General features: G+C 40.8%; 1 protein-coding gene across 2 annotated transcripts; it reads right to left on the bottom strand.

Moving 5' to 3' along the window:
* Positions 1–11,599: 11,599 nt before the first annotated feature.
* LOC131679068 (meiosis regulator and mRNA stability factor 1) lies at positions 11,600–52,941 on the bottom strand. Of its 2 annotated transcripts, none has more exons than XM_058959622.1 (11): positions 52,648–52,941; positions 52,437–52,588; positions 51,858–52,364; positions 51,115–51,790; positions 35,423–36,138; positions 34,926–35,366; positions 34,681–34,834; positions 34,111–34,218; positions 33,223–34,043; positions 12,550–12,624; positions 11,600–12,459 (listed from the first exon to the last, which is right to left on the bottom strand). In XM_058959622.1, exons 2-11 carry the CDS (start codon positions 52,578–52,580, stop codon positions 12,334–12,336), a joined length of 3,768 nt encoding a protein of 1,255 aa, XP_058815605.1. In that variant the 5' UTR covers positions 52,581–52,588; positions 52,648–52,941; the 3' UTR covers positions 11,600–12,333. The 2 variants fall into 2 exon arrangements, with proteins under 2 accessions (XP_058815605.1, XP_058815604.1); XM_058959621.1 differs by having other exon boundaries at positions 52,675–52,940.
* Positions 52,942–72,089: the final 19,148 nt, after the last annotated feature.

The following is a 72,089-nucleotide window of genomic DNA, read 5'->3' as shown; positions in this document are numbered from 1 at the left end:
GCTTTATACGGGGAGCAATGCGAGTATTAGGGGGATCAGGGACTTCCATGATTACATCGGATGGTATTTCGCCCTCGGCCATTTAAGCACGAGGGCAGAGCGTTATATAAACGGGAATGTGTCTTATTATTTGATTACAAGGTAGAGTAAAAGTAGGGAAAAGGAAAGAAAGCAAACGAGGAAAAAAAATAAAGCAAAACTTATCTGCAAACAACGTCGATTGTTCCGCACCAGCGAAAACAATGTACTGGATTTACTGCCGGCACCAGCAGAATGGCAGCTAACGAACGAACAAAGGATGACCTTCAATCACTGAAATTTACACAACGAACACCACTGTGAAATATAACGATCCGTTCCGTTCAAAGGTTGGGAGACGTATGAAGAATTTTGTTGTTAAATGGAGTTAATAAGTGAAATATGTCAGATAATTTGATGTTCCTGAATTTCACCGGTAACGAATCTAGTTTTGTTATAATCCTAAAGATTTTTCACGTTCAACAAGGTATAGTTTATGAAAATTGAGTGAAGAATAATAGTGATATATTCACGAGAAAATTATGAAGTTTAATTTGAATGACAAAAGGCCAGTTAACCCCAACTTCTCGTATTCGGACAAAGGTCAAAAAGGCTCCGATCGATTTTTGAGATTTTCTCACATTAGAAAAACTACATCACGGAGCAGAAAAATCATTAAAAATAGGGAATTTTGGGGACAAAATGACCCAGTACCCCACCTTCCCGTATTTTCCTATACAAATTCAAATACTAAAATTATTTCCTTTCAAAAGAGCTATAAATTGTAATTTTTTGATTGCTACTTTAAAAGTTATAGCATTTAATGTATTTTTCCTCCATATTTTCCCATAGTACCATTTTCAAAAAAATTCAAGCGAAGTGGGCGGGGGTCTAAAATTGTCCAAATGATGTGAACTTTGGCATCTGTGCTTACTTTGACATTTGTCACAATATGAGAGGGGGGCCTTCGAGAATTCAAAAAAAATTTTTTACTATGCCCTACCGTACAGTTCCTTTGAATTTGGTAGCATTGCCTAGAGTATTTCTCTAAATTTGTAGAATTTATTGATTTTCGTAAAACTTCTTTAAAGTTCTAGAACTATCCTGAATCTCTGAAATTCGTCAGATTTGCTTGAAAATCACAGAAATTCTCTGAAGACGTTCTTGAATTTTTGATTTTTCTGAAGCAGAAGGAAGTATTTTTTGTATATTTTAATCGTGTAATAATAACAGTATAATTTATAAAACTGTAAGAACAAACTAAAATTTGCTCCAATTTTGTGGGTACGATAAGAATTCTTCTCTGTACATAAGGGATTTCAGATTGGTTTTTATTCCTTTCAATTTTGGTCGTTAAACTTCAAAAACCCAGAAAACGGATATTTAAATATATTTGCAAGGTCAATATGATTTTAAATTAAAATTATGCCGGCATATGAGCCAAAAAGTATATAAACCATAGTTTTTGACTACACAAGATAGGTCTTGCTAATCTAGGAAATATTTCTTGAGCTACTCCAATATGGTGGATACATTTTTTATAACACTCACTAGAACCCCAAACGAGGTATTGAGAAAACACTCATTTAGATGCGTTTTTCAGCTCTATGAGTACTACCAGCCACCAACGAAGTCGTTAGCCGTGCGAACCTCACCCTTTTCATTCTAAACATTGTATCTCCTAGAGTGTATGGGACTCAGTATTCAAATTTTATGCGCATAATATTTGAAGATCGTTCATCAAAAACCATTTTATCATCGATTTTAACCTTCAAAACTGCCAAAAATCTTCTTTGATGTTCGAAGAATGTCTCGAAATTTTACAATTTTGCCTAACCTTTAAATGCATGAAACGCATTTTTCTTTACTACTCATTTTCCGGTATGGATACGATATTTACCTCTTGTAGAGGCTTTATATCAGAGAATTCCGTATGTTTCCAAAGGGTATGCAGTAGTATGCATTTAAGGGTTTAAGTTAGTTAAACTTCTCAGAAGCTTAAATGCCGTACGTAAAGTTTGAAGAGGTTTTTTTTTGATATTCGTCATTTTTCTAATTCTGTAAGTTTTTCTCGAAATACTCCGTTGAAATTAATTGCGAGTTCCATGAAATTCACTAGGCATTTTTTAAGTTTGATAGAAATTTATAAAATTTTCAGACGCCCCTGATGTTTGAAAGATTTTCCGTAAATTCTTAAAATAATCTTGAAACTTCGTGAATTTCCTAGATAAGAATCTCTATATATTACTTAATATCGCAGGATTTTCTTGAAGTAATTGTAATTGTAATTTATTTATCAGCAAAACGAAAACTTGTCAGTTACATAAACTTTGTATCAAGTCAAGGAAAAAGTAAAGTGAAGTTCAGTACAGCTGGACTGAATCACCGCGGCGCACCGATAGCCGTTAAAAAAAATCTACTGAAACTGTAATAATATTTATAAATGTTCAGTTCGCAGAATTTTCCGAGATTGCTAAAATATGTGTGAAAATCGTGAGCACTCTGTAGCTTTCTGTAGTGAATGTCAGTATAGAATGTCTTTCAAGTATTTCCCAAATTCCATACGACCTTCGAAGATCGTCCTTAAAGTTCATTGAAATATTCAGAAGTTTGACAAAACCAAACTATAACTTATCTGAGTGTCGTACAAATTATCTGAAGTATTAAGGATCTCCTTGTAAGTTGGTAATCTCCCGAAAAAAACTAAGACTTATCTGAAACTTGTAGGGCGTCCCGAAAGCTTGCGGATTTTTTTATATTTGTTAGATTTCCACAATGAATTTATGACTTACTTAAAGTTTGAAATACTTTGCTGGACTTTACAGAACTACGCTGAGTAACACACAACATCTCTAAAGTATGCAGTTATTCTAGTACAATTTTGCTAAACACTATTACTCTTTTAAAAGCTTATGGGGTTATACATGGGTGTTTGAAATGGGTTCAACCCATGAAAACACCATCACCCGCCCGCCCGAGCCCGCCACGCATAATTTAAGGTTGAACAGAGAATGGGCAAAAATCGAAAACGAAAAAAGCAGTTTTTTCCAAACCGTGTGTTAGATCTTCATAAAAATCAATCAGCAGTACTGTAACAACATTCTACATATGCTGATTGATTTTTATGAAGATCGAACACACGGTGTGGAAAAAAGCTGCTTTTTTCGTTTTCGATTTTTGCCTATTCTCTGTCCAACCTTAAAGAGCAAGAGAGTGGGGTCTTTCGCACTCAACAGCCCCTTCGCACCCTTGCAATCCACGTATTGAACTGCGTAAAAAGAGCGTTCTGATTTTTCTGCGATGTGTGCTGATCATTGAATGCACGCAACGCCTGACACAAAACGTAGCAGCTACTACCAGGTCAGAAAGCAAACTGACGAATTTTTGCTTATGTGCCGTTTTTATACCTGGCGAAGTTCATTGGTTAAAAAAGAGGCAGTTCTAGTAACCAGTGTTGCTACAATTAAATCTGAACCGGGAGTTGAAAAATCTTTTCTATCTGTACTCTTCTATAGAAAAATCTGTACCGGATTCTGTACCCAAATAATGACAAGGTTGTTTTAAAAAAAATCATTTTTCTTATACATATTTTTCATTCGGGGAAATCAAACCTAACATTCTGACTCGATTATTTAATTTGAGCTGGAATTCCGCAAGAACCCAGTTATAATTCCGGATGAGTTTGACTGGGTAATGTCAATAATAGCTCCAGCTCAAATTCTCGCTGCCACTTTGTTTGCAACCAAAGGTGGCCAACAGAGTGGCAGCGTTAAGTTGAGATGCGGCTGGTAATATCAATAGGATGCGAGAAACCTACTTGCAGGAATTCAATTGGAGCAGGTCAGAGTAAATGTATGCACTCCGAGAAGATTCGCTCGGCTTTCCCTTAGACATCATCCCTTTGATTTGCTGGAAGCAGGTTTCTCGCCTCTCGCATTCTAATGTGAGCTTCAGTTCAAGCTCAATCAGTACCAGCTCCACTTCAAATTCTTGCCATCACTGCTGCCTAACTCAACGTTTATCTGCTGTTTACTGGGATGCATCGCAGAGCTAAATTATTTTACCTTTCTGTCATATAAAAAAATCTATACCAATCTGTACTTTTTTACAAAAATCTGTAATCTGTACCAAAAATTCTTCAAAAATCTATACCGTTCTAGATAAATCTGTACTTGTTGCATCACTGCTAGCAACGCTCGCTGCTTGGTTGAATTGTACGGACCAATCAGCGCAGATAATTACCACCTTTACAAAATACACTATTGTCGTTATCTATCATAGACGCACATTTTACAGGATTAATATTGTATACGTGCACATATTTCCGATAAGATAGTGCAAAAATAAAGCGATTTCGATCAGTACAACGGAAGTAATTCGCATTTGAAAACTGGGAAAATATCTCAGCAGAAATTTTTGAAAAGGGACCCCCATATTGAAATTTTTGGAAAGGGACCCCCATATTACTTCTAGTATTCTACTTCAAAACTGCAAAAAAACGCCATTTTTACACATTGAAACATTCATATCGTGGAAACTAAACATCAGAATCAAAAACAAATTAATAACGTTCTGTCTAGCTGATAGGTCTTCATTTAAAATTGGTTTGGATAAGATCGGTTCAGCCATTGCTGAGAAACACGAATGAGAGTTTGTCCGTTGCATACACACAAACACACACACACACGCACAGAGACATTGTCCCAAATCGTCGAGCTGAGTCGATTGGTATATAAGACTCGGCCCTCTGGGCCTCGGAAAAAATCTTGAAAGTTTGAGCGAATTTTATACATTTCTTTTATAAGAAATGTAAAAATAGTTCATAAATGGAGGTAAAACGTGTAAGGTGTAACGTGTAACGCACTGTGAATGGTTAGATGTTGAGAGAAATATGCATGCTGCCACTTTTCGGCGAGTGTACATTAAAACTTCGAAAGTTTCTACTATAGAGTCAAAATTTTTCAAGTGGGCCCCTTAAATTAGGTGATATCGCAATCCAATTTCTTGGTAGTAATTAGCATTGTAAAACTAAATCCAGGTGGGTTTTGCGGAAAAAAAATTCAGCGGTTTTACGGCCATGATTTTGACAGTTTTTTGCTCGTTTATTTAAAAAAAAATACTACGGACGACCTAATTGACCGATTTTAATGACCTAATCAGCAATGAAATAGTCATAAGACACGATCCGAAAAATTGATATTTTGTATATTATTTTAAACAATTATTTATTAAAAAAATGAAATAAAAAGTGTTCTCCGCCTTATTTGCTCGAATAAAAAAAAAAAATACCACATATGCTACTTAACAACATGTCGCGGAGAAAAAATGGCCCGCCATTCATAACTAAATTATTCCATGCCGAACGCCACCGCGTACAGATTTCGAACAGTGAATTGAAGGCGTAAACAGCTTACGTTCCGGTGACTCCGCATAGACCATTGGGACCATTCATGAATAACGCTTTTAAGGGGAGGGGGTACAATAAATTGTAAGCCAGATCGGTTTTTACTGAAGAAAATTTTTTTTCTAGGAATTTGTTACGTAATACTGGAGGGGGGATAGAGATAGATTTTTGACAATTTGTTGCATGGGAGGAGAGGGGAGTCAATTTTGGACAATTTTTGCGTTACGTAATTTATAATTTATATATTTATATTTATGAATTTGTTATCCCTATCAAAGCGTGAAAAGTATACGTAGGAAATCTTTATTCAACCCTTAACATTGAACTCAATGCGATAACGTATACATATTTATACATCAATCCATTGCAATTAATGTAGACTACAATTGGTCGGTGTTAAGTCAGTCCGGACTAAGTCGCAATACATCAAAAAATGAAATAATGATAGCAATGGATAGAGAATTTCTTCATCTACATTTGACTTTTGCCAGATTTCAAATATGTAACAATAAACAAAAATTATGGTAGAAATTAATTTCTAATTATAATGTAAAGGATACTGCGATTCAAACTTTAAACTCGTTTTTCTCGAAATCAATATATTGTCACTTGGTCCGGTCTGACTTAACACCGACCAATTTATGGAAGATAGTTTTTTTTAAATTCTCAGAAAATATACACAAAGATCATGGAAATACGAAAATATTAAAAAAAATGCTCATTCAGCGACATATTTCCAATGAATTTCAAGAAAGCTACTACCATAAAAATTGGATCTTCCATTGAAATTGCGATCACCTAATTTAGGTTGCCCACCCAAATTTGACTTTATATTCAAACTTTAGTAATACACATTATGCAACAAAGTATTTACATGCAACACAAGCAGATGAAGATTTTATCCCGGAGTTTATTACACGCAATACTCCTGCCATCAATTAAACTTCACACAATACACCTATTTCATACGTCCTTAGGTTTCCGACAACCAAGTGAACAATCTTCGTTTCAGGAAATCTTTTGTACACTGGATATTATGCAATAAGGATTTTTATCTCTCCTGTAGTCCACAAGTATGATACCGCAAAACCGTGGCTTTTCTGCAATACTCATCCACTGCAGCAAATCCCGATTGGGGTGCAATGTTATCATTAAATTAACTAGCATCTGTTGTATTCTGTTGCCACAAAAGAAGGCTTATTGTTCGTCCCAATTTGTCCGATTTCCGGCTCCACCTTTGCGGTGTTGCTGTTGCATATTTAGTCTATTGTTTTGCTTCTGTGGCTTTTGCATTCTTCAACCATATGCTGCTGGAAATATTTTGATCAGGTGATTCACCTTCTGCGGGTCTTAATCATACTTCTTATCTCACGCTCCAAGCGCGGTTAGGAATGTAGCCGCTTCGCAGTGCATTATCCTCAATTGGTAGATTAACAAAAGGGCAGTTTCAACGAACTTGTTAACAGTATTTGCATTTTTGGCGTGATGTTACTAAAATTGAGTACATTATGTTGTAACAGTATTACTAATACGGGAGTCACGTAACAATTGAAGTTTTTCTTTTTTTGTTCGATCTCATGCATACCAAGAGGTAAAATCCAGGACAGTCGAAAGCGGACCCTCACTCTTCCTTATTAACACTCGATCGAACGTGGGTGAAATTCTCTCCAGGTTTTCAGCAGTCATAAAACATTTCAGAGCTCTGCCAAAATGTCTTTTGTGAGAAGGAGTCAAGCTGTTAGAGAAAAAACTTCTGAAAAGGTCGTAATAAAACAAAATAATTGTTAAAACAAAATTTAAAATATCTCGAGAACTACTACATTTCAGAAAATTTTTGTTATAAGCATTTTGATTTAAAATGGCGTTTAGAATCATATTCAAAAATAAAATTCTACTTTTGACTGCAAATAGTAAGAATTATAAAAATTTGTCAAAAGTTGTTGTTAGGAAAACAAATACACTGAAAAAGCTTCTTTTATGTCTGTAAAACGATAAACATTAGACTTTTGACAATTAAAGATGTGGTAACGCGAATAACTTTTAAAAAGGACATACAGGTCGGACTCGATTAAAATGATTCGATTATCCGGGTGTTTTGAAAAAAAAATCAAACTTCAACTATAATGTCTTATTATAGTGCTAATTCGATCATTGCAGTCAATAGAACATTTTTTCGGGCAATTGGGGGATTTAGGGTTTACCTCCTCTCAAATTTTAACCTACCTCAAAAATAGCTTATATATGGGTTATTCCGCGCAAAGTGACCTAAAAAACAAAACTTTGAATCGACCTTCATGGATTGGAACCAGTTTTAAAGAAATTGTTCATTTAGAGCCAATATATGATAACCTAAATTGTTGTGTCGTTTAATCAGCTCCTCAGTCCATGGGAACACTCTTAACCGTTATGTGTCCGACGCGGTACCCGGATACCTTTTTAGGTTACAAATAATGAAATTCCGATGTTTTATCCGTAGCTGGAAATTGAAACCTTGTGACATCTTAGAACTTCACTAAGTCAAGCTTTTGGGATAATAATGTTTTTAATGTAGTAAGAAGGGAGTGAGGAGGGGCTCCTGAATTTTTTACTACGTCACAGGCCGACGTGGATACCCGGGCACCCCCAAAACTGAAATGCCAATAACTAAGGTAATTTCCAACCGATTCTGATTCTTTTGGGTGTTTTGTATTCAAGAACTCATCCACTTTTAGACTTGGTAAAAATGAATCGGGTTATTTGAACCGGTTTCCGGGAATCCGGATTTCCGGAAGCATGTTCCAGTGCTTGGATACTATATGTGAATTTCAATGGAATACTAGCAATATGGGTATCAAAATTCTTGGCATAGCATCAATAGACTGTATCTCGTGGTATTGGAACCATTTGGTGATTTCACCTCGGAACGGAAATTCCGGAGCAGGTTCCCGTAGGGCCGTGAATGGCCATTCCATTCCAATTCCATTTTTCAAACTACCATAGGGTCCCGTAACAATAAATAACAGACTTCCGAGACAATTTGAAAAGTTTTGATACTCATTTTGCTAGGGCATTATTTAAATTTACAAATCATACCCTAATACTGGAACATTACTCCGGAAAATCCGGATTACCAAGAAACAGATCCATTCATCCGGTTCAATGTTACAGAATCCAAAAGTGGACGAGTTCTAGAATCTAAAACATCTAAAAGTGTCAAAATCGGTTAAAGGAAGCCATAGTTATGAGCATTTTCATTTGTGGGTACCCGGGTACCCTCGTTGGCCTGTTATAGGTGTTTTTTTTGTTGGACACATAACGGTTAATTTTAACAAATTGTTTAAAAAAATGTTTTTCTTCGGATTATATCTCTGGTACTGTTTGCACTAGAATCAATTAGCGAGATATTTTTTTTAAAGATTTGTTTAGGGATTTCAAAAAAATGAAGTTTTTAATGCCAATATTGCCAAATATGCAACTTTTTAATTTTACACTAAAAGTACATTTTTCTCGTAATACATCGGTTACTGTAGGCCACATAAAACGTCATTATACCTACATTGCTCGGTCGGTTTCTGGCATCTCTTGGGATAATGATAACATGCTTCTCAGGATTCTGTTTGGATACTTTTCAAGATTCTGATCGAAGTTTTCTTAGCATCCCAATGGAATTTATTTCAGAACTTCGATTCAATATTTATCTGTATTTCTAGGCTTTTCTCTGAAATTTGATGCAGGATTCTAGAGAAAAGCTTCTCAAATGTCTAGTGGAATCTTTCTCAAGATAGAATTCCGCTGAAGATTATGCTTTATTCCAGATACTGATAGAATCATGGTCCTATTATCATTGGAATCCGGTGTAATGTTCTGATGAATATCCTGCTTTGAGTTCCAGTGGACTTTGACACAAACAATATTGCTCTTCTCCCATTATCCCCTTCAATAAGTGATTCCTGCTCAGAATTCCAATAGCATGTTTCAATATGACTATGACTATAACTTTTGGTTTACACAACGTCAAGTAAGGCTAATAACTGCGACTAAGATCTTTCCTTTGAGCACTAAAAGTTATAAATATTAGCATTAGAACAGAAGTTATTACAATTAATCTGATTGGGTTCCGCTGAAGCAGTGCTGCCAGGAATAGTTTCTGTTAATAGCGAAAATGAAATTTTTCTTAGCCTGGGAATATTATTGAAAACTGCTAAAACTTTCTAATGTAGATTGCCCTCAATTACCTTTTTCATGCAATTGGACTAGATCGGAAGGTAAATATTGAGCAGCTGCAAAAGAAGCACCTATCTTTCTTAAACCAGGTTTTTCGTGTTTCTTGACGCCAACAGTTTTAAAGAAAAATAGTTTTGGGACCCTATAAGCGGTAGAAAAAAGTTGGTCAAGAAATGGTTAACGAGATTCTGAAGAGATCCGGCCGTCACTGGAGGTGATTTCAATTTTTGGGTAGCTCAAGCAAAGATGGATGATAGGCTATGTAAAGAGGGCGCCAACAGTACTTCTCGCTGAGGCGCCCGGGAACCTGGTAGTCCTTCGCTAGTGACTAGACATGTGTGATATGTGACACTACACGTAAATTAAACTGGAGCCAAGAAACAGACGACCCCCAGTTTACTTACTAACTTTATTTTTTCTGGTATTCGAGTAATCGAATCAGTTACCTCGGAAAATCTAAGGCCTGGGTAATCGAGTTTGACTTGTATTGCAAAAGACACACCTTATTAAAAGTTTATATTAGAATTCTTGTACATATAGCTATAAACAACTGATACATATCGTTAACCAATATGAATAATAAATGAAAACTAACTGAAAATACAAATCACACCCTGAAAGTCTGAAAAATCGACTAGGGCCAAAATAGGTACATTTACATTTACCATAATAGGAAAATTTGCCCTGATCATTTTATTTCCAATTTCTCCACGAATGAAGCTTAAATTCATGAAATAACGCAAAAAAAAGTTTGATTCGATTATCCGGGGTGAGATTTTTTTTCAAATCCCCGGATAATCGAGTCCGACTTGTAATTACATGAATTAACTGTTTTTGTTGGAGCAATATTCCAAATATCTCGAAAACTATCGCATTTTGGAAGATATTTGTTAAAAGCTTTTTGATTTAAAATGATACTTAGAATTATATTCTGTGATAAAACTACAGTTTTGTATGTCAATTAGTATGGAATATAAAAACTTGTATACTTTTTTCAGTGTATATTTTTTTCCGTGCAGAAGTATTCATTCCCTGTAACTCGTTCTCAGATAGTTTTACTGTATAAAATAGTGCAATCGAACAAAAAAAATTGAAATCATTGCATGTTTAAACGTCTACGCCCTTTTAAAAAATTGCGCTTGAGTCAAAATAATCTTATTGATTGTGGAAAATGTTTAGTCTTCCATGCCGGTTAAACCTGTAAAGTTTTATCGGAATCTAAAATGGTCGGTCACGATTTTAGAGATTTTCGGACGGATCTTCGTGGAATTCCTCAAATGAAAAACATTAAAAAGTCCGGACTTTGCAACGTTTGAACTGCTGTTAAAAATCGTGTACTTATCCAATCGTCATAAAATTTTGAATATAACATGTCAATATTTAAAATATAACTTTTTGAGGCTTTGTTCGGCCTGTAGCCACTGTGCACCGGTGAGCGCGGTTCTAGCTCACAATTTTTTAAACATAAAAACTGGTTTGTAACCGACAAAAGTAAGGATTACTGCAATGTAAACACCCTCGATTATTGGCAAATTCTACCCATTTTCTCCCTTGCAATATCGTACTACTAATGCTTATTACCGATTATCATCCGATGTGAATATCATGAACACAATATAGAGAGCCATGATTGACCCCCTTCAACACCATTGTCTAAATCATCCACAACATTATTATATAAATAATATTGCGGCCCAAAAAGGTTAACAAAACTATTGACTAACATCAAAGCTTATTGCAACATTTGAAGCTAAGAAACCGACACATCAGTAAGACGCTGCTAAAGTCGCTGGGAAGCTGATGGAATAAAGGCACGATTGGATTTGATCATAATTGTATATAACGATGAACCTGAAGGAAAGACACGTCAACTTGAATTTATTAAACAGTAAGTACTATTGAAAAAATGTGTGAAGATATAGACGGTGAGGACATTTTTTCTCATTGAACTAGAGTGTAAATCCAAACTCGCTCTTAATAGTTGCATGCAATTTCATATACTCAATTAATTAAATCGTTCACATATGTTCTTCAAACACGATCAGAAAGAACAAAAATGGAAAATCTAAACAGGAATCATCTCAATTTCGAAATAGTCTCCTATAGGCCTAAAACATAAACATGATTCAAAACATTCCACCTCAAACATACACGTATTCAAATCATCAACTATAAAACTGAGTCCTAAAGGTGCTCCTTCACAAACAGCACACAACTCCAACGTCCTAACCACTACTCTTCCTGGAGTTCACGTTAAACTATAACCATAATCATTATTTTGTGGAAAATGTTCAATTTTAGTTCCCTAACCATGTTGCATTCTACATCTCACAGTTAAATTTTCCATCTTCTCCTTTCTCATTATTTTAAATAAATACATTTTATCTTTAAACAATAATAATAATAACGATATCATCAACTAATAAACACTCTACCTTAAAAAAGAGTTAACCTCGTAAACGGATCATAAATTGACACCTACGACAGTTAAGAACGTTCAACGTGTCAAATAACACATCAATTCTATCAGGAAAGCTCATAGAAGTGACACATGGAACAGTCGGCGGTGATCATTAGATTCGAAACAACGAAAAAAAACCTAAGGTCCAGTTAAAAGAATGGAAGTCCTGTCGTGCCCTCGTCGCGTCCTTGTTCCTTTTCGTGCGTTGCGAATGGTATCCCATACAACAGACGGGGATCTCCAAGGTTTAAATCTGTTTAGATTTATCGTGATCGAAGGAAAAGGACGAACTGTTCGCCAGCGACAGGACATACGGGGTCAGAATGATCGGCAGTTTGTTGTACGTCTTCAGCTCCGGCAGCGGAATGTTGAGCTGTGGAAGGATACAACAAAACGGGCGATAAAGTTAATACACTCATCCTCGGCGGGTTGTCCTGGTTGATAGAACGAGGTTGATACGTACGAGCTGTTCAGTAGTTGCCGCTGGTGAGTCCTTTGATTCGCTCGACCAGACCGGATCGATCCAGTAGGGAACATTCTGGAAATAGAATGATGCTTGGGATTAATACATGCCGAATGAGGGAAATATGTTCTAATTTGATTGAAATAAGAGTTTAATGAAAGTTTAGTAGGGAATTACAAGCAGTGATGTGAAGATTATTTTAGTATCGCCAACTTCCAGCTGACTCTACTGAAACCAAGATTTAAATTCAAAGCCCCTCTTCAATCATACACTTTCAAATTGATGAGATTTTCATGCATAGGGAAACTCTTTAATTTGAAATCGATACTTCTTCATTCATTAGCCAAAGCCGTTGTCATCTCTGTAGTGGCCAGTTTATGCTATAAATCGGCATATTTAGCATTTTCGAACGAACATGAACAGAGTGAAACAAAGTATTTTGATGGTCTTTGCTCGAAAAACATAGTCAGTACTCCTGTTGAGAGATATTCGCATCGAGGGACTGCCCTTCCAATGATCATTCCCAGAGACAGACCGTTTCCAACATCACATTATGGTCTTATTAAACTGCAAATGGCGTGAAAATCCAGGATGATACCAGATAAGGTATTTACACATGTAACGCGATACTTTATATTTCATAGAAAATAAATGTGCACCCAGGTTTTTTTACGCGGTGGATACGTACCGCGTAAAAAATCCGCGTAAAAAACCGCGTTAATTGGAAAATCCGCGTAAAAACCGCGTTAATTCGAAAATCCGCATAAAAAACTCTCAGCAAAAGACTTAGAATATTTTTGGAAGTTTTTTTTGCACGGTTTTCGTAATTAATTTGCAATAATTTCGCAATGTTTTTGCAAAAATATTCCAAGTTCTTTTGAATGCAAAAGACTTAGTCTTTTTTCAAAAAAAAAATTTAAATGCAAAAAACTTAGAAGAATTTTGGCAGTTTTTATTTTGCGCGGATTTCGCAATTAACACGTTTTTTGCAAAAAATGTTCTAAGTCCTTTGAATGCAAAAGACTTAGAAGATTTTCGGAAAGATGGAAGCGACGTGTGTGGAAGACTACCCCAAAAATATGGGTATTTTCGGAATGGTCTTAAAGAGTAGGTGCTAGAAATTGATTTTTGACGGTTTAGCGAAATTCGTTGTAACCCAATCAATATGGGTATTTTCGGAATGGTCTTGACAAGTAGGTGCCAGAAATAAATAAATCTGAACCTTCCCCGCAAGGTTTTCCATGTAAAATTGATTTTTGGCGCCATTTTCAAACCCCAGATGGCGACTTCCGGCTTGGCGTGATTTTCTACAACTCAATCAACATGAGTATTTTCGGAATGGTTTTGACGAGTAGCAGACAAACGTCGATGTTTGGCGTCATTTTAAAATTCTAGATTCCGGTTTACCGAAATTCCCGCATGACAAATCTGGGCAATCATCTAAATCACCCTCAAATATAAGATCAACATTTTCTGTGTGATCGTACTCATCATCCTGTTATTCCGGAACCGGAAGTCGGATTCATTAGAAATTTGAAAGCAGCCGTTGCACCTTTCATTTAAGACTAAGTTTGTGAAAATCGGTTCAGCCATCTCTGAGAAAAGTGCGTGAGATTGTGTTCACGTACATACACACAGATGCACATTGCACATACACACACATGCACACATTAGGGGGCAGCAGGGACAGGAGGACAGAAGTTCAGGGGCTTAACGATCCCCCCCCCCCTCCGGAGCTACAGCGAGTTGGGGAATCTTGCTAGGATATGGTGGGGTAAGGCAATGTTGGGCTCTGCCAAACCTATAGAAAAAGCCATATAAATCCGAATGCAGCTCCGACGAAGCGAGTCGGTGCCGCTTCCGCTAAGGTTTTACCCAAGACTTTAGCATAAAGCACCCTTACCCAACGGGAGTGCCAACCGGCACATTAGGATCGACACCAGTAAGATCCTAATTACGGCATGCTGGCGGCAGAACACGGATGTGAATAAGGATTTCATCGAAATTATCTACGGACCGACAGCCACGCCATTCCACTACCCTAGTAAGGATGGGTGACACTTCCCCGAAACGGCGAGTGGGCTAATGGTGCTGGCTGCCCCCCGTCCCAGTAAAACTTTGGTAGGTCTCCAAGTACGTTCGAAACCCGCCACCTTAGCTGGTGCAAGTAGGCTCAGTTGAAGGCTCCTGACTAGCGCCGATCCGGCTCTGAACGCGGTACCCCATGAAGGACCGCGTCAAACCTTGCATGCGACCTCACTGCTCGCAAAGGTAACCATGGGATCATGTGAGGCGACTACTTACTACAGGCGTAGATAGCAGCTTGGAGTTGGGACCCAAAAAGCATGAAAGAAGACAAAATCAACAAAAACAAGAAAAAATCTAACGGAGCAACTGTGGTGAACCCGTTCGCCAAAGGTGGGCTAGCGAGGTCACCGACCCAGCATAACGAACAAGTGCAACAGCAAGTGCAACCACAACAGCAGCAGCAGCGAGAGCAGCCCAGCGAGTCCATACAGAGCACGAGCGGCAACAAACCAACTGGACGCCAAGGAAAGCTAGGATTTTAGGTGCGCACACCGAAACCAAGCGTTACATAAGAAGACCAGCAGTCTGGGTTACCTAAAGTGACGAAGTTGAGGCAAAAAATTGAAGAACTCTACGAATTCGTGAAAAGCAAGGGCAACGTGCCCGGACATATCAAGGATCTAGTGATCAGTGGTGTGAATTTTCATTTTCAAATGCCAACTTTCAGCTCAATCAAACCCAACCATGATTCAAATTCAAAGCCTCCTTTAATCATTCACTTTCAAGTTGGCGGGATTTGCATAACCAAATCGTACGTCTTCATTTCAAATTGATGCTTTTTCATTCACAAACCAAAGTTGTCATCTGCTCTGAAGGGGGCAGCTTAGGATAAATGTTGACATATTTTGAATTTCCAAGCTTACACTAACAGTAAAAAGTATGTTCAGAGTAGTTGTGCTTGTAAAACCAAGTCAATATGCCAGTACAGAGATATTCACAGGGTCAATGAAATCGAAAATGAATGGAAAATGATTGAGCAGTTCGGCTGTTTGAATGAATGATGCTAACGAAAAACTGCAGATTGAACATAGTAGCGTATGATTTGAGATTTGTTCTTCCTTCAAGTTCAAAACAACCTGGTGAAAATTTGCAGCTCTGCTAGTGGTTACCATCAAATCCGCCGTAGCAGCAGCCGAATGCGAACATATGGCGTTACTAGAGAGAGCTGAAAACGCCGAAAATGCGCTGAAGTCCACAGCGATAGAAGAAGCAGAAGCCTATGAGACACCGAAGGGCGGCCGGGATTCTCGTTCTGTGAAAAGAATAAGGGAAACGCCAGGAGAGGAGGAGGAACCGAAGAAGCCCAGGAAGGTCGGTGAAGGACAGTGAAAAAGCCGACAATCGCAGAGTGAATGGCGTACCGTAGAAACCGCAGAAGAGAAGAGGAAAAAACAGAAAGAAAAGGAGGAAAAGAAGAAAAAGGAGAAAGAAGACCTTCGGCCACGCCAGCAGAAGCAGACGGGAGACGCTCTCCTCGTCAAAGTAAACGAAGGCGTGACGTACGCTGCGATCCTCAAAAGGGTGAGAGAGGATCCCAAGTTGAAGGAGCTGGGGGAGAACGTTATAAGAACCAGGCGTACTCAGAAAGGCGAAATGCTGTTCGAGCTGAAGAAAGATCCATTGATCAAGAGCTCGGCCTACCGGGAACTCTTGGCAGAAACGGTGGGAGGAGAAGCGAACGTGAGAGCATTAGTTCAGGAAGCAGTTGTCGAGTGCAGGAATCTGGACGAGATCACAACGAAAGACGAAGTGAGAAGCGCGCTAATAGAGCAAGGAAACCTGGAGAGCGAGCAGATATCGATAAGATTAAGGAAGGCGTACAGTGGCACACAGACAGCAGTGATACGCTTATCGCCAACAACAGGCAACAAGCTTATGTCGACTGGTAAGATCAAAATCGGGTGGTCGGTGTGCTCGTTGCGATTGATCCCTAGAGCCACTAAACAAATGGAAAGGTGTTTCAGATGCCTGGGTTTTGGCCATCAGGCAAGAAACTGTAGAGGCCCGGACAGATCTGATCTGTGCAGAAAATGTGGGGAGAAGGGACACATTGCTAGAGACTGCACAAAGCAACCGAAGTGCTTGCTCTGTACAAATGAGGTCGGAAAAGACCACATGACGGGAGGCTTCTTATGCCCAGAGTACAAAAAGGCGAAGGCAGGCCAATAATGATGGAGGTTACCCAGCTCAATCTCAATCATTGTGACATTGCACAGCAACTGTTGTGGCAGTCAACAACAGAAATGAAGTGCGACGTTGCAATTAACGGTAACTGGGTGGTGGATAGTGCAGGGATGGCGGCAATCCAAGCGATAGGCGGTTTCCCTGTTCAAGAAGCGGTGGATAGCACACAGGAAGGTTTCGTGATCGCCAGGATAAACGGCGTATTCGTGTGTAGCTGTTATGCTCCTCCACGGTGGACACCAGAGTAATACAACCGGATGCTGGACGCATTAACCGACTCGTTAGTCGGGCGAACGCCGGTTGTTATAGGAGGAGATTTCAACGTTTGGGCCGTGGAGTGGGGTAGCAGGCTGACCAACGCACGAGGTTACAGCCTATTGGAAGCACTGGCGAAGCTGGACGTAAAGCTGTGCAATGAAGGTTCCGCTAGCACATTCCGTAAATACGGTCGGGAATCCATCAGCGACGTAACATTCTGCAGCGCGTCGCTGATGGATGACATGAATTGGCGAGTTAGTGAGCAGTACACACATAGTGATCATGAAGCCATCCACTACACCATTGGTCGGCGAAATCGTGCGGTGACGCCGAGAGTGAGGACTGGCGAGCGGAAGTGGAAAATAAAGGAATTCGACAAGGACCTTTTTGTGGAAGCACTTCGTGCTGACAGCGTCACTCCAATTCCGAGTGCCGATGAGCTGTCGGAAACAATAGCTAGGGTATGCGATAAAACAATGCCGAGGAAAATGGAGCCGAGGAACTACCGGCGTCCGGGCGTACTGGTGGAACGAAAGGCTAAGCATCCTACAGGCTGCCTGCCTAAAAGTCAGAAGACGCGTTCAGAGAGCAAGATCTGAGGCAGTCAGAGAAGAGTCTAAGGTAACATTCCGGGCGGCCAGAGCGGCTTTTAAACGTGAGATAGTGCTAGGCAAGTCCACCTGCTACAAGGAGCTGTGCAGAGAAGTAGACGCTAACCCCTGGGGCAATGCTTACCGTGTCGTTATGGCCAGGATCAAGAGTCCAATGACGCCAGTCGAAATGTGCGGGGACAAGCTGAAAATTATCGTGGAGGGCCTTTTCCCGAAGCACGACCCAACCGCATGGCCGCCTACACCGTACGCTGATGCAGATGGTGGAAATGCAGGTGACAATCGGGTTTCCAACGACGAGCTCCTTATAGTGGCAAAAGGGCTGAAAGCGAAGGAAGCTCCCGGACCGGATGGTATCCCCAACGTGGCACTGAAGACAGCGATCCTGGCGTTTCCGGACATGTTCAGGATAGTACTACAGAAATGCCTGGACGATGGCTACTTCCCGAATAGATGGAAGATCCAGAAGCTGGTGTTGCTGCCCAAACCAAGGAAACCACCAGGAGATCCAGCATCGTATCTGCCTATATGCCTGCTGGATACTCTCGGTAAACTCCTGGAAAGAGTCATCCTCCACAGGTTGTCGATCTACGCTGAAAGTGAGAACGGACTATCGCAGAGACAGTTCGGGTTCCGGAAAGGAATATCGACGGTGGACGCCATCTGCATCGTCATCGCGAACACGGAGAAAGCATTGAAGCAAAAGAGAAGGGGTAATCGCTACTGCGCCGTGGTAACGATAGACGTGAAGAACGCGTTCAACAGTACTAGCTGGGGAGCTATCGCCGTAGCGCTGCATAGAATGCGGGTTTCGGACTATCTGTGTAAGGTTCTGAAAAGTTGCTTTCAGAACCGAGTACTAGTCTACGAAACTAACACGGGGCAGAGATCGATTAAGGTAACGGCGGGAGTACCTCAGGGCTCCATACTCGGCCCAACGCTCTGGAATATTATGTACAACGGAGTGTTAACACTGGAACTGCCCAGGAGAGTGGAGATCAACGGCTTTGCAGATGGTGTTGTCCTGACGATAATGGGCGAGACCCTTGAGGAGGTGGAGATGCTGACGACAAAGATAATAGGCATCGTGGAAACCTGGATGGCCAACGTCAAGTTGTAGCTGGCTCACCACGAGACGGAGGTAGTGCTGGTCAGCAACCGTAAGCAAATCTAGCGTGTTGAGATCAGCGTCGGGGAACAATCCATTCCATCGATGCGCGCGCTGAAGCACCTGGGTGTGATGGTTGACGATCGGTTGAATTACAACTGCCATGTCGACTATGTATGTGAGAAGGCTGCGAGGACAACTAGCGCATTGGCAAGGATTATGCCGAATCACAGAGGGGCAAAGGGCAGCACGAGACGTCTCCTAGCGGGTGTCTCATCCTCAATACTGAGATATGGCGTACCGGCCTGGGCTGCTGCGCTGAACTCAAAACGAAACCGGACGAAGTTAACAAGCACTTTTCGTCTAATGGCTGTTCGTGTCGCGAGTGCGTACAGAACGATATCGTCGTAGGTGGTATGTGTAATTGCTGGGATGATTCCCATCTGCATCACCCTGGCTGAGGACGTAGAATGCTACCAGCAGAGAAATAAACGTAATGCAAGGAGACTGGTTCGAGTGGACTCGTTGGCTAAGTGGCAGCAAGAGTGGGATAACGCGGAGAAAGGAAGGTGGACTCACCGACTCATCCCAAATGTGTCTACTTGGGTACATAGCAAGCATGGAGAGGTGAACTTCTATCTGACGCAGTATTTGTCCGGGCATGGATGCTTCCGGAAATACCTACATCGGTTTGCACACGCTTCGTCACCCCTTTGCCCGGAGTGTGTGAACGTGCAAGAGACACCGGAACACGTGGTCTTCGAATGGCTCAGATTCGAAGAAGTCCGAAGGGGTATGCCTGATATAACAGTGGACAATATCGTCGAAGAGATGTGCCGCGACGAGCATATTTGGGACGCTGTCAACAGAGTCGTTACGAGTATACTCTCCGAGCTGCAAAGGAAGTGGCGAAGGGACCAACAAAGTAACGACATTGGTTAGAACGCCGCAGTGGAACCACAAATAGGGTTTCGGGAGAAATTCCGCCGCCGGGAAACTCACCGATGGTGTAGACTGGGTCCACCGCCGGGGACCAGTTGAGTAGTACGCGATGTAGCACCGGGCTCGGGTCGTCGGGGCGCCAGCGAACCGGACGTCAGGCATCACCGGAATCGCAGGACCGACCTCGACACTCTACCGGGTAGCATGTGAGTAGGCTAGATCCACCGTCGGGGATTAGACCGAGTAGACCGCGTCGAATAGCCAGAAGTGGGTCGTTGGGGCGCCAGTGAACCGGAAGCTACGCTCTACCCGGAATGGCTGGATGGACCTCAGCATCTGCTGGCTGGACGTTGAGTAGGCTAGGTCCACCGCCGGGGACTAGACCGAGTAGACGAGGCGGGGAGCTTAATGGCTCACAGAAACGTACATCGGTATCGGGAGCGGTCTACCGTCGGGGAATTCACGATAGGGTAGATTCGGCACCGTGGACTACCCGACAGAATCGTGACGAAAAGAGGAGCTAATTGGTTCACGAAACAAACACCGGTAACGAAAGAAATTCAGTTGTCGGGGAACTCTCAATCGGAGTAGGACAATCGGTAAAGTTGGAAGATTTTAGTAGAGCTAAATGGCTCAAGAAAGCGGGTATCGGTGTCGGGGGAAATTCCTCCGTCGGGGAACTATCGGTCGGAGTAGGATGAGTTCACGGTTGAGCAATATCCAAGCGGATCGTGATAAGGCCGAGAGCTGAATGGCTCACGGAAACATGAGCTGAACAGCACCTAAACGGCTCACCACTGGGACGAGAAATAAACGGCGACGTAATGGATGGAGACAAGAAGCAGGAGAGGAACCGTGAGTTAAATCAAAGCTCATAGGTCGTGCCACTCCATGAACCAAGCGAGCCTCCGAGATAGAGCAGCAGAAAGAGGTGCGACGAAAGCGCAACGAACCTCCCCACGAAGTAATACGATGACGTAGTTCCGTGGGGAAGAAGGAATGTTTTTAGTGGTTAGGCACGAACGTGAGTCGTGAGTCCCACACAGTGACAATACACTACAGGCCAGGCTTTTGAATCTTTTATAACCTTACTAAAAAAAGACATTTGCCGAACTCGACGAACTGAATCGAATGGTATATGTCGCTCGGCCCTCCGGACCTCCATTAAAAAGTCGGTTTTCAGAGCAAATGCAATACCTTTCTATTGAGAAAGGCAAAACATTATAATGGTAAAATCGAGAATAAAGTAACAAATAAAATGAATAAATACCAGGTAAGTGTTTTGGAAAGCTTGAGGCTCTTATTTTATGGAATGATTTTTGTTTGGGTGAAGACACAGATATTTTCAAGACGCTCACCAGTTTTGTGCGAAATGGGCGTACGGGGCTATACGGACCCCCTATCCCATCAACCACCGTTCAATGGCTTGCAGTTGCGCCTACGATTGCCATGGAAAATACATGATGCGCCAATCCACAGCTGTGACCCAGATTAATTTTTTTTAACAAGATTTTTTTTCATCTATAGGAGATTTTCAAATAAATATTTTATAGATAAACACAATCCAAGTAACAATTGAAGTTTTATACCATGCTACAAGTGCAATATAAGTTTTATGAGTGGCTATAGAACTACCATAAAACCTGAATTGTTACTAGGGAAACCCATTGTAAAACAACTAAAAAATTGTCGGTTTGAATTGCGCCGTAGCACAGTGATCACCTTCCATACAAAAGTCGGAAAAAACCTCAAAAGTGGCCCGAATTTGATGAAAACTTCACATTAAGGTAATTTTGTGACGCTGAATTCAAATTTGATGTTTATTTTTTTGTTTTTTTATTGCTTCAAAATTTTGGCAACCAGGGTGGTTCCAAAATTCATTATTTGCGAATATAAAGCGCACTACATCCGAAAATTCATTTTCAAAAAATTCGTCGTGGTGATTTTTTTAGCAGAATACACATTTTTTCAATTGTTGAAAATGATAAGACACATCTATAAATTATATTACGCACCCTGGGTAATCAAAGGCTACCAGGCGGCTCCTTCAGACATATCATGAAAAATCGCCTTTTTTCATACCTCGGGGCAGAAAGGGGCAAAACAAGATATTCATTTTCGGAAAGTACACCAATTTTTAAGTATCGTGAACAACAAGCGATCTTTCCGAACTGTTTCAAAAAAAAGTGCAGCCACTTTGAACATCATAAGTTTTATTTATTGCACGCTTTATTATCAGGGCCGTAGAGAGAATACGGGCCCGGAGGGTCTAACGTCCGGGCCCCCAACACAGTATATTGCCCGTGCACCACAAAGTTAAATATTTGGTGACTTTGAAAAGAGCCATTTTTGTCAATAGTATTAGTAAAAGTAAAGAAAAGGAAAGATTAAAAATGTAGTAATTACAAAAATTAAAAACATTATCCAAACGGAGATCAATAATACAAAGAAAAAAAAACAAAGGGAAAATTTAATATTAAAAGAGTGTACAGAAAAACTAAAAATCGCAAAATTAATCACATAAACAACTTAAAGTCAATTGTCAAAAAATGTATAATCAAAAGCAAAAACCAAAACAAAACCTATGAAAATCGATAAAAGAAAACTGGAAACTATACAAATTGCAAAGATTAAAGAAGTCGAACATTATTGAACAAATGTTGAAAATTAAAAAAAATGGTAGATGATGGAAAATTTTGAGAATCAATGAAAACTAAAAATAAATAAATAAAATGAATATGAACATTGATATAAAATTAAAATGCATAAAACTGAAAAGCTGGAAAATAATAAAATATATTTAATATTAAAAACAAGAAATATTTAAAGAAATAGAAAAAGTGAATAAAACGTTACGAAAGCATAAAAGTAGAGGAAAAGACAAAAATAAAATAAACATTAGAAACAACAATGGACCGGAGGATTTTGAAAAATTTGAAAATTGGAAGGATGGAAAGACGAAAAAATGAAGAATTTTGGAAGGTATGGATTGAACAAAAACGGACAAAATGGAAAACAAAAAATAGTAAAACACCAAAATGGTATACCATAGAAGCACACAAAATCGAAAAAATAACAAGAAGAATTTGAAAATGGAGAAAAGCATTGGAAATAAAACTTGATAGAAATTTAAACAACAGCCTAAATGTAAAACGAAGAAAACATGCGCATAATGGCAAAAAAGATAAATCTAATGTTTTCTAAAAAAATTTATATAAAAAAACAAACCTATTGAAAAATTACCGTCAGAAAAATCACTTTCAAAATAGGTTAAATGAAAAAATAAAAAAAAACAAAAATGAAAAAAATGAAAGATAAAGGAATATGTGTAAAAAATAAATAAAATTATATTAAATTAGCAATGAGAAAAAATAAAACCACGGTAAACAGAAAGAAAACATGTACCAAAATACGAGAAAGGTAAATAAGAGGACAATAAGACATTTGGGATGATTTAAAAAAAGGAAAATGCAAAAATATATGAAGAAAAAAGAAAAAAGGAATGATAAGAATGAATGGAGCAAATAGACAAATTTTAAAAGTTGGATGGAATGACAAAAGTAACATATAAAAAACAGGGTATCAAAATATAAAACAACAGGGAAAATAAAATATAATGGAATTCTCTCGCATAATTTCAAATAAAATGGAATAACATAGATATGACTATAAATTAAGGTAAGTGGTATTGATAAAAATGCAAAAATGAAGATCGTGAAAAGATGGATAAAATACAAATATGGTAACAATGAAAATAGATAAAAAAGACAGAATGTTGAAATTGCAAAAATACAAAAAAATCAATAGCTTGAAAAAAAAATAATTGGAACACTTTTTTATGCTGTCTTCCGTTATACGTAATTAACACTATTGTATGAAAACTGCAAAAATGCACTTTTATATCACAGATACGCATTTCGGCTACGGCTTGCAGCCTTCATCAGTGGTTGTATCAATATGCGAAAGACATCAAAAAAGAAAAGTGTTTAATATAAGTCGCCCAAAAACAGCTGAAAAAATTGATCAATTTTAACAAAATTTAAAAAAAATCCATGTAAAAATAAAAAATGGGGAAAATAGCAAAACATGAATCAAATTTCAAATAAACGTTGTGGTTGGATTTTACGCTATGCTGGTTTCGAAAACATTCATAAAAGCTAAATAAGCTCTGCTTTATTTCTTATGTAGCTCACAGCACAAAATATATCATATATTCTTCACATTTACCGCAGAGTGCAATGCTGTGGTAGAGCATTTAGGTGTATTTTTTGCATTTGTGAACAGTTTTTTTTTGATTTAGTGGGTATAGTACTTCACATCCTTGAATATCCACAAAAAAAAAAATCAAAAAGCACCAACCACTTTCGCTGTGAAGGATAACCCGAGCGAACTTTGCTCTGCTCTACAATAAACAAACACGGGGCGTAAAATCACACTTCAGTGTCTTTCGAGAATCTTTGTGAGGAGCATATAATCCATTGATCCATTGAAGTGAAGGTCCTGTGGGGTAAAGTAAATCTGATCCCAAATGGTTGTTAACACTTTTTAAATATATTGGCCAACACCGAAGTACCCTACTTATCGATTAGCGTCTGCTACCAGAGGATGATGTTTATGATGGCTGTGTGCTATAAAATGATGCTGAGAGTTCCTGATGAAGAAAAAAAATGCAAAATTGCATTCTTCCGTGCGAAATCCGAATTATCTGAACAAAGCCCGGAATTCGTCTCCAAAAACCGATATGGCAACCCTGAATAGAAGGTTGAAAAGTTTTCTTTTTCTTTCTAATAATAACTTTCGATAATAATCGAGCAGTTGCGAAGACAGGAAATTCAATAAATCAATAAAATCCATTTCATATTGACGAAATTTGAAGACATCCTCATGACTTCTAATCAAATCATTTATTTTTTACCCCTAGCAAGTCTGATTTTTTCTCTCGATTATAGAAAGTTTAACTTTAGGGCCGCTTCGCTTCTTCATCAGGTTAGAAAATTTTCTTTAAAAAATTCTCAGGAATTCTTAGGAATCGAACCCAGGTGAGCTGCGTACATGGTAGTCGATGTATCAACTACGCTATGCCTAAAATTTGGGTAAATTTTAGTTTCTGTAAAAAATCCGGGCCCCCTTTAAAACTCCGGGCCCGGGGGGAAACAAACCGCCCCCCCCCCTCTCGGCGGCCCTGTTTATTATTTATTGTTCATGTCTGAACGAGAAGAAAGGCTTGTATCAACTAAATCGAGTGGCAACTATAAGTTCAGCGAATAACCTTTCAAATGAAACCAGTTCGACCCTAATCGGAGTCTTAACTAAAAAGATGTATTCATTTGAATAACTTAGGTTTGAAAAAAGTTTTTCTCAGAATTCATCATCAATTTCACTTTTGAAGTTCTGTAAAAAATCGATCTTTCGTCTTCAGAACTCAATATTTTGAGAAGACTCTACTCAACCTATTAAGAAACAGAAAAAAATGTTAAATCATGAAAAATCTAAAATAAAACTTTTAGGTTTTGTCCGGCTAGGCGACACTGTGGCGTAGGGAGGTCCGGATTACCCCTACATTGAGAAAGGATGGAAAAACGTAGTTTTGCTAATCATCGTCTAGCGCTGCCATGGAGCGGTGCAAATTAATTTTTAGTGCTTCAAAATGTAGCTGAGGTTTGAAACTAACAATTAGGACCGATAAATTCTTTCATATCAATCCACTTAAAAGGCCGATTTGCTTAGGTAGGTCCGAATAGCCACGGGTTTCCCTAACTATAAGAATAAGATTACGGCACTAACAATCATTTGCCATTTCTCACACGTCCCCTTCTCTCTCTACACGCACATACACACACACTATCACTCCCAGTGTCTCTTTCTCTCTCTCTCTCTCTCTCTCTCTCTCTGTCTCTCTCTCTCTCTCTCTCTCTCTCTCTCTCTCTCTCTTCCTTCGTATTCGTGGCAACTGTCACGACTCACATCTTTCTTGCTGTTTCTTTACCCATTTTTAAGTTTTGTGTGTGGATCTTCTGCTAATCTGTAATATTTATTATTATCCCATCATGTGTGCGATGTCATTGTGGAGGTTTGAGAAGACAAAACTATTTTTTGTCTGCCATTATCCTGTAAATAGGTTTTTGCATTTTAGTCTAGATGAGAGCCACTCGTGAAAACAAGTTTAATATTACACCCTACTTGGTAGATATTTGTAGTCCTGAGAAAATTTGCAAAATGTTTATATTATGATAAAACTATAACTGTTTTCAAATGTTCACACCCTCAAGATGAATGGAGTATCCCTGCGAAACGTTGTACTATGCGCGGTCAGGCGATCAAAAATCGAAAACTACATCAAATTCAATTTAATTCAGTTCTATTCATAGCTTTTAAGTACACTATAATTAAGGAAATCCGTGGCTATCTCAAAAAAAAATATTTAACTTAGCTGGATAATATGGATATTTGAAGATGAAAATCGTGAAAATTCATCTATTATGAAGAATAGCGGATCAAAGCCCAAAAATATCCACGACTTGGAGCCGAAAAAAAGCCTCCCAATGACCCTACTCTCGATGAGGGATGCTAGTACAACGTGTCTTCTAACTTATCGCCGTCCATTTTTGCTCTATACTGAGTACAATTCAATTGATGATTCAATGGCAGTCACAATTAGTATAGAGGCATTGGATAATTCAGTACATGTTTCGAATGAAGAATTCACTCTTTAAACAAGTTTAGTTCGAGACTTTAGTGAATATGAATATTTTTCGATTCGTTTTCGAGCTCTCCATCGAGACAGAAGTTGTTTTTTCTAGTCCGTAGTGCTGTGTGAGGCGATAAAGAATAGTTTTAATCCGCATTCAAGGTTATTTTGCCAGTTCGGTTCGGTCCTCAGTCTTTTGTTCGCGTGTGAGGATTAAACAATAGCCAGCTGTATAAGCTGGATCGGTTCGTCGTTGGACACCAGTTTAAAGCTAAGTGGTTTTTGTCTTTTGTAACACATTTATTGCTTTCTTCCGTCTGCGCGGGCGCTGACCCCGTGCGTTGACGTTTTCTATGGTTCCCTCTCCGGATGGTCAAATGGAAGTTGAATCGGGTTCAACTTCTAAGGCTCCCCCCCGGCCCAAATGCTATCCAGAACTCTCAACTGGTCCATTTGTGGTCTTCTTTCGGCCCAAGACTAAATCACTGAATCTTCTTCAGATTTCTAGAGACCTGACGGAACGGTTCTCGGCTGTGACCGAAATTTCAAAGGTCCGCTCGGACAAGATAAGGGTGTTGCTAGCCAACTCAAAGCAGGCAAACGATATTGCTTGCTGTGAGCACTTTACGCGGGATTATAACGTGTATATTCCGGCTGTAAGAGTACAATCCGAAGGCGTCGTAACCGATGAGAGTTTGACGTGCGAGGATCTGCTGAAGTACGGGGTTGGCCGATTCAGAGACCGCTTACTTCAGCCAGTTAAAATACTTGAGTGCAAACGTTTGCACTCAGTAGTAGTTGCGGGGGATGGTTCAAAAACGTACCCCCAATCAAACTCTTATCGGGTGACCGTCGCTGGTACCGCTTTGCCAAATTTCGTCCTCTTGCACAAGGTTCGTCTGCCTGTGCGTCTGTTTGTGCCGCGGGTTATGAATTGCACAAAGTGTAAACAACTGGGTCACACAGCCACCCATTGTAGCAACAAGGCCCGCTGTGGAAAATGCGGGGAGAATCATCTAGATGATTCGTGCAGTAGGAAAGCCGAAAAGTGTCTTTACTGTGCGGAGAGTCTGCATGATATCTCGGCATGTCCCGCGTACAAACTACGCGGGGATAAACTGAAACGTTCCCTTGCGGGACGATCCAAACATTCTTTCGCAGAAATGTTAAAGAATGCTACACCACCATCCTCAGCAAACATCTATACTCACTTGCCTCCTGACGAGGGCGAGGCTGGTAACCCACAAGAGGGAACATCTACTAGGGTGCCTAGAATTTATAGGAAGAGGAGGAACACTTCCTCTCGTAAAGTTCCTTGTAAAGGCCAGAAGGTGTCCCTTGAGGGGGCTCCGAAAGTCACATCTATTGGAAGTGTTGCAACCAAACCGAAGCAATTAGCTCCTGGTCTCGGAGGATTAAGCTCAGAGAAGGAGTTCCCAGCACTTCCAGGAACATCAAAAATCCCAAGTGTTCCTTTGTTTCAGTTCGAGAGTAATCACAGCACTGGAATTATAAAACTCTCGGACATAGTGGACCGGATAATAAAAACTTTCAATATTACTGATCCTATTAAAAGTCTTATGTTAGCTTTTCTCCCTACAGTGAGAACATTTTTGAAGCAGTTGACTTTCAAATGGCCCCTCCTCTCAGCGATTGTATCCTTCGATGGCTAACTCATCGAACGAGGTCACGGATTTGATCACTGTTCTACAGTGGAATTGCAGAAGTATCATCCCGAAAATCGATTCCTTCAAAATTTTAATAAATAATTTGAGTTGCGATGCATTTGCATTATGTGAAACTTGGTTAACTTCCGACATAGAACTCAACTTCCACGACTTTAGTATTATTCGCCTGGATCGAGACACCCCCTATGGAGGAGTGCTTTTGGGGATCAAAAAGTGCTATTCCTTCTACAGAATTAACCTTCCCTCGATAACAGGTATTGAAGTTGTCGCTTGTCAAGTAACAACCAAAGGCAAAAGCCTTTGCATAGCTTCCATATATATTCCCCCCAACACCGCGGTTGGGCACCGACGGCTACAAGACATCTTAGAATCCCTGCCAGCACCGCGACTAGTTTTAGGAGACTTTAACTCTCACGGTACAGCATGGGGTTGCCTCTATGATGATAACCGGTCTTCCTTAATTCAGGATCTTTGCGATAACTTCAATTTGACAATTTTAAACACGGGTGAAATGACACGGATTCCTGCTCCTCCAGCGCGCCCGAGCGCCTTAGACTTGTCCCTTTGCTCAACATCGCTGCGGTTAAATTGCACGTGGAAGGTAATTCCTGATCCCCACGGCAGCGACCATCTGCCGATTGTAGTCTCAATCAATAACGGTTCAAGGCCATTGAAATCAATCAATATTTCGTATGACCTTACACGAAATATCGATTGGAAGAGCTATGCTGCCGCGATATCCGACAACATCGAATCTACCCAAGAACTTCCTCCGGAGGAAGAGTACAGCTTTTTGGCTGGCTTGATTCTCGACAGCGCGAATCAAGCTCAGACTAGGCCAGTACCCGGCGCGAACATACAAAAACGTTCTCCCAATCCCTGGTGGGATAAAGAGTGCTCAGACGTGTACGCAGAGAAGGCCGCCGCGTTTAAGACCTTCCGGAACGACGGGTTACCCGCTAGTTTTCGACAGTACGCGACGTTAGACAAGCGAATGAAGAGTTTGATGAAAGCCAAAAAACGCGATTATTGGCGCCGGTTCGTCGACGGATTAACGAGAGAAACATCGATGAGCACTCTTTGGGGAACAGCCCGACGTATGCGAAATCGAAACAGTACTAATGAGAGCGTGGAATATTCAAACCGTTGGATATTCGATTTCGCCAAGAAGGTTTGTCCGGATTCCGCCCCGGCACAGAAGATTTACCGCGCCGCGTCTCCTCACGATAGCGCGAACGAAACACCTTTTTCGATGGTGGAGTTCTCACTTGCTCTCTTGTCGTGTAACAATAAAGCTCCGGGGCCAGACAGAATCAAATTCAACTTGTTGAAGAATCTGCCTGACTCTGCCAAGAGACGCTTGTTGAACTTATTTAATAAGTTTCTCGAGGCTAACATTGTCCCACTCGATTGGAGACAAGTGAAGGTCATCGCCATCCAAAAACCAGGAAAACCAGCCTCCGACCACAATTCGTACCGTCCGATCGCAATGCTATCCTGTATCCGGAAGTTGTTCGAGAAAATGATCTTGTTTCGCCTCGACAATTGGGTCGAAGCAAATGGCTTACTGTCAGATACACAATTTGGCTTTCGCAAAGGCAAAGGGACGAACGATTGTCTTGCGTTGCTCTCAACTGAAATTCAAATGGCCTATGCTAGCAAAGAGCAGATGGCATCAGTGTTCCTAGATATTAAGGGGGCTTTTGATTCAGTTTCGATCAACATTCTTTCAGAGAAGCTGCACCAGCATGGTCTTTCAGCGACTTTAAACAACTTTTTACTAAACTTGTTGTCGGAAAAGCACATGCATTTTTCGCATGGTGACTTATCGACATCACGATTTAGCTACATGGGCCTTCCCCAGGGCTCATGTCTAAGCCCCCTTTTATACAATTTCTATGTCAACGACATTGATGAATGTCTTGACAATTCCTGCACGTTAAGGCAACTTGCAGACGATGGCGTGGTGTCTGTTACGGGACCCAAAGCTGTCGATCTACAAGGACCATTACAGAATACCCTGGACAATTTGTCTGCTTGGGCTATTAAGCTGGGCATCGAATTCTCCACGGAGAAAACTGAGCTAGTTGTATTTTCAAGGAAGCGTGAACCAGCACAAGTACAGCTTCTATTAATGGGTCAAACTATCGCTCAGGTCTTCACAGTAAAATATCTAGGGGTCTGGTTCGACTCGAAAGGTACTTGGGGATGCCATATTCGGTATCTGAAACAGAAATGCCAACAAAGGATCAACTTTCTTCGTACAATAACCGGAACATGGTGGGGTGCCCACCCAGGAGACCTAATTAGGTTGTATCAAACAACGATACTGTCGGTAATGGAATACGGATGCTTCTGCTTTCGCTCCGCCGCGAACATACATTTCATCAAACTCGAAAGAATTCAGTATCGTTGTTTGCGTATCGCCTTAGGGTGCATGCAGTCGACCCATACGATGAGTCTCGAAGTGCTGTCGGGCGTTCTCCCGTTGAAAAATCGATTTTGGGAACTCTCATATCGATTGCTCATTCGATGCGATATCTTGAACCCGGTCGTGATTGAAAATTTCGAAAGGCTTGTTGAGCTCAATTCTCAGACCCGTTTCATGTCCCTGTACTTTGACTACATGGCGCAGAATATTAACCCTTCTTCTTACAATCCCAACCGTGTGCATTTCATAAATACTTCTGAATCTACTGTTTTCTTCGACACATCCATGAAAGACGAGATTAGTGGAATTCCGGACCACATACGCCCACAAGTGGTTTCAAACATTTTTTATAATAAATTCCGAGAAGTCGACTGTTCTAAGATGTTTTATACTGACGGATCAAACCTCGAAGGATCCACTGGCTTCGGTATTTTCAATCAAAAGTTCACCGCCTCCTACAAACTCAGTGACCCTGCTTCAGTTTACGCCGCAGAACTAGCTGCCATTCAGTATACCCTTGGAGTCATTGAAACATTACCCGCAGACCATTACTTCATCGTTTCGGATAGCCTCAGTTCCATTGACGCTATTCGCTCGATGAAACAAGGCAAGCACTCCTCGTATTTTTTGGGGAAAATACGGGAGCTACTGAGTGCTTTATCTGACAACTCTTTCCAGATTACCTTGGTATGGGTTCCTTCTCATTGCTCCATTCCGGGCAATGAGAAGGCAGACTCCTTAGCTAAGGTGGGTGCCTTAGAAGGAGACGTTTACGAAAGACCAATTTGCTTCAGCGAATTTTTCATTATTACTCATCAGAGAACCCTCGAAAGTTAGCAAACTTCGTGGAGCAGTGGAGAGCTGGGAAGGTGGCTACATTCGATAATCCCTAAGGTATCGACGAAACCTTGGTTCAAGGGGATGGATGTGGGTCGTGACTTCATTCGTGTGATGTCCCGACTCATGGCAAACCATTACACGCTGGATGCACATCTCCGGCGTATTGGGCTCGTGGATAGTGGTATCTGCGCTTGTGGCGACGGCTATCACGACATCGAGCACATTGTCTGGGCGTGCACCGAGTACAGTTCCGCTAGGTCTCGGCTAATGGATACCCTGCGGGCCCGAGGAAGACCAACCAACGTCCCGGTTCGAGATATGCTGGCAAGCCGCGATGTCCTCTATATGTCCCTTATATACACGTTCCTCAAAACCATCAACATACAAGTCTAACTGCCCCTTCTTATTTTCCTTATCATTCTCAGAACTCTCTTCCACCTGTATCAAAGCATCTGTATCGAATGAGCCAACAAACACGGGACCTACGGCACGAACATAACACGCTTAACTCGAAATGTAGCCGATCCACATCTGAGCCGTACTACGAAATCGTCTGGAAAAACCCCTGCCATCTTGAGGAGGACCACCCGGCGTCCCAGTACATGATTCCCCTGATGAAGGCCACCCGAGTTTGTAATCCATCCGTTGATCTCACGATGCCTGAAACTGAAATAATTTTCTCTCCCTGCCATCTTTGTCTACCCTCCCTCCCCTGACTCTTATACCCAGAAGTAACACCCCTACCCCCCCAATATCATCACGAAGCATTTAGCTCTTCTTGTCTCTTCTAGTTTTAACTATTATATTATATAATCTCGTTGAAATTGCCCGACTCTACTACCCACAAAAATAACTATAATTACGAATCTTTACAAAATTCAATCATGCCCTCTAGTTATGCCTAGTTTTAAGTTAGTCGTAAAAAATTGTCCCCCTTAATTAAACATTATTTGCTCCAATAATCTCACTGATAAAAATGTCAAACCATATTGCCACAAAAACTAAATGACCCCCCTAATCTTACGAAAACAATATTATCCCCTTGTGTAGATATATAAGATAGCTATAAAATCGCATTAGTTTCATTTTAAAAAAAATCAATATGTAATCCCCTAGTTTTAAGCAATTTAAAATGTAAAACAAAACAAAATTGGCACCTTTAAGCTAACGCAACGTGCCTTATCAAATAAACGATTTGAATAAAAAAAAATATGAATATTTTTCAATGTATTGATTTCAAATCAAAAAGGCATATCCCATTTTCAACTCGTCCCAAATTCCTTTCAGGAAGACTAAACAGAATTAGTTTTCATCAAGTTAAACCAGAGTTAGAAATATTATATTTTAATATTCCGACCTATTTCTTCGGATTAATTTTCAATGCCTCACTTCTTCTCAAAGTAGGAATCTAACGTAAACACGTAAACACAAAATACACAATTCGTTCGCAGGAAAATCCGTATAACGTTATGCTTGAGATGAAAAGTTTATATATCTTTAGTATAAAGTACTTTGCATGAATCGGATAGATCTTTGTTATACTATAGGTTTTTAAACAACTCACATCGAAGGACGAAGAACTTCTATTCTACTTCAAGTCCATATCCGATTTTTACATTCTAATATATTTGAAGCTTGTTTACGAAGCATGTTCGGTCGCTCATTTGTGAAATAATATAGGTATTCACCTGTTGCAGCAACACATAAAATTTACTACTTTTGAATTGACGACCTGAAGAATATTCCAACGTCATTTCGGTTGCAGCTCTGACACCATCGTACTATAGCTTTTATATGGCTCTTAGGGGCGATCTAAATAAAAAAAAACAACTCACCCGTGATGGCGGTGTGTCCGGCTTCGGTGGCTCGTAAAACTCCGACAATAGTCCGCATCCGAAACTGTTACAATTGAGATATTGTAAAACCGTTGACTGCTGTTGTCTGCGTTCGTACAGTTTGCTCGTAGAATTTTGCAGGACACCGCCAGTCGTGGACACTGCCGCCGTTGAGCTGCTACTGACCATTGCGGTCTGATCGGGGCCTTCTCTCGCTGGATTCGCGGTCACAGTTGAAATATTTGCAGCAACACTACACACATTCGCGGTCATCGCAGCGAATTTGGTCTGTGAGTTTGCGGATTGTTGCTGATGCTGCTGCTGCAACAGCTGTTGATACTGTTGAGTCTGCTGTTCGAGCTGCATTCCACTGTACCCGTAGTAAAGGTTTTCCTTATTGTGGTTCTTCATAATCAGCGTCTGATTATGATTAGTCATCAAGTTGGCGGTCATTGCCGTAGAGGAAACCGAGGAGGATGGCACTCCGGCCAGGTTATAACTGCCATTCAACATCGGACTGCTGAAGCGGTTGTTCGGATAAAACGGAACCGGCGGTTGGTGGTTCATCTGCTGTGTCGGTTGTAAGGGTTGGAGGGGTTTCTGTTGATGTTGTTGTTGGTGGTGGTGTAATTGATGCTGGGCAATCGCTTCCTGGCGACTGTAGAATAAATTTCTAAAATCGTTAGTCATCGAAACGGAGGAACATTTATTTTCGTCAACGAGCATTTTACTGCTCGCGGGGGTGGGGATGTTGGCGGGTAAAGACATCACTCCTGCCGCGGGGGAAAACTTTTCCTCGCAGGAGTAGCAAGCTTTGCTCACTGAAATGAAAGATTTAGGCTGTAAAGTCATGGCTAGTAATTAATGGTTTCCTGTTGGTGCTCTTACAAATGCAGTCGCGATTCAGTTCAACATCGGCTCTCTCGTGAACGTAATTGTTGCTAACGGTGAATATGTCCGGGAAAGCGCCGATGAGCGTGGAAATGTTGGGATAGCCTGAGAAAATAAAAAATCGAAAAGTGAATTTAGGCAGTGGTATTACTAGAGTCAATTCAACACCAATGATAAGGAGCAGATGGAGCCAGCCTACTACTAATGCAAATAACTTTGACAAATTAAGTCTGTTTGGCGGTGATTCAAGTTGGAATAGATACAAATGAAAATTTTCTGAGCGAGCTCTGCTTGCAGTCTACTCAATTCTAGCTATTCACACTTTTGTTTATTATTATTACTACTTGTGACTAGAAATTATTATGGATATTCTAACTGAACCGACAATCAAATGACAAAAAAATCACCCAACATAAAGCTTATAATACACTCCTTGTTTACGTCATTGAAGAAAATACATAAGCTGCTGCGGAAAGCAATATCACCCGCACCTAATCGATCTCAGGAGGAAAAATGCAAAATAGGTAATTATTTGCTTCTTCTCTCTCATACACGCCTACTACTCACCAAACTCGAAACATGTGCAGAGGGACATATTCAGGGCATGCTTCAAATCCAACAGATTGATCGGACTTCGCTGCTTGAGCACCTGTATGATGCGAACGATAAACTTCATCATCGATGACAACGTCACAGTTTGGCTTCCCTTATCTAGTTCAATCTGCAAACCGGCGAAATCAGTAAAGGAAAACATGCAAAGAGATTAGGATTAATAATGACCCTTTGGGAAAATCAATCATCGATCGACCTACCGTTATGGCGTGCTTCATATCGTAAATCTGTTTCTCGGATAGGCTTTCTTTAAATTTAGTCATATAGCTTCGGAGAAAATCGACAATCGGTAAACGGTCCTTGTGTGAGTCCACAATGCAAAGGCAGGCAGCGTAGGACCGAAGGCGAAAAGCTGGGTCTTCCATATGCGAAATAACAATATAATCGTTGCTGGATTCGAAGATTTCCATATATGGAAGTGCCTTTATGGCGTCGTACATATTAGAATACCCCAGACAGCACGGCTGTAGCTGATAGCCGTATTTGTTCTTGTGGTAATTGAGTATTTCACTCAAACGGATCATCGACACGCTGTTCCCGTTAAAATGTTTTATGATGTCCTGCACTTGTTCTGCGAAAATCCGTATCGCAATTCTGTTATTGAGAAATATTTTACGATCTTCATCGTTACTTTGCTCCATCTGAGAATAAAAAAAAACATCAACACTTTTCTATTTAGTAAACTATGGTTCATTACCTCAACGACCCCAGAGATAGCTTCCAGCAGATCCGCTAACTTCATCAGTCCATAATCACTAAGGCGGCACTGGTACCCGAAATGATAGTGATAGGAGCGAACAAACTTTTTGAACAGTATCGAATACTGGGGCGCATTCTTGAACAGCTCCACAACCTCCCCGGCAAAGATGCAGGTTTTCTCCAGCTCCAAAGGTGTTTGCTTCCGTTTCACAATCGATATCAGCACATCCGTCTCGTTGTACACCTTGGTAACAATAGAATTGTTGTAAACCAACCCATCGATGATGTCGAAGATATCGCAAACTCCATAGTCCGTCACGTCAAATATTCTATTCTGGACCTGTGAGAAAATAATTGGCAGCTGCGAGAGCATAATCGATTTGTTTAGCTGACCACGAAGAATTTTCAGCAAATCACTGGTAAACCGCCGAATCTGGGTACGATGGGTGAGAGTTATCTGACGGTTTTCACCATCGCCCATCACCTGCACCACCGGCGAGAGGGCCTCGAACAGTTCGATCAACCGGGTGTAGCCATAGTCGGCCACGCGGCACTGCTTTCCGAAGTGGTTGTGATAGGCTGGAATGAAGCGTGTGAATTTCATCGTTGACTTCGGCGACATTTTGATCAGCTCTACGACTTCCCGTGAAATTTGCTGCAGGAAGTCGTTGCTCGGGCTTTTCGGCATGTAGCGCAGGTTCACCGAAGAGGCATCTGGAATAAGGAAAAAACTTGTTTTTATCCACCTATGATCCCAAAATGCAAAAGGGAGTATTTTTTGTAGATTTTGCCCCGTAGAGCTAGGATCACACCCAGGGCCGGAGGATGACGTGGGTAGTATGAGTAATACTACCTCTTTGAAGATATCCTGAGGGTAATTACCCACTCGAAACTTTGAACAAACTGGTAATTTGGAAATTGTCACTATGTATCTCGCGCACATAAAGGAAGTACAAAATCAAACTGCTATAACTGTTTTATTGCCTTTCTCATATAGAAAGATTATACAATCGCTCTAAATATCGTCAATCTGATCCAGGCCCGGAGGGCCGAATATCATATGCCATTCGACCTAGTTCGTCGAGATCGGAAAATGTCTGTGTGTGTATGTATTTTTTTTTTTTTTTTTTTTTTTTTTACAATGGAGAAGACCTTTATGTCCTAGCCCAGTACACGTGCTAACGGTAGGGTCCAATCTACCACACGGGGTGCACTGGGGGCGTGTCGGACTCGAATGGTGACCAGCCATTAATACCGACTAAACTCCATTGGGCTCCGCCATCATTCCTCCCAGGAACTACCTCTCGGTATTACTTCTGGGGGGATGGCTGTACTAAGTGTACTCATTCACTCTCACTCGCGCGATCATACATCCTGTATGAGGCTTACTTGGGTGCTCTCTCAATCACACTTTGATTCGCTCTCAAACACTCCCACATGAGGCTGACTTTTGTGCTCACCTTTTACGTTCCATGCGAGGCTGACTTGTGTGCTCACCTTACTCATTCCTTGCTAGGCTTACTTTTGTGCTCGCCCTACCCATACATGTGAGGCTGACTTGGGTGCTCACCCTATCACCTGATTCACTCTCAATCGTGCCACTCTATTGTACCTTTGTCACTCCCTCTGGCATCCCATGTGGGACATTTTTCTTAGGCCCCACTTCTGACATACCATGCGAGGCTGACTTTTGTGCTCACCTTTTTCATTCCTTGCTTGCTACCAACCTGTGAGGCTGACTTTTATGCTCACCCTTAACATGCAGTGTGAGACTGACTTGGATGCTCACCCTTTCACTCCTCTGCCACGCCATGAGGCATCGATAGCTTAGTTCCAACATACTACGCTACGACCCTCCCGTCTTGGCATGAGGCAGTCCACTTATACGCCTATACACTCACTCTTCTGTCTTGCTTCGGGGTGGCTGGGTTTACCCCTTACGCGGTTGCCATTCGCTGCGCCAACCTACCTCGGCATGAACAGACCATTCACTCTCTTATTTTGCGCTTGGCCTTTTTCGCTCCAGCTAACCAATCACTAGTTAGCCGTGCCCGCCGTCTGTTGCTCGGTTCGCCAGATTACCTGTAGCCTACTGGCAATCTGGATGGTAGCAGCCGAGACTGCGTTCCACTTCTCCACCGTTTGACACATCCGCTGGATAAGGGTATCCGGGGTTGTGTCCCAGCCACAGACGTCAAGCATTGCTCTTCTTTCGACGTCGAACCGATGACATACGAACAGTATGTGTTCGGCAGTTTCATCTACACCTGGGCAGTCCGGGCAGACTGGGACCTCCGCGTGCCCGAACCTGTGGAGGTACTGACGGAAACAGCCATGGCCTGACAGGAATTGTGTCAGGTGGAAGTGAACTTCCCCATGGGGTCTTCCCACCCAGCTCGATATGCTAGGTATCAGCCGGTGGGTCCACCTACCTTTCGAGGAGTTGTCCCACTCACGCTGCCATCTGGCGACCGAGGTCACCCTGGTGCGCTCGCGGGCTCCCCTATTTCCACGTAGCTCAAAGCACTCCTCATCTTCCCGAATGACCAGCCCGACTGGCATCATGCTCGCTATCACGCAGGATGCATCGTGTGATACCGTGCGGTAGGCAGATATCACTCTGAGGCACATCACGCGGTAGGTGCTCTCCAGTTTCTGTAGGTAACTGGTTACCCTCAGTGCTCTTGACCATGACGGGCCGCCGTACCTGAGGATAGATACGGCAACGCCTGCCAGTAACCTACGTCTACTGGCGCACACCTTTGAGCTGTTGGACATCATTCTCGATAGTGCCGCAACAGCAGTCGACGCTCTCTTGCACGTATAGTCGACATGGCTGCCGAAGGTCAGCTTGTCGTCTATAATGACTCCGAGAGACTTCAGACTTCGCTGTGAAGTGATCGCGACTTCTCCCACATGGATAACTGCATGTTGTGCCGACTTGCGGTTGTTGACGATAACTACCTCCGTCTTATGATGAGCGAGCTCCAGGCCTCTCGCGCTCATCCATTCCTCCACCGTGCTAATCGCGTGTTCTGCGGTTAGTTCTACCTCAGGAATTGACTCCCCGTAGACCTCCAAGGTTACGTCGTCGGCAAAGCCGACGATCTTGACCCCAGGAGGGAACTTCAGTCTCAGAACCCCGTCATACATGAGGTTCCATAGCACCGGGCCTAGGATCGAGCCCTGCGGGACTCCGGCGGTAATCGGAACCCTTTTCTGACCGGCATCGGTCTCGTATAGCAGTACGCGGTTTTGGAAGTAACTTTCCAGGATCCGGTACAGACCCACCGGTAGGCTAAGCCGGTGTAACGAGAGCGCGATGGCATCCCAGCTTGCGCTGTTGAATGCGTTCTTCACGTCAAGTGTCACTAACGCACAGTATCGAATACCTCGCCTTTTTCGTTGGATCGCTATCTCGGCAGTATTTATCACTGAGTTGAGAGCGTCCACTGTGGACTTACCCTTCCGAAAGCCAAACTGGTTGCTTGACAGACCGTCCGTACCTTCCGCGTACGGGGTGAGCCTGTTGAGGATGATCCTCTCAAGCAGTTTGCCAGTCGTGTCTATCAGACAGATTGGTCTGTACGCCGATGGGTCGCTTGGCGGCTTCCCGGGCTTCGGCAACAGCACCAGTTTCTGCCTTTTCCATCTATCGGGGAAACGGCACTCGTCAAGGCATCTCTGCATAGCTAGCCTGAACATGTTCGGGTTCGCTATGATCGCTGCCTTGAGAGCGTTGTTCGGAACTCCATCCGGCCCTGGAGCTTTGTTCATTGCTAGGGATTTAGCCACTGCGAGTAGTTCTTCGTTCGTCACTGGAGCCACCATTTCGACCGTGCCCGCACTGTCTCGTAGTGCAGGTGGCCAGGGGCTTGTGGCTCGAGACGGGAAGAGTACTTCGATAATCGTTGCCAACCGGTCCGGAGACCGTTCTGGGGGTGAGGAGCCCCCTTTGGTCTTGGCCATCACAATCCGGTAGGCGTCACCCCACGGATTCGCGTTGGCACTCTCACACAGGTTGTCGAAACACGCTCTCTTGCTGCTTTTAATAGCCTTGTTAAGGGCTAATTTCGCAGCTCGAAACACTTCACGGCGGTTCTCTCTTGCATCCTCGGTGCGAGCTCTTTGCATCCTACGTCTAGCTCTGAGACAGGCTGACCGTAGAGCTGCAATCTCGGCACTCCACCAGTATACCGGGCATCTACCGTTTCTTGGCAGTGTTTTTCTCGGCATAGTGGCGTCGCACGCGCGTGATAGAACAGCTACCAGCGCATCCCCGCTTAGACTGTCGGTGTTGGCCTCCAGTCCCAGGGCCGCGGTGAAAGCTTCGCTGTCGAAGTGATTGGACTTCCACCCGCGTACCTGACAGGGATCTCCCGCCCTCGGATGCTGCACACCATAGTTGATCTTAAAGCGGATTGCTAAATGATCACTATGGGTGTAGCCTTCGTCTACCCTCCATTCCATGCCTGGAGCCAGACTCGGGCTGGCAAAGGTCAAATCAATCCACGCCTCCACTCCGTTTCTACGGAATGTACTAGCGGAGCCATCATTAGCTAGCACAGTATCGAGTTTCGCAAACGCTTCCATTAGCGCTTGACCCCTGCTATTTGTACAGCGGCTGCCCCACTCCACTGCCCAAGCGTTGAAGTCTCCCGCTATTACTACCGGTTTCCGGCCCACGAGGTCCGACGAGAGCCTGTCGATCATCTGGTAGAACTGTTCTATTGGCCACCTTGGTGGGGCGTAGCAGCTGCAATAGAACACACCATTGATCTTGGCAATCGCCACACCCTCGGCGGAGGGGTGTATTACCTCTTGAACCGGGAACCTTCCCGTTGTACAGATTGCCACCATTCCAGACCCGTCCGACACCCAATTGCCGTTGCCGGCAGGGATGCTGTACGGGTCTGATAATAGGGCGACATCTGTCCTCGACTCCGAGACCGACTGCCACAGCAGCTGTTGGGCTGCTGCACAATGGTTAAGATTTAGCTGTGTGACTCTCACGGCTTCTTCTTATTTAACTCGCCGAAGGGACACGAAGGTCCGCCCATAGCATGTTTATGGGCTTGCTTCTTAGAGGTGCAGATAAGGCACTTATATGCCTTAGTGCACCCCCGCTCTTTATGCCCCTCCTCGCCGCATCGACGACATAGCTTACTCCTGTCTAGGCCTTTGCATTCGTAAGCTTTATGGCCGGATTCTAGGCACCGATAGCACCTGTCCACTGAAGGCGGCTGGGGTATACTAATAGGGCATACCGACCAGCCGATCTTCAGCTTCCCTTTCTCGGTTACCTTTTTGGCATCCGCATTCAGTAGCCTGAGGTAGGCTACTTGGGTGCCAGAGGGTCCGTCCCTCAATCGCACAGAGGCCCGCTCGATTGTGACGCCGCATTGCTCCTTGACGGCTGCGGCGACGTCTTCTGCGGTCGCGAACTCGTCCAAGTGTTTGCACTGGAGAGTTGTTTCCGCACCTAGCGACCTGATTTGGGCGCCCTCACCAAGGACCTCTTGGGCCAAGGCCTTGTATATTGCACTTGATTGTGCGCCTCGCTTCAACACCAGGAGCATCTCTCCCGTGTTGGTGCGTCTTACGCTACGCACATCCTGCCCAAGGGCCGAGAGGCTTTCGGCCGCTTTCATCGATTTAAGGACATCGGCGTATTTGTCCTTGTCGGTTTTTAACCACAAGGCTTCGCCTCTGTCCTTGGCCTTCCTCGCAGGCCGCGGTACCTCCGGTTTCGGTGCCGGCTTTTTCTTGGTAACCAGCGTCCAGGGGTTTGAGCCCCCCTGCCCCGGTCGTGCCGGGTTGCTGGTACCATCGCTCTCAACAGCGAGGTCACTCTCGCCCTCGCTTACCTCACCCAGGCGGCGTTTGACCTTGACGGTTGCACGCCGAGTGGTGTCGGTTTTGGCACCCTCTCCTGGCGACTTCCTAGGGCGCTTCGCATTCGATGCCGTCTTGCGATTGCCCTTTCCCTTTCCCTTCGAGGGGAACTCGGTCGCCGCTCCGATCGACGTGGCTGCTCCATAGAAGGTAAAGGCCACTGTCTGTGAACCTCTATTAACCTTCTCTCTTTCCTCCCTATTGGAGGCCACTGTCTGGGTTTCTCTGTCGGGCCTCTCCCGACATTCCACTCTCTCAACATATGCCTGCTGTTCCTGTCTTGCGACACGAACAGCTTTCCGGAGCTCCAGAAGGCTCAACTTCAACTCCTTGGCTATGTTCTGCTTTGCGCTAGCGAAGTCGATTATAGCATCGAGTTGCTTCGCTACTTTGCGCATCGCAGCTATTGGCCCCTCCGATGCATTGGTAGGGGTATTGCCTACCGCTGCTGGGGGGTCACTGGTGCTTTCGAGTACAGCACTCATCGTTCCACTACTCTCCCCACGGGGGGGAGACCTCGCCAAACCACCTCTTGCGAAGGGGTTTGGCACCTCCGTCTGTTTATTTTTATTTTTATTTTGCTCCATGAAAATTCCCACGAGTAGCGCGAGAAATATATGTCCGCCACGCCAGAGCTCCGCATTAGCGTGGTAAGGGACGCTTACTGTGGGGGTTGCCCAGGTACCCCACAGGCTCCGTTAACGATCGAGCATCTTTTTCACCCCCTCGATCACTCATCCCTCGGCACGGGTCGCTTCACGCCTTGGAATTGGGGTTATGCCCTACCTTGCTTTACGTGGTGATCTCGGCCCGGATCATCACAACCATCCTCCTTTACCAGGGCTTTGGACCTGTAGCTCTGGATCTCAATAGTTCCATGTACGTATGTTATTACAGACATGCTACTATTGGGATCCGTCATACGCTAGCGGAGTTATGTGTGTATGTATGTATGTATGTATGTGTGTATGTGTGTATGTGGAAAAAATTCCACCTCTGTTTCTTAGAGATGGCTGGACCGATTTGTACAAACTTAGTCTCAAATGAAAGGTACAATCTTCCCATCGGCAGCTATTGAATTTTTTGTTGATTGGACTTCCGGTTCCGGAGTTACGGGTTTAAGAGTGCGACCACACAGCAAATTCCCATATAAACTGAAATGAAAAATTCTCAAAGGGGGGAGTAAGTGAAAATTTCAAAATCGAATTTGCATTTTTGATGCCAAATGACTTTAAAATGCATAAAACGTTGATTTGATTTGATGAAATCTCGAAAAAAAAAAATTGGCCGGAAATTGACTTTTTGGACTTTACCTTTCTCATATAGGAAGGTTATGCAATCGCTCTAAAAATCGTCAACCTAATCCCGGCCAAAAATTTGTTTTGACCTATAAAGGCTTACATAGGAGTATGCAATAAGGGGTTGCTACTTTAAAATTAAAACTAGTTTAAAATTTTTTAACAAGTTGAAAATTTTCGGCAGGGTTCGGACCCCCCGAATCTTTCTCTTTGATCCGCCGCTGGTTTCAAGCGATGTTTTAGTGTCGACACATAGTATCTCAAGATCTTAGCTGTCAATTCATTGTATGTATGTGCAAATCGTACTGAATATGTAATATACATTTCCATCGTTGTATTGAACACAACCAGCCATGGAATCGTAGTTTGGACAAATTAAAAAGGCACAATTGCACCACTAGGTGGATTAAAACAGGTTTTTTGTGGGTGAAATTATTTCAATGTCAAACTCCGAGCGCGTCGTGTCGTCCACTACTGCTTTCTTAGTCTCTATCGGAGAAGTTTCCTCCATCCAAGGACGAATGAACACACTTGGCTAGAGTCAGAGGCCCCGGGATCTAACAGATCCCACACTCAGGATAGACAGATAATCATCGAAAATGGATTACTTTGCAAGGGACACAATATCATTTGCTTTCGAGTGATGTCAGATTCAGCCTTCTGTTAGCGAAGTGAAATGTTTATTGAAATACTAAACATGACTAGAAATCAATTTTTTCCAGTTTATTCATATTAGGAACCTTGCAGGGCCGGCGGAACACCTTTTTCCCGAGTGGGTAGTAAGATTCGGAGTGATTTCTTCCCGTACTGACGGAAATTCAACCATGGCGTGTGTAAGTGAAAATTTAAATTCCCTGATAATATCTGGTGGCTATTTGGAAACACCCTTTGATAACAGGTCTGTATGTCTGACGGCTCAGCGAAAATGTGTTTGTTGAATACACAGCTCAGTACCAACTACTCCATTCTTTTGAATTCCGTTGCATTGATTTTCCGTTCCCAGCCTTCCTTTCGCGGGTACTGAAGCCCGCATGATAGTGTTGACTAATGGGAAGATAGTGGAGGTCGTTTTGAATATTTCTCCGATGGCAAAAATAATGCCGATAGGGCTAATTTTTTATGCTAATTATATCTAATACAACCGGCCCCTGGATGGTCTACGTTCGGCCAAAGACAAACCATTTAACATCATCGATATATCGCGTGATCTAACTACACAACACTCGACCGTGCACGAAAAAGTATTTTATCTACGTACCCGCCCGGGAAGTCGAGATTGATGGTATAGTCTCCGAGAAGGGCCCTAATTGCGAAATAGGAAGTGCTTCTTCCAGATCCCTGTGCTTCAGTCAGTGAAAATTCTGGTATGCAAGCAATTGCGTTCAGCAAAACCGAGGAATAATAGAAAACATATTTTCCATCGGGTTCATTTCGAGCCTTTCGCCGGATTTGTTCTTTTGAATAGGGCTCGTCTATTTGTTCGCCTTTTTGTACTGCGGGGAATAAACTGCAACCAACGGGCCCCTTGTAGAAATAAAGCACGGTGTGGAAAATGTCGCTTATTAAATCCGAAACATAGACAAAGATTTATTGATATTGTTTCTATATACATCGCACCTCAGCTGGTTCTAGAAGACTTCAACTCCCACGCTATGTCGTAGGGGTTGTCTTCATTCTGATAACTGATCTATCTTACTGCGTAATATTCGCGACAATTTCAATATGACCATCTTGAATACAGTGGAAATAAAACGAATGCCTACCAGCGCGGCCAAGCACGTTTATCGAAAGAGCAACGCGTCCACTATATCCGAAACAATCGAATCAAAATAAGAAATTCCTCTGGTGTAAGTGTCCAACGTTTTGACTGGCTGGTTTCTCTACACTGCGATTAAAGGTCAGCCGAAACGAATATCCGGCGCTAGCAACCGTGGACGGTTTCACACTCCGTTATTGTCAGAGAGTGCTCAGAATTGTAAGCGAAAAGGTCCTATGAAGACTTTTTAGAAACGCAAATAAAAAACTTGATGCAAACTGAAAAACGTGGTTATTGGTACCGGTTCGTCAACGGATTAACGAGAGAAACAATATTTCATCTTGCAGCTGGGCCCAACGCTGTGTACTCGATTCGGCCTTTGATCGGAATACATGGAACTAAGAATCCTTTATCGGCGACAACAGCATTCCACGTAGATTCACATTCAAATGATAGGCGTTTCGCGATCAAAATATAATAATGTAAAAATATTTGTTCTTCAAATACACAAATTTATCTGACAGCAAAGATACTCGCACTAAGCATTCTCCCCACAAAACTTATGCTTTTATACGGCCATGTCCACATCGTTACAGTTCCAAGTAGGCGCTTCGATCGATGGAGCATGGAAAGAACTCCTTATTTTCCTGGAGAAAATAAGTGGACTAATAGGAGTTCCTATTAGTTTGAGTTCTTTCGCATTGTACTATTCCGGGTAATTGGAAAAGTGGCACTTAGATTAGAATGGTAAAGAGAAGGCGGGCACTTAATCATTAGAAGGTAATATTTGTGGAAGATGGCACGGCTTTAACGATTTTTTTTAGTATTTTTTGTCAGAGGACGCTCGAAAATTGGCAACTTTCGTGGGATAATGGAAATTTAGGAATCCCAAAGGCATCAACCAACCTTGGTTTAAAAGGAAGGATGAAGGTAGTGACTTCCTACGGGTGGCAATCATTATACGTTGAATGCGCATCTCCTTAGTATTGGTGTGGTGGAAAGTGTTATCTGCGCTTGCGATGACAGCTATCGCGACATTAAACATGTTGTCGGGTCGTGCGCCTACTGTTCTACACACCAAAAAAATCTGAATTTTTCCGTTGAGGCAATTCCACACTTGCCACAATCTAACAAACCGTAATTGTCAAAATGACGAAATATACCCGTGTTCTGTTTAATTTTAAATATGTACGTTCCATGCGCAGCGCCATAAAATTACACTCCTCCACATTTTAAACAAACGTCCTATATGGAGTAAAATTACGTGACTCGCAAAATTCAACATGAAAAATTAAAATCAAACGTAAAGCTATGTAATTTTTGATGCTTGTATATGTCATGGTCAGGAGACGTAAATTTACACGATTTTTTCTAAGTGTGTGGCGCCAGATCTCCGGTAAACGAATCCCTTCGACCGGGTTCTAGTCCGAGATGTGCTGGCTATCACAAATTTATTTATATCACAGATAACAGACGTTTCGGCTATAACAAAATTTCTTTAAAACCCTGTGTAAACTTTCAAATTGATAAACGTTGGAAATCCATGTTGCACTATTGCCATCTGCGTTTGCTATACGTGTTTAACAGCTGCACTCCAACTGCATTGTATTGATCACTGCGCCATCTACAAAGGTTTGCCAAACGTGTTTCAGACGTCTGATTTATTCGGAATCTCAGTAGCGGGTATTTACACACGATTCAAATCGAGCCTAAAAGTCTGTTATCTGTGTTTATATCTTCTCTTTTGGTTGACTTGCTAAACAGCTACCTGCAAATGTGATCCCAAGAGTTCCCAGCGGATCCAAGGAGGGCAGTCGGCGATCCGGTTCATGTCCTGAGAGTGGTCTTCCGTTTGCTACAAAACTACAAGTTTAATTTCTTTTTATCTTTTGCTTTCCTTTTAAAAAGTCTGCTGATTGTCTAGTTATTGTTTCTCCTTGTTCCAATTTTTAATAAAATGATTGTTCATGTTGAAACATTACACATTGTATATATTGTCCTTAAAAATATTTCTAACTGCATCCCATAGTCTGCATAAAGTTGCGTTAATATTATTTGTCGGTCGATCTGAATTCCTTGTTTTAAGATGTAGATTAGACTGGTTCACTTTTTGACTTTTAGCTCCACCAGGCTCTATTGATTCCTTTTATGACCCTTAGTAATTGTGTAAATTTTGGTACCGATCGGTTGTGTCTACGGATCCTCCAAAAATTTCAAAGTGCTATGATTAATTGTAAAATCCACCTGTTTTGAAGTCATGCTGCTTCTTTAGTTAATAACTTTTCTCAGCGAATTTTCACAGACTTACAATATATAGTGTTCTCATGAATTGATTGATGAGGTGATTTTTTAAGAATTTACTTTCAATTTTAACCGATTTTCCATACTAATTTCCATATAAACTTTGAAATTTTTGGAGTGTCCGTAGACACAACCGATCGGTACCAAAATTTGCACAATTACTAAGAGCCATAAAAGGAATCAGTAGAGCTTGGTGGAGCTAAATGTCAAAAATTGAACCAGTCTAATGTAGATGTGTCAAAATGTATTCCCATGAGTAAAAATATAAAAAATAATTCCAAATTTCAAACAAATCCTAATTATTATCCCATATTCTCAAAAAAATAAATTGTATAGCAAAGAAATTTGTATCTGAATAAAAATATGCAATTGTTTTACATCGAAGATTTCCAACGTAAGGATTTTTATACGCAAGACACATACGTGGTTAATCTTATGTTTTGGTTTGTTCCAAACCTTCGAGGGGGTAATTCTCCCCTACCCATACTACCTACGCATCCCACCGGCTCTGGAACATTGTACTAATTGGATAACACTGTTATAAGTTCGATAGTATTAACAATAGAGAACGATCCTTGTGAAATACAATCGATTTAGAAGTTCAAGAGTTTAATTATTTTTGGCATATTTTACTTGATTTTCTATTCTCACTCCAAATTTCACCGCATACAGGGCGCCAACACTTATTGGCTTTAGCTGTGTGGCCGACTTATTTATCATTAATGCGGTTAGGACCCGTGGTACAAAACGGTGAACAGACAGATTAACCTTACCAACGAGGAGATAGGTACAGCGAAATAGTAGGTTTGGGGAAACCCCCCACCCCCACCGAAATATTTTAATTAAATTTGAAAATAATAATATTTTTAATTGAATTCTCAAAGTATGCAAATAAAACGATCTTCTATCTATCTTCTGAAAATAGTTCCTTGTAGTGAAAATTGTCGGTAGACCTCGGCACCTACTTTCCGGCTCGACTACATCGAGTAGATCGCGGCGAAGCGGGGAGGTAAATGGCTCCTCGTATCGTGACAACACTGGGAGCTAATTGTTTCACGAATCGAACATCGGTACCGAGAGAAATTCCGCCACATTCTGCACTCCTTCACTGACGGTGAACATGGACTAGAGTGTGCGTATCCCCATAGCGACCCCTAGGCGATTCGTTACCGCATCGACCAACGGAACCCTGTAACTGCACAGAGAGACCAGCAAGCTAAAGAGGAAGATGAAAACCTTCAACAAAGACCTCTTTGTTGAGTCACTTCGGCCGGACAGAAGAATCAAAAACGTTGATGCGGTTGATCTAATAAGAAATATTCTGACTACAGACATTTTATATAACAGACTAGCGGAGAGAAAAACAGTAAAACTAGCAACCATGAATGTAAACTGGCATCACGGAAGCTCCCATAAGCTTTACATGGGCTTCCTCTTGCACTTCCCCTCACAAAACCATCATGCTCGTTTGGCTGCACTTTTTGACAGACCGTTTGGCTGCAATTTATGACACTTCGCTAGTCTGTGTCTGTAATTCTGACGACTTGTGACGTTACAACGCCGCGCAAACTAGAACCACGCAGTAGACGGCGTCCAGCTTACTGGTTTAATGAGTAGCTCAGTACGTTACATTCTGCTTACCTCAGAGCCAGAAGGCGGGCTCAGAGAGCATGATCGGAGAGTGAGAGAGCAGCGCAAGTGACGTTTCGAGAAGCTAGGACCGCTTTAAAATGGGAGATCAAGCTTAGCAAGCCAGTTTGTTATAAGCAGCTGTGCTGAGAAGTAAACGCCAATCCCTGGGGGACGCGTACCGAGTCGTGATGGCGAAGATGAGGACTCGTCGACGCCAACTGAAATCTGCCGGGATAAGCTAAAGATAATCGTTGAGGATCTCTTAAGCACGATCCAACTACCTGGTCACCGACACCGTACGGCTAAGAAGAAACAGCAAACACAGCCGAGTGGCAAGTGTCTAACGAAGAGTTCAAATAAGCGTCGATGCAACTAATATCAATGAAACCTCAATCCGGATGGTATACCAAACGCGGCGCTGAAAGTCTGATCCTGTAATATCCGGACACGATCGGGATGGTGCTGCAGAAAAATCTAGATCAAGGCAATTTCCTCGAAATGTGGAAGGTACTGAAGCTGTTGTTGTTGCCAAAGCCAGGGAAGTCACCGAGCGATCCAGCCTCGTATAGGCCTATATGTTTGCTGGATTCACTCATAGAATTATCCTTAACAAGCTAATGAAACGCACGGAGGGTGAGTGCGGACTGTCCAAGATGCAGTTCGGATTCCGTAAGGAAGTATCGACATTGGAACTAACTCGGACAATGCTCATAAGTGCTGAGAAGGCAACGGAAGCTAGAGAAGAAGATCGATACTGCGCTGTAGTTACGATACATGTGAAGAATGCGTTCAATAGCGCCAGTTGGGAAGCCATCGCCGCAGCGCTGTACAGAATGACCATGCCGGATCCTGAAGAGCTACTTCCAGAGTAGAGTGCTACTATACGAGAAAAACGAAGGGCAGAAGTCAACGCGAGTCACAGCGGACGTTCCTCGGGCCTTCCTTCTCGGTACAACTCTTTGGAATGGGATGTTTGATGGGGTCTTGACACTGCGGCTACCCAGGAAATCGTGGCTTTCGCGGACGACGTGTCACTAACGGTGATGGGTGAGACACTAGATGAAGTGAAGGTGTCGGTGACAGAGATAGTAGACGCGATCGAGAACTGGATGAACGCGGTCAAGCTGCAGATAACTCACCACAAGACGGATGTGGATGTGATGACCAACAGCAACTGCAAAGCGGCCCAGCGGATGCAGATCACCGTCACAGGGCACGTGATTGCATCGAAGCGTGCACTGAAGCAAAGTGGAGTCGAGACGACAGGTTGAGCTTCAATAACCACGTCGACTAGGCCTGCGAAAAGTCGGTGAAGGAAACGAACGCAACAGCGAGGATCATGCAAAACGTAGGCGGCCCGAGAAGCGGGACGAGACGTCCGCTATCTAGTGTTTCATCGTCGTTACTGCGATATAGGGTTCCTGCCTGGGGTGGGTGCTGTTACAGTAGAAGAAAGTTAGCGTTTGACCAAAATTTTGGCACGATAAAGCAATTCATTAAATTGTATTTTTAGAAAAGCTAAAAGCTTGTTAACATTCAATGAAAATAAGCACGTGTTTGTTTGAATCGGATTAAAATTGCGAAAGTTATTCAATTTATTGTTAAATGGGAATTTTTGAGTTTTTCGGAGTCAACTTATTGAACCGTCTCAACCCCAATTTTTTCTAGCGCTCGTTTCATAAAATTTGAGGGATTCTCTGCTGAAACCCTATTAAACAAATAAAATGAATTATTTTAAAAGATTTTGAGCTGGGGTAATATTCGACCTCGTGTATTCAAATGACTCAAGACTTCTGATAACAATTATTTCAGGTTCAGTGAAGTGATAAGTCATCGAATGATTGGTATGCAATACTGCGTGTACTATTTACTAGTGTTATACTCTTATGATACAAAATTCGTTGTAAACTTAACCCTAATACGTCATAAAGTTCGTATCATTAGCTGCTCAACTATGTTTTGTGCAATGTTAATAAAAACTTTGCGAATCCATAGGTATATGAGATACTACAGACCGCTACAGACGTCAAGTATTGTAAAACTTGGCCTTCTTTCATAGAAAATCTAGCAGCTCGAACAAGACTTATTTTAGTTTTAGAACCTTAAAGTCTAAAATTCAGAAAAATTTGAAGAACTTCAAATATTTTGTAACTACACTTATGCAATGTTTTTTAGTATATAAGTTTTGTGGACCAGTACAGCAAAATCGGTAGATACGTCGTAGAATCCATGTGCGTATGTGAACCCAATATAAAGCCCCTCCCGAAACAAAATCCTGGCTACGGGCCTGGTTTACACAACCGTACCAGCTCTACAGATTTACAATACAGTGTAAATAACTGTATTCAATAAATTGATTTTTCAATGCCTACCTTGCCGCATAACAACTATATTATTTTTTGAGTTTAGGCGTTCAGGTGTTGAACAATATGTGGGTTTGTCTTTTAATTATGCCGTTAATTATTTGAAGCCTAATATGTCATAGAACACTTTGAACCTCGGATTGGAACAATATTTACTGGAAGTGTAAACCAAAATTATTTTTTAATCGACACTCTATGAATTTTACAAACTATACTAACTACACAAATGTGTTCATTTTATTTTTTAGTCAAATGCATGATTGCATAATTTTTGCCTTGAATATTTTGAAAAGTCGGTTACACCATGCGCTAGGAAAAATACGTGCCGAAGAAACGTTTGGGCAGCATAAGCTGTTGAACGGGCCTTAAAGACACCTATTCGAATTTATAAAGTTTACATTTATTGGATTCTGAAATTTTACTCAGTATATCATCAGCCACTTACCATCGTTGTCCTTTGTAGAATTGAGCTCGTGATCCAGCCAAGTAAGCACCTTGATGCCAAAATTGTTATTCACGATCTGCACCCCTCTGATGCAGCACAGTAAATGCTCCAGCGGAACACCCGCTTCGTTCGGGACGACCTTCATCTGCAGTTCATTCTCGATGCAGAACAGAATACTTGCCACCGGAATGTCATCCTTGTGTGTCTTGAGCAGCGAATAAACAACCGACTGCAGCTGACTAATGCTCATCGTCACATTGGGCAGTGGTTCAATTTCCTGCTCAGCCCAACCCTTCTCCTTTTCCTGCTTGAAGTGATAGATACAGTACGGCACACTGTGCTGCGACGACTCCACCAGTGGGTTGCTCTGCAGTGAATTAATCACATCCGGCTGCAGGCAGATATACTTCTCCTCGTTCTTGTCCAGCGTAATGGTGCACACATCCGGCATGCGATAGAGGTCCAGTACGCTGATCGAGGATTTAAACCGTGATTGGAACAGCTCGCGAAATTTGTTAATCGGTAGACTGTAGAAGGGAACGTCTTTCAGTAGACCAGCGACCTGGCAACGGAGGGCAGAAGATTCGGCCGACGACGGATCCTTGATGTAGGACACGACCATGCGCTTGTGACCGATCTTCTTACGATGAAGATTCGCTACCACCAATTTGGCAAACTAGGAAGGGAGATGATTTGAAAGTAGTAACATGATAGTTAGGGGGAGGTGTTTTGTGCAAACTCACTTGTGCCGAGGGGACCTTGACCTTCGCCAGCGAAGGGCTTTCAATGGTCAATGAGAGCACAGGCGTGATCGATTTTAACTGACAAAGCAAATACTGATGCATTTTGTGTTCGTCGATCGACGGGTCTAGGTTGCTGATTTGCAGCACGACCATTTCCTTCTGATCGACGGCCGGCTGCATGGTACCGTAGGTACAATTATATCCACTTCCCGTGCCGCTGCCGCTGCTAGTGCTGCACTGACTTGTGTTGCTAGAATTGCTTCCGTTGATGCTATTCGAACTACCACCACTGTAGAAGGTGGTGTTCTTGCCAGAGTCGGAACCGCTGCTATTCAGCGATGAGTTCAGTGATTTGTTCGCAGCACCGTTTCCGCTTGTGTAGCTGACATTAGTGTTCAGCTGTTGGAAATGGTTGCTCTGATTGGGCTGAATTTGGTTGCGATTTGGGTAGGGCATAAAACGTTGTTTTTGGTAAAAGTTGCCATACATCTGCGGAACGTACGGTGTCTGGTGGAAGCAAGACAAAGAAAGGTGCTTTTGAACAACCAGGAATAACATCAGTTGAAACCGCAAACTCACCTGACAATTGTTATAGTATTTAACGTTGTAACCCTGATTACCGCAGTGACGAGGAAGCTGTTGTTTGGCATTTTCGCAGGCCAAAATGGCCACCAAATCCGGCATCGTACTGGATTGATGATTGTAGTAATTGTTGTTTGTCATGGTCAATTCTAAAATAGCATAAAGAATGAAGATCACATAACTGGAGTCCATTTTGTTCCTGTCATACATCGAAACAAAGATCGAGTTCAAGTACCTTTTGTACGTTATGTGCTTCGTAACGTTTACACAATGGAATCACTTAAAGATAACCGCTTAGCGTACGATTAAAAGTAATCACTTTCACAAATTTAAAATGTAAAATAAATTAATATTCAATGTTACGAGTAAGTCCTAATTCGAACGATATATAATACAATTGAATGTTAAAATCTGGAAGCACACAAAAGAGATCAAGCCTGCTCTGCCCGGATGCGTGCCTGCCGATGAAGCAATAGATTGCAAATAATGAAGCTGCTGAGTGGTTGTTTGATAGGCTTGGGACGGCTGAACCGATTTTCGTAGTGTCGTAAGTCGCTCACGAAATGTTTTATACCAGTTTGGACAGTCTGATAGAGTACTATCGAAAGAGTACGCTTTCCTTGGTATCCAGTGATGAGCTTTCAAAGCGCACTAGATATTAGCGGTCATTTACATAAAAACTACAAGGGGAAGCCCTATGGGGTTGCACGAACTGTAGACTTAGGACTATACTACTTAATGTAAAATATTTATTTTCTTAGTACATTTAAGAGTAATATTAAATAAAATATAATTCTTAAGTATAATTTCAGCACAACCAATCAACATCGTATGTTACATATTGAACCAAACCTTCTTGGTTACCAGGCCATTACATTTGTAGTAGGTAATCGAATCTGATTAAACTTATTTGAGATGATCTGAAGAAAGAAGACAGAAAACCGTGACCGAACTAATATCTGGAACTAAATTTTTATAGCACAAGATCAGCTTTTAAAATTTGTAAAAACTTATGTGTAGTAAAAAACCCGAACCGGTGAAGAAAAATCAAATTTTATACAATATAATCACATTTTATTTATAGACCAAGCTTTCTAGTTATATTTTGCCATTATTATATCTTTCCTAAAGCACGCATACAAATGTAGCGAATGCAGTGGTCTTAATCATATATCGAAACTATAAATATACAAGAATTGAAAACAATTTTATATATGGACTTTGATGCGTTTTTGCAACGGTTTTTCGAGTGGTACTGTATTCATTCATAAATAGGCTTTGTAGTATGTATCTATAAGCAGAATCAAAATAGGATTGGCTTGGTGGAAATGAATCACGTGAAGTGGAAATGAATCAATGAATTGAGCGAGCGTAAATAATAAATTTTCGTTGTGCTTTCCATCGATCCGCGTAAATTTGTTGCTAACAAAGTTTTCGTCTTTGCGCAACGAAAGCACAGATTGCTATCATGCAGGTTACGCATGCAACCGCTAACAAACAGAGATGCCACATTGAAATATGTGTTTCGGCCAAAAATATTTTTTTACCATCTGTGATAACTGAAACAGAAAAAAAAATCTGTGATAAATTTCCGAAAAATCTGTGAAAAATCACAATATTTCCAAAAATCTGGGAAATTTTCATCAAAATGCCAAAAATCTGCCATCTGTGATCAAAAATTGTGAAAAAAATCTGACATTACAGAAAATCTGTGAATATGGTAACCTCGCTAACAAATATAACAGATAACAACGCTAACAGATAACAACGCTAACAGATATATCTACCCATACATTCGCCTCAAACATTGAACCCAAGCGCACAAAGCAAAATGAGTCAACGCTGATGATGATGGATAGAGCGAAAGAGACAACTAGTACCACGACACTATATTAACCATGTTTGCAAACTGAGCTCGAATGTACAAGCCATTTTGTGTACGAATAATTGTGTTCGAGATTGTACATAAAAGTGAGCTGGAAACGAGCACAACACAAAAGAAAGCATAGTGTTTGAACGGACAAGCTCAGTCGCGTGTTGGACGGAACTGGGTAGCGTACCTCCACAGCCAATGTAACGGACTTCTAACTCAGCTGTGAAAACACACAGCGCAGCGATCTGCTCCGCCTGCCGTTCAATAGGCAACTGAGCTTTTCCGGCCAAATCCGTTCTTTAAATAGTCGATGATGACATCAGGTACACAAATCTGTCGTACCGTACTTGGGAAGCGTGTAAATGCGTGTAAATGGTATTTTCTGTGCGTAAATGCGCGATATTTTGACTAGGTTGTACATTATTTAAATTTTAATGCCATGATATCAAAAATCTATTCTTAGAAGTATTTCAGGGCGATATGTGCAAAAAAATTGAAAATTTATCGTGAGATGGCTGAATTATATGCGTTTAAAATTGGACCACTTTTCGTTACATACCATTTTCATAAATCAAATTCTATCTTTCAATTAACAAGAAAGATTTATGTGGGGTGGTCAACACCTAAAGAATTCTTTCAGAACATGTCATCTTATGTGATGGCATGATAGCACGGAGAGTAATGCAATGAAATAAGAAAATCTTGGTTTTGTTTGGTCACATAGTTTTTTTAGTTCAACTCGTTTATTTGAAAAGAAGCGGTGCCAAATTCTTCGTTTTACATTTAAAATGTCTCAAAACTAGAGGATTACAGATTGAAATAGTTTTTAAGTGAATCTTAGGAAATTTTACAACTATTTTATAAATATACAAGAGAGAATGATATAATTTTATTAAGATGATGGGGATCAATTATAGCTGTTTTATGAGTAGTAATATAGTATGAAATATTGTGCAAAGAAGAATATTAAAGGCAACTAATTGTAATTAACGAAGGGGAACAAAGGAAGGGAGAGTGGACGATGACGAAAGGGGGGAGAAAATATCAACTTTCAGTTTCCGGCAACGGAAGATGAACGGAATCGATTACAGACTCGCATGGTCTTCATCGTGGTAGAGAAGAGGCTAAGACATCAGTGTTCATTGATGTTTCTCTAGTTAGTCCGTTAACGAACCGGTGCCAGTAACTCCGTTTCTTGGCTTTCATCAAACTTTCATCTTTTGCGTGTCTAACGTCTCGTACTGTCGATAACTAGTGGGTAACTCGTCATCCCGGAAGGTCTTATACGAGACGGCCTTCTCCGCGTACACTTCTGAGCACACCTTTCCCCACCATGGGTTGGAAGGCCTTCCGCCAGAGTTTGCGTCTGGTACGCGTTTAGTCTGAGCTTGAATCGCGGAATCGAGATACAAACCAGCCAGGAACCCGTGCTCTTGCTCCAGAAAAAGCTCTTGTGTGGACTCAATTTTGCTGTATATCACGGACGCGTAGCTCTTTCACTCACTATTTCGTGTGAGGTCATACGAAATATTGATTGTATTTGGTGGCCCTGAACCGTTAGTCATAATAATTACGATTGGCAGATGGTGACTGCGGGGGGATTAGGGCAAAGGGACCACATGCAATCTAACCGTAGCGATGTCGAGCAGGGGGGGGGGGGGAATGTCTAAGGCGCTCGGACGCGCCGGGGAGCCGGAATACGTGTCTATTTTTACTATTTTTTTTGTTAACCATTTTTTTGTTAACGACCTATTGAGTCAATTTGTCAACAGTTTTTACGGCATTTAATTAGCAAGGGACTGGAAGGTGAAGTATATTTTTCAATATTTAGAGCCATAGTACTCAAGGGAGAGCAAGGTGTTGAAGGGAGAAAGTTTAGAAAAGCGTGGAAGGATCATATATGCAAGCTTAGAGCCCACCGGCGACTTAACCTTTTGTCTGCTACCGTAGGAGTCAGGGTCTTTTGGCATTAGAAATGCGAATCACCTGAGTTTACGGACAAGCGTAAAGTAACTTGTTACTTCATGCTGTCGGAACCGGTCGGTCGCAAAGCTCGTGGAGTGAGGTAAATCGATTATTGTCATGAAGTCAACCACATGCCGTATCCCTCCCCAAGGTTTAGGGGTACGGTATTGCAAAAATCATCAAGCATCAATTGCTTTAAGATGGGTATTGCATTACGCCTCGATAGTGGTGCATCGAGGAGACCGAGAGGGCTTATGCGCCTTTTTATGTTATATGTTGCTTCATACTCTGCACCTGCGCATACCAACGCTAAACCACTGGTCTATGCGCGGTGTCGTGGTCGACTGGCGGATCGAGGTAGATTGACTTTTGCTGTGTGCCGTGTTTGCAAATATTGTTCTATTGGTGGTATTCGTGGACGGGGCTCACGGAGGGGGTCATTGTGTGTCCATTTATCGGTCGACTTCGTCATCGTTCATATACCAATTAAATTAATTTAATAAAGTAGAGTAAGTAGAAAACTATTAGCTGTAACTTTATGATAATCGTAGTTTTTCGTACTAGTGTATGCAGGAATGGATGCAGAACTGACGTATATGATAGAATAGTGGCTAATACTTCTGGTGATCAATCTGAGCATTTGGTTCTATTCATTCGGAAAAATCGGGTTGGATAATTTAGAGTAAAATAAATTTACCGACGCACGCGAGTCATCCATTCCCGGCCAGCATAGCATGATGAAAGTCTAACAACATGCAATTGTCGTTATTGAAAAATATACAACATTTGCTGCATTTAGACGAGTTTGATTGCATGTTACATATGTTTTTCTATTCTACATCATTAGTCTGTTTCTTTTGTACATCTATTAGTTTGATTTTCCATTATTTATGTATACCAAAATAGTATTGTTCAATTTATACACTTCTAGTCAAGCTCTTTGCATCTTTTTTTCTTTATTTGGCATGATTCTGTTTATTAGTATATCTCTACTATACGCTATCTATACTCATATAGGTACAAACGCTCATGACCTTCGCGATAACACAAACCTGGCCACAAACGCGACCATGCAATTGCAATAATCCACACATATACTTACGCTCGCGATTTCGCCTGATAAAGTGAATGTCTCAGCTTGTCAACAGTTGTTACGGCATTTAATTAGCAAGGGACTGGAAGGTGAAGTATATTTTTCAATATTTAGAGCCATAGTACTCAAGGGAGAGCAAGGAGTTGAAGGGAGAAAGTTTAGAAAAGCGTGGAAGGATCATATATGCAAGCTTAGAGCTCACCGGCGACTTAACTTTTTGTCTGCTACCGTAGGAGTCAGGGTCTTTTGGCATTAGAAATGCGAATCACCTGAGTCTACGGCATGTCCGGACAAACGTAAAGTAACTTGTTACGTCATGCTGTCGGAACCGACGGGTCGTAAAAACTCCCGCACTCGCACAGTCACTTCCGGATGTTTCTATCCTTGATATCAGCAGACTAGGTCCATGCCTTCAATTGGATCAATTAAAAAAAGAAAGCTCTTATATACACTGGACACCACGTTACATGGCAACATGACCGAGAACTCTAGTGATATGAGGTAACTTACTCCCTGTCAGAATGTGAATTGTACACCAAAAACTAACTATCAGAATGAAGGTCCGCGTGACCATCAAAGAACGCACGCGTATATAGGAAATGCCACACGGTTACAAAATCCAGTCTTGTACACGCGAAGTCACATGAACGCGAGCACACGTGACAAACACGTTAACGTACGAACGCTTAAGCCCTTCGCGATTAACAACGCACACCTACGTTCGCGATCGCACAAACTTAATAACACCCCGGTAATAAGGAGAACATTTTAGCACTCACGAAGTTTCAAACGCTGTCTCAAACACGAACCTACAAACGTCCGTTTTCGCGCGATCATGAATCGGTCACGTCCGGAAACCGTTACTCTGTCCTAATAGCATCTTAGCAGCACACCAAAAAATAAAGTATTAGACTCACGGTCCGCGCGCGATTATCCAAGAACACACGCGAATATGAAAAAGGCACACGGTTATAAAATAGAATTTATACACGCGAAGTTACATACACGTTAGCACACGCGACATACAAACGCACACGCGATCGAACACGTAAACAACAAATGCTCGAGCTCTTCGCGATGATACACGCGATCGCTAGTCCCTAATCCCGCACATACCTGAACCGTACAATGAATATGACATTCAGAATCACAGCCCGCTACAATTGGCCTAATGCATTTAGTGGGCGATATTTTCTGTCTCGTCTGCAAATTGTAGTATGTGATTCTGACAGGGAGCCCTTCCGAGAACCTAGCTCTACAGCTCCAGTAGGACAACTCTCGAAAAAAAGTCAACCACATACCGTATTGTGGAAGTTGAAATCACTTAAAACTAGCCTAGGTGCGGGGAAGAGTTCCGCAATATCGCAAAGCCGTCGGTGATCAACTGAGGTTCTAGGAGAATGTAGGTGGATGCATTGCTTTTAATTCTGGTTGGGCAAGTGACAACTACAATACCTGGTGACGAGTGTAGGTCGATTGGATAGAAAGAATAGCACTTTTGATCCCCAAAAGTACCCCTCCGTACGAGTCTTCTCGATCCAAGCGAATAATATTAAAATCGTAAAAGTTTAGGTGTATTTCTGATTTCTGAAGAAACATAACTTCGCATAATAAAAATGCTTCGGGGTGGGCGTAGCGTAGTTGTTAAATCGATTGCCTTGTACGCAGCGCACCTGGGTTCGATTCCCGACCCCGCACATAGGGTTAGAAATTTTTTCATAAGAGATTTTTCTAACCCGAAGAGGCGAATGACCTTAAGGTTACAACCTCTATAACCGAAATAAAAAAATGCATCGCATTTCAATTTATTTATTAGAATTTTAAAAGAATCGATTTTCGGGATGATGCTTTTACAATTCCAGTGTGGAACGGTGATCAGATCCGTGACCTCCTTCGATGAAGTAGCCATCGCAGGATTCAGTCGCTGAAAGGGACCATGCATAAATGACGTAGCATTTTGGGGGGTAGGGAGGGTATACCAAATTTGTGACGAAGTGTGACGAGGGGGAGGGTAGGGTCAGAAGTTGTGCGACGTTGCATTACGTTTAAAACCCATTGTTTAGAGAAAACAATTTAATGATCCTCCATTCCCAAGAGAAATGAATTTAAATTCAAACAAGTTACTTTTGATGTGGTTATTCATGAGGTAAATTTTTCGATTCGCGAAATAACAAGTTCGCAAAAATACGAAAAGATTTTGTATGCGGATTTAACTTGCTACATTAGTTAGCTAATGTTGCTAACTAGTAGACTTAGTTTCGAAGCTGAATTAAATTTTCACTTCGGATTCAGGCAAACAAAATTTAGTAATTTAGATCAACGTATGGTTCTTAGAATCATTGGCAGCTGCACGATTGTGAACTGAGAGAACTTGTCTTCAGGGGACTTAACATATAAAATTCAAAACAAAACTATTAATACTATATTTGCCATGAAATGGGCTTATTTTGCACGCAATTTGCTGTTATGATGAAAATGTTGATAAAAGTCGCCAAACATTTTGAAAGGACATGTATTTAAAATAACTGAAAAACATATGTAATTTTTTTCATCACCCGGGCGCGTTGTATGGGACGAGGGGGAGGGGGTAGGTAAATGCTACGTTATTTACAAGGGGGAGGTTAAAATTTTGTGACCAAATGCCACAGGGGGAGGTAGGGTGTCAAAAATCGCCGAAAAAAAGCTACGTCATTTGTGTACGGCCCCAAAGGAGGGGCCATTTTGCATCCCCTTGTTTTTACTGCAGAGAGAAAGCTTATCAAAGTGCTTTTAAGAGGGTCAGTGTTATTTAAAGCTGGGAACACTTGGGGTTTTTGATGTTCCTGGATGTGCTGGGAACTCTTTTTCTGAGCTCAGATTTTTGAGACCGGGAACGACTTGCTTCGGTTTTGCACCAGTACTTTCTCGAGAACTGAAGAACTTTCGGGGGACCTTGAAGAGACACCTTCTGGGCTTTACAACAATGCTTAGGAGAGGAGATGTTCCTCCTTTTTCTATTGTTCTAAAGCCTGTGTGAAAATTGAAAACATTAATGGCAATTATCATCAAAAAAATCACAGGACGCCGCACGAAAAAAACGAGTAAAAATTTCTGTCTGGATCACTTGATGCAATGTTCTGTAACATGGTCAAATTCCACAAATTTTAGATTTCAAAACTTGTTATTGAAATTGTGAACCGATTTAAGAATTCTCAGGTTACTTCAATTTTATGTTATTGCGATGAATCTTTAAAACGTAAATATAAAAAAAGCATAAGTCGTTCAGAAATAAGATATTTCTATTGAATTTCACAATTGACTAAAGAAGTGTATGACATTATGTGGTTGAAGTTTGAACGATTTTCATTAAGTCCTTCTGCATCATAGCATCGAAAAATTTTCCGAAAACCTATTTGTATGAAATTACCTAACATTTTTTCAAGTCCACATGGACATCGTTGGAAGGGGGTAGGGGTACAGGAATTGTCCACGGAGGGAGGGGGGAGGTGCTCAAAAACTAAGGTTTTTGTCCACGTAGTACATGAACGGTCCATATCTTCAATAGTTGGAGCATGGGGTCTTCAAAACAGCAAACCCCATGCGTCAGCAGATCCTCGCACTTCAAACTCGAAACGGGGACGACCCCATTTTTTTGGTATATATATTCTGTACTACTTCGTAAAGGGCCCGAAGCCAGCAATATCATTTGCCCGAGTCAAACTATTTACCACCACCCGAAGCTCAAGAGGTCGAATTTTAGATATTTCTGTCACGGCCAAATATCTTTCAGTCAGAACTCGAGACATCTTTAGTAAATTCTAACACTTTTTGTCCAGAAAAAGATCACAGACGGCCCGCTGGCCGAGCATGGATAAGCCTCAAGCCGGGGAGTCGATCTCACCTTGCACGTTAGTAGGAGAATCAAAAGAGGGAAACGTAATATAATCGCGGTACTTAACTTGTGTACATAACGGTAGCTCACAAGAGGCGAAACACTACTACTGCTCTACTGATCGACTATTTAACGGTTAACGCGCGGACACAAAAGAAGAAAAAAGTCCAGAACCTCAAAAAGGCGGATAAAGCACAAGATAACCTTGAAAGCGGACTAGCACTATTCTTTATCGCCATACACTGCACAGATTGGAAAGATCGACTTCTCGCTCCGTGAGTCACAATACGAATGAAACTGCAATTTTTGTTTTGCATTGTGGAAAACAACTTCCTTCTCGTCGGTATCTTTATTTTGAATCTAAATATGATTTATATCTCTTCCACTATGTCATCACGGTGTGACATTTTAATTTGCTCACAACGGAGGCTATACGTACATTTTGTACCCTATTAACATTCTCTCAATTCCACTAATATTTTCTCTTCAATTAAATGGTCAGTGGTCAACGCTGATAACAGATACCATGTTGGCTACGTAAAACTCATTTAAAATATTCGAATACCGTTTTTAATTTAAATCAACAAATAGATATTGGCGACATTTTCCTGTGGCCAGACGTGTATGAAACACTGATCAGTACCGTCGTGACGCATGGGTACATTCCATGGGCTATATTCAAAAAAAAAACAGTCGCTCTCAATTGTTTATAACTCGTTAGCATGTCAGTAACAATGGATCAGTAGCAGCTCGGAATTGCTTACTGCGCCTTATCACATGTGATCAGGACGTGTAGAGAGCATCAGATAATCAAACGAAGTTATGGTAGCGGTAGGGGGACTGCATGACCATGATGGTATTGAACCAATTTAAATGTCAACCCAACATTTCGATTCAAGCTCCAATTTATTTTGAGTAAAATCAATTAAATGTTTGGGGCAACAAGTATACAAAGTTCGAAAGCACGAACGGCAACCAGAACACAGTGATGAAACTTGCACAAGGTAGCTGTATAGAAAATGGAGGAAGATTTTATCAAAATTCGCCACAAAATCCTTCTTTGGCAAGCGATCAGCGGATGTGACAATTACTTCGTGGTCGAACAAATTTAAAATTAAAATAAAACTGCCACAGAACCAATAATTTTTATTTTTGTACTACATTCCGCTCTATAATAAAAATAGAAAATAATAAATTAAGTCTTATTTTTGTGTTTCGGATTCTCCTCGTCAGCTGACTGGGTTGCTAGCTGGATATTAGACCCAAAAAGTGACACATAACTTATGTTATGTATTCGGTTTACTGTTTTTTGGTGAAATAAACAATAAACCGAATACATAACAATTTTGTGTGACCAATAATGCCAGATTTATCTAGCACAGCCATAAATTTTGGCAGCTTGCAGACAAAAAAACCTCTCATTCTGCCAGATTTTTAATTTATAGAACTTGTTGCACACAAACAAAATTTGATAATATTTTCTTAAATTTAACAAAAATTGATTGATACATTTCAAAGACATTGAAGACGCTTTCAACTGAAAGATTTTGCCAAGCATTTTAAGTTGATCTGACAGATATTCTTGGAAAAATAGTGGCAACTCTGGTGAAAATTACCAGCCATCCATCACTCAACTACAGCAGATGCTTTGTCAACTGCCCCGAAGTGATCCAAATGGCGCAAGAAGATTTGCTGAGAGAGCTGGCACCCCAGGGCGTAACGCACGTACAACGATTCACACGAGATAAAACTAGAGTTAACACCTCTACGATGGTGCTGACCATTCGTTAGCAAAATCAAGGAACAACTCAGAGAACTGATTCGTCAGCTGCCCGAGCCCATAATTTTAATGGGGGACTTCAACGCATCCAGCACCGAGTGGGTCACCCAACAAAAGAGGAGGAATGATTTAGAAGTTTAGCACGGATTACGGTCTTGTCGTCCTAAATGATGGAAGCTGGAGCATAAGCAAATTTAACTGACAGCTTATTGATGACAATCACGGTAGCGACCAATCTTCCAATCCGACTGGTCACTAGCCGGTTGACTCCAACTGTTTGTGCAAAGCCACGGTGGCGATACGACGGCGCAAATTGGGAACTGTACCAAGATGAAATACGCAGCCAACTAGACCCTACAAAGGACTACACGATCGCCGAATTCAATCAGCTGGTTTTTGACTCGGCGAAATAAAACGATACCGCGAACAACAAGATTACCAGGACCAAAAACTGCGCCGTGGTAGAACGAAGCAGTTGAAAAGGCAATAAAATGGAGAATAAAAACACAACGAGTACTACGGCGTCTGAACGGACCGGACACAAGAAAGGATATGGCGCTGAAAGACTTACAAAAAGCAAGGACAGAAGCAAGGAATGCGATATATGAAGTTATGAGAGCCAGCTGGGAAAGATCCATAGGTGAAATTAATCCGACCGCCACATCGCAGGAACTATGGAGTAAGGGTCCAATCATCAATTACGAAATGCAAAAATTGTCCAAAATTGACTACCCCTCCCCCATGTAACGAATACTCACAAATTTCTTTATCCCATTTTTTCCGCCCCATTTTTTTTCTTTCAGTAAAAACATGTTGCATATCAAATTAAGTGTTGATTTTTTGTGTTTCGAATTCATCTCGTCAGTAACTAGCACCATCTGGGTATCTAGTTAGACGATGTATCGAATCTATCTATCTATTTTCCCTTTTTGGAATTGAGATTGCATAATGCCGGGCGCCATAAGACAAGAGTTCGTTTTCGCTTTCTCGTCAGCAAACCAGAGCTTCTGTTTTGCTTCCTGGGACATCACCCAGCATAAGTCAGTTGCTTAGACGTTCACATACGTCGCGTGAACTGTTTGGGATTTTTTGTGTCTAACTAGTGCTAATTTTGTTACTAGTTTAGATACATCGAGTTTTTGATTAGAATCGAACGAATGGCACTCCCAACCTTTCGAGTAATTATTCGTTTGCTAACTATCTTCTGGTAAACTGAATGTCAAAATGTAGGCATGTGCATCCGACGAATTAAAAAAAAATGGGGTTCATATTAATTAAGCTACTCATTCAAAAACTGTTCCTACTTCTACTTCGTTTGACTTAGCACGGTTCCGTTTTGTGATGATCGTATCCATATTCAAGATCCAATCGCCATCTCCTCGTGATCCGAGTCAAAAGTACGGCATACTCTCACGTAAAGTGGCAGGCGCTTGTTTGATCAACTCCAGCTTCCCTCACTTCCTAATAACCCCACCACATCACATCATCTTACCCGTGATTGGGCGCACAAATCGATGCTTCACGCCGGAACGCGAGAACGTTCTTGAGAAATTAATTATCTCCACGATCGATCGGCCGGCTCCAGCAGCAAAGCCGCGTGTACTACCGGTTTTAAAAAATGGAAAATAACGCGAGTAATTTATAGGAAATTTTTCGGTCTTTTTATACTTGAATAGACCACCGTCAACGAGAGAATCGAGTTTTTCTGCTTACGCCACACCGACCGACGGACGGCCAGTACCGAGAGCCATATCCAAGCTCTGTGACCAATGCTTTTCTGTCTCAAACTAAGGCGCTGCTGTTGGTGGGAAAACTGCACGTGATTCAATCCGTAGCCAAACGGATTCATTCGAATCATTATTATCGGTCGGTTATCTCCCTTCGCTAGATCAATAAACGCGATGATCGATCTCTGCTTTCCGGACGGAATTAAAGGGTAAGGTTATTAAACGAGGGAATAGCCGGTGGGAACGGGATTTGGGAGACGGTTCCGGAAGTGCTCTTGTTCTCATGAAGTCAATTACTTTCATGCGAAAGGTTTACCATCAGTATGAGTTGTACGGAGGATAGAAGCAAGAGTAAAATTCTCGCGTAACATGAAACCCAGTAATAGTATTGGTATGAATTGGCGAAAGATTGGTATCGATAATTCGACAATTCGAGGGCTTTTTTTCTACCGGGTTCTGTATTTCTCTGTTGTTTAGAGATCCAGTTCTGAAAAATTGTTTACTTAATTGCAATCCGAAAATATCCGAATGATCGTATAATTAGTGCCACGAAGGATGAACCTGTCTTGAATATTGGAAAGGGAGTTGCACGTCTTTTAAAAATAGGATAAATCTAATAATAAAAAAAAATTAAATTAACAAATTATTATTAATTATTTCTTCACTTGAAAATTAATGTCCGCTGGTTAGTTTGGGTTTCTCTTTTTCTCGCACATAATACAAAAATGTCCTTAGTCCAAACCCTCCGCTCAAGCTCCAGGAATTGCTTGACTGTATCATAAATTACACATAATCGAACACTTGACAAACTTGTCAGAGTCCATCGATTGAAACCTAGCAGAGGCTAACGAACATTGGCGCCCATAAACAAGACCGTATCGGTCGAACGACATCTCTTATTCACATTCGTCTGCGACGCCGAGTTATGCCGGAGTTTTTGAATCTCTTCGGTCCTACAACCATACATGGAAAGCGAATCGATGCACCGACGAAGGGAATCGTCATAACTTCATGCTTAAAATTATTAATTAAAAATCAAAATTATTTAAATAGCCGTGTTTGCGGAGTTATTATTTCACGTAAGCTCCATCAGTGGGAGACGATCCGACGTTATAGTCACGACCGAGCGCAAATCACGTGCATTAAAAATTCCTTCATTGTTCCACTGATCGACATTCCTCCCTTCGTCAGCTACTGCACTGGCTGGCCACAGCACAGCGGCTACTGTCAAACTCGTGAGATCTCGCGCCCAACGCAGGATCTGCTGCGCTGCACTTTCTTATCCCCATGCGATTTGGATCCCTCCGGCGAACATTTTTGCGGACCTGACGGACCAGCACTCAGTTATGAATTAATTATGAGTTAATAATTTTTGTCTTTGTCATCACGACCCGGCCGAGCCACTGTTAGGTTTTCTTTTGTTGGACTGTTGATTGTGAAAATGGTAGGTAGGTTTCAGATTCGGGGAACGAAATCTCAGTCAGAGTCTATCCTTTTACGGAGGAATAGGATTTGTTTTGATTCTCGAAGGTCGATGTCCTGACTTATCTGTTTTACTGAATACATCTCAACTTTCGGAGGAATGCCTGCAAAAAACAACATAGTATCAATATATTACCAAATCCAGACTAGTGATACTATACAGAAAATAAAATTCACCCATAAATTCATGAACCAAAAATCACGATTTCGTGAACTGAACGCTTTACCAAAATGATGACCAAGTTCCTGGAATTATAAATAATAAACCTCGTTTTCATGATACTATTTGCGTTTTCAAAAAGGTGGGGTGAGTAACATCCGGGACATAACAGCGGTTTTGACGTAGAACTATTCGTTGGTGTATCATATTATTAAAATTCTGCTTGTATCTCTTTCTAACTTTCTAAATTTATACATTAAATTAAATTCAACGGGTTCAGTTGAATTTATGCAGGGATTTGGATAGTATCCCGTTCGGTAATCAATTCAATACGACTATTTTATTACCGAGTTTTCCGCATAAAATATATACAAACATCTCCCAATAAGCGTATATAGTTTTCGGTAAATTTCTGCCAATAAAAGTCTGACTAGCTCAGTAATTTTAAAATTAAATTTTGTGAATGACCAGTGAAAGTAACATGTTTTAGTCAGAGTTTTTGAACGTAATCCGAAAAACTTGTATACAAAAGAATTGTCCTGCGCCAACACCCCGGTAATGTCTTGGACATTACTTAACCCTAGTTTTTATTCGGAAAATAACAAATTTACTTTTTCAAATGGATGTGGATAAGTAAAGGTGAATTAATCAGAAGTAAAAATTAATCGCATCAAAATAGAAATACAACTTCTCTACCTAGACGGGGATCTTCTATCTCTGTTACATCATAATACAACAACTTCCCACTGCATAAATCACCTAACAACGAATGCATTCTTTAGTTAAAAAAAAATTGATAGGAATTTTTTGGTTTTGGTGGAATATTTTTTCATATTTTTGAATTTTGTAAAATTGAATCGCTGATAACTCAAAAAATATTCAATGCATGAAAAAATATTAAATAATAAAAGTTGCATTTTCGCATGAGCTCATTAAAAAAAATACAGTAGGATCCCGTTTTTGGCAACAATATTTTTTTCAGTTGCCAAAACTGGAACCGTGCCAAAATGAAACCTTATTTTAAAAACTTTTATTTTCAATTTGTGACATTATAAATGTTACTACAACAATAATTCAATACAAAAATGTGAAATGAAATGAAATGAAAGAAAAAAATCAGCCAATGTAATTTTATTCGCTGTGCCCATCTTCATAAAATATAGCATTGTTTGGAAATAAAGTCAATAGTGATATCAATTATTACAACAAAATGTGTATTAAGCGTTTTTTAAAACATTTACTATGTACAACAACAATGTTGCCAAAAAAAACCCGTTTGTTGCCAAACACGAAACTTTTTTGTTGCGAAAATGGAGCATGCCGAAAACGGAATCTTTCTGTTGTTGATTTTTTATTTAAGTTATCTGTTTAAATTTGTTTAAGTTATGCTGCGAATGCTAGAAAAAAAATGAAATATTTTTTTCAAGTTGGACTGAATTTTTTTTGAAAATATTTATAATTTGATTGAGATCATGTAAAAATTTCGGAATGAATTTCGAAGTATTTTACGAGATATTTCAATTATAATGGACTTAATATTGGGCGTTTAGTGTAAAATTGTGTTTCTTTCAATGTTACACTGAAGACCCGTTTTTATCAGCCCCTTTGGTGTATCTTTGGTTGACAAAATGGAGGCAATGACAAAACATATCTATTTATTTTCTTTTATAAACCGAAGCTGTTAAAATATTCAACATTATTCCGTATACATAGCCTCATAAACCTGGCTGGTTAACGAAATCGGGTCGAAAGGCTAACAAAATTAGGGGCTGATTTAAACGGGTTTTCACTGTATAATTGTATTATTTGTCCACTTCAAAATTTCTACACAATATTTTTAGTGTGATTTTTATTCCAAGAAAAAAATAAACCAAAAAAAATGGTTTGAAAAATTCAATTTCTTTATAAGTTTCAGAATATTACAAAGAAAACTTTTTTCGTAAATTTTTCCGGTAAGATCATGCAGAAACGCAACTTTTTTTATTTAATATTTTTTTCCATATATCGAATTGTTTCCCAGTTATCAGTACAATGAAAGAAAAAAATTGCAAGGAATTAAATCTTTGGTTGTAAATCTGACATGGAATGACCCATATGATTATTTCATTTCGATCAACTCACAATTTTCTCATTAACCTTTTATTCATTCGCCATTTTCTTCATTGATTTTATTCATTGGCTTCATTTTTTCTATTTTATTCGTTGCTTTCTTTGGATTCATTCTGTTCGGTTCATTTTACCATTTAAAATATTTTCTTCACTGTTTTCAATTTATACATTTTATTCATATTTTTTCAGTTGATTCATTTTATTTAGTTCCTTCATTTTAATAATCTATTTTTTTCTGTCTCTCATTTTATTCACCAAATTAGTAATTTGATACAATTTTATTCATTGTATCGATTTCACAACTTTTTAATATCCTGTAATTTTTCATTTAATCATGTTGTCCTGTTTTTTTCCTTACTTATTTTATCAATTCTATTTATTTTTTTAATTTCATTTCTCCTATTCCTTTTATTAATTTTATTAATTGTATCCATATTTTTCATTTTATTTAATTTATTAATTTTATTTAATTTAATTACTTCATTTATTTTACAGTAGGATTCCGTTTTTGGCAACAATTTTATTTTTTTAAGTTGCCAAAACCGGAACCGTGCCAAAAATGGAACCTTGTTTTTAAAGTTTGGATTTTCAATTTGCGACTTTTAAAATGTTTCAAGGACTTTTAATCATATGTGAAATGAAATGAGATGAAAGAAAAAATAAGCAAATTCAATTTTATGCATGATTTTATCAAATTCAGACATCGTACAGTGGGGCAAGCTTTCGACGCTCAAAACCTCTACCGCCCTGGGTATATATACTAGAGGATTAGTGTCTTTAGCAAAGCAACTTAGATGGAAATGATCATTATTTTGACAACTTTAGTTTTGATCTAAATAAGTAGAAACTGATCTAGATCAGTTCTATATTTTGATTGAGGTGTTCTATCAAAAAACTTTCTTCGGCAAAGTTGTTTGTTTTGATATTTCTAACTTTATAGCGTATGTAGATGGCGCTAAATGACATTTAAAAAAATACTCGAGAAAATGAATTTTAATATTTGTTTATGAAAAATATATCTAGAAATGGATGTTTTATTCCTAAATCTTCAAAAATATGCAATAATAAAAATGCTTTAAAGAGTGATAAATGTTATCATGACATTTTAAGGTTGTTTTCATCAACAATATTAAAAAAATATGTTCCACAAAATTTGTAATAACCCACGAAGCGGCAGATGGCGGCAGCTGGAATTTTGTTTGTGACTAGTAATTCTTGCTTTCTTGCTTATTCTTTGCATGAAATGTTTATCAGTCAGTTCTTCTCTGTTGTGCTATCTTATGACAAGCGCCATTTTGTACATTTCGAGAAAAACGATTTTTAAAGTTTGAGATTGAATATCTTGAAACTTATAAATGGTATAAACAATTCAAAGAAGACATGATGCTTCTATCTATTCTGCATTAATCTCTCAAATATTACGAAAATCGGTTAACTACATTGCGAGTTTTCTTTAAAAATGTAAACAAAAGTCGGTCTCACACGTGTCATAGGTGTGTATTGATGACAAAATTTGTATGGCATGTCATAATCGTGCATGGAAAATTTTCCATAGAAAAAAATCATCAAATATTAACTTTTATTCATATCTTTGGCTTCATTTGGTCTATAACCAATCGGTGAGATGCATTTTGAAGGAAATGAGTCAGGGAATCTAGAAAAAATAGTTATTTTTGGTTACAGTGTTGCCAAATATGCTTTATTTCCAGTTTAAAACTTAAATTGCATTTTTCTCACAGTTCGTGCATTTTTGTTTCGAAAATGATTATTCCATTGTGTTTATCAGATAGTGTTACATATAAAAACATCTCATACATAAAGATAATTAGAGCCAATCCCCCGACACAGTCATCTGAAGCAAAAAATTAAAAATTTCTCAGCGCGTTTCTCGCTATATCTCAGTAACCAAGCAGAATGTCAAAATTCTGTAAACGCCACTTTGTAGAGATTTTTTAGACAAGTAATGTGGCATATCTAACTCAGTTTACCCCAAAATGGCGTTTGTCATAAGATAGCACAACAGCGACGAGTTGTCAAAATAATGCTCATTTTCATCCAAGATACTTTTCCGAAGACAGAAATCCTTCAGGATACATACCCAGGGCGCTAGAGCATTTGAGCGTTGAAAGTAGCATTCTGTCCACTGTGCCAGCCTGTAGAATTCTTACAATCTTCGCGCACTTCTCGAGTGCAATTCTCCTCATTACGAATATATAAAATAGCATTTAATTCGAATCGCTTTTCTTCGGCCCACTGACCGTCAAAACTTCAGCAATTCACTGAATGGTAGTGTTGATTTCGCTCCTGGGGCTGTTATGTGTTCTTTCTGAAAATTATAGAACAATTTTGTTTAAAAAACACAGCTCTTTTAAAAAATAAATAAATTTACTGATTGATACTCCATAACTAGCAAATCGTTGATCTTTCAACTGGAATTGATAGATTGAAAATCGAACTGAAATGCTTGAAGAAAATTAGGTTTGAAGAAAACCATTTTTTTGTAAAAATCACTTGCAACTTGTCCATATTATACATAAATAATGCATCTCTACAGTTATTGTAATGATTAAATAAAACAGGTATAGTGTAAAATATAGGTAACCCTTAAATACATAACACTGTTTTAAAACAACATAGCGAAAAACATCTCAAAATTATCACAGTAATGTATTGAAGCTATGAGACAATTTTCACAATATTTAAAAAAAATGATTTGCGCCTTTGAGGGTTAATATGACTCCCATATTTGGAAATTAAGTCAAATCTGATATCAATCTATACAAAAAATATCTATTGCACATTTCTAAAATACTTATTATGACCAACAAAAATGTTGCCAAAAACGGAACCCATTTGTTGCCAAAATCGGAGTCTGCCAAAAAGGGAGCATGCCAAAAACGGAATCTTACTGTATTTATTTTCTTCATTTCATTCATTTATTTTTTCTTTTTTATTCATTTCATAATTTTCATTAATTTTAATGATCTGTTTTGGTTCATACATTTTATTGAGTTTCTTCATTTTAGTGATTTTATCAATTTTGTTCAGTTCTTGTGATAATGAATAATACCTTGCAGTAAGATAAATCAATTAACTTTCCTCGGAAATGTCTTACAAGGCCTTGCAAGGGTTAATTATGACATTCCACTGACTCGCTCAAAAGTTTCGTTGTTAAATAATTGTGAGTGAAAGCAATCAACACGTCGTCAAACGTTGGCATACCTCTACAGCAACTCGCTGAGTATTCAATAAAGTTCAGTGGCGTAGACAGAAATTTGGTTGGGGGGGGGGGGGGGGTCTTTTATAATTTCTTTTATTATTATTATTATTATTTATTGGGCTTTAACCGCACAGGGTCATTCGCCATAAGAAGGAGATAATTGCAATACATTTCACTGATTTAGTTTTTCTTCTTTGAGATCAATTGGCTATTGGATTGATGAGGTGTTGAGCTCCGGAATGAAGGCAGCTTGCCAGGGCCGCGGGAGAGCCTCCCAGCGCCCGGTTTTGGTATGTCGGTGGACCCACTGAACGATGGTGGTGGGTGACTTGTTTATTTTCGGTTAGTCGAGAGACCTCCCCAGCACCCG

This window comes from Topomyia yanbarensis, chromosome 2 (genome assembly GCF_030247195.1).
Source record: "Topomyia yanbarensis strain Yona2022 chromosome 2, ASM3024719v1, whole genome shotgun sequence".
Lineage (NCBI taxonomy): Eukaryota > Metazoa > Arthropoda > Insecta > Diptera > Culicidae > Topomyia > Topomyia yanbarensis.
Note: the sequence above shows the minus strand (reverse complement) of the source record. Positions and strands in the feature narration are given on the sequence as shown.

What these genes read in the sequence shown, in the direction of transcription:
- LOC131679068 (XM_058959622.1), bottom strand. Translation starts at nt 52,580, where the DNA reads ATGACAAACAACAATTACTACAATCATCAATCCAGTACGATGCCGGAT. An exon ending in CTATCTCTGGGGTCGTTGAG is followed by an intron (nt 35,367 to 35,422) that starts GTAATGAACCAT and finishes TTTTATTCTCAG; the next exon opens with ATGGAGCAAAGTAACGATGA. An exon ending in CGGACACACCGCCATCACGG is followed by an intron (nt 12,625 to 33,222) that starts GTGAGTTGTTTT and finishes TTCTATTTCCAG; the next exon opens with AATGTTCCCTACTGGATCGA.